The sequence below is a fragment of the Chelmon rostratus genome, chromosome 19 (genome assembly GCF_017976325.1).
Source record: "Chelmon rostratus isolate fCheRos1 chromosome 19, fCheRos1.pri, whole genome shotgun sequence".
Lineage (NCBI taxonomy): Eukaryota > Metazoa > Chordata > Actinopteri > Chaetodontiformes > Chaetodontidae > Chelmon > Chelmon rostratus.
Window position 1 is genome coordinate 12,242,549 of NC_055676.1, and position 70,544 is coordinate 12,313,092.

Below are 70,544 nucleotides of genomic sequence, written 5' to 3' on the forward strand. Positions count from 1 at the left end.
TGAAGTAGAACTAAACACCCCAAGTCAGTACAAACACTGCTTTAAGTCCCAAAACTTTATTTAAAATTCTACTAGAGATCCGGAAGTTTCCAGACATACCAATCACTAAACACTGAATTTTGGGGAGATTTGTATTAAATGATGCAGAAGACGTCTAGAATATTTCTATATGATTGAATGATGCAACCATAGAAACGTGAAGCACTGCTTAAACATTGTGTATATGTAGTTTAATGAAGAGTTGTAACAAGTTGATACAGAATATATGTGTTATACTGTTGTGTTTTTTCAGTTTTAAAGCTACTTCCTCTGTCTTTTTCTTCTTCTTCAGTATCTCTTGGCGAGTTTTTTGGTCCAGGTGGGACGGCTCAGTCTTCTGTCTTCTCCGTCTCTCAGCAGAGCGGCAGCAGTGGCGCCGGGGCATCGACCTTTAGACACAACTACTGTATCACTCAACAATGTTTTCCTCCACTGATCCCTTACTCCACCCCTCCATCTCTGTCTCCTCCCCCCTCCCCCCTCCCCCACCCCCCTCCCCACTCATCTCTGCCTTCCTCCGATTATGAAGATGAGGGTCGATTCCCGTCTCCTCTGCTTTTACCATCATTGACTCTCCGACAACTGTTTGTTGTTGCCAAGATGCTGTGATGCGAGCTTGTGGCGTTTGATAATCAAACTGACGCGATTGTGTTTGTGCGCCTCCTCCTGAACTCTCTCGCTCTGCTTGATTGTCCGGCTCTTTGTCCGTCCGGCAGCACAGGAAAACAGCAGAGTGAAGTGAATCAAAGCCAGCTTCCTATCTGTGCTCTGTGCTCAGACTGAGGTCTGTTTATAGCCGCGTTCGCTGACAGGGATGTGAATATACCGCTAAATAAAACATCAGGCCTTGATGAACACCCCACCCACTCACTTTCCCCAAAATCCCCGTTCTGGAGCAGTTTTACAAAGACGGGATAAAAACACAACATAAGAAATTATGTCTGCTGATGGAGATAAATTGTGGATCTGATGTGATGTTGAGACCATGCAGCATGACAAATATCCCGTTTCTTCTTATTTTCAATCATTAGGAGTGACGAGTTCCAACTGGACTGACCTGCGGAGCATCCATCGTTTCAGTCAACATACCAGGGGCGCTGCTTCCACAGCACTCAGCTTGTGTTTTCCCCCTTAATTGCCCACCTGTGTCTCAAATCGATTGTTGTTGTTGTTGGCGCTGTCCTCTCATGTGTGGCCTCGTGCTGTAAACCACACACCGTGAGGGCAGCAAGACATTCCTCCCGTTTGCGCTCTTGCTTCACCGCACTGAGGCATTTCATCCACCCGTCAGCCTTCATCCATCAGTGATGAGTTGGTAACTGACAGCATATCCGGGGGACGTAGCAAAGGACGAGCACTCGCCTCTCAAAACATACACAAAGGCAGCGAGACACACAAACACACACACTGACAGTGACGGTGTGTCTGCAGAGCGTCCCTTTGATCTCCTAATGTGACCTTGCATGTTTATGAGCGTCTTTTTGGTGATACTTGCAGCACCAAAAGAGCGTGAGGTGTGTGTTCTTGTTGTTTGGGAGTGTGTGTGAGGGTTTGGTGGGGGTCCGACAGTTGTTTGATGTGTGTGTTAAGCTGTCACAGACCACATGCACGGGCCCCCCTACGCTGAGACAGCTGGTTCCTGCCAGGCTTTAACTTGTGACTGACTCTGAGTCAGATTTTTCCAGCTCTTCTGAAAATTCACGATATCACACGTCTGACCTGATTGCAGCTTGACAGTCCTGATGACAAACAGACCCTCAGGCAAACACTGAGTCATAAGCGCCATGCAGCACCAATCACATCAACAGTCTCATCTGCACTTTTAATTATCGGAGCGCTGTCAAAGCCAACACTTCCAGCACGGCTGGAGAGCTTGAACATTTGGACGTCGTTACTGCCTGATCCACATGGCTGTTCTGCCTTTGCTCTTTTCAAGCTAAGAGCCTGAGGTGATTGACACCAGCCTGTTAGACAGAAAGGCCACAAGGATGGGAGATGTTTACACCTTTTCTTACTCACTAATGTGGCTTCAGCTCGAGTTTCACAGCTGTTTGCATGGATAAAACAGTTCTTAACCAGTCTGTGAAGTGTCTGACTGTACCTGCATCCTTCACTCCATTTGGCAGAATCTTGGATTATACTGTGACTGCTGGTGAGTTGTGGCAGATCAGACTGTGTGAGAAAAATGTGCGAGTGTCCTGGAGCTGGTGCATACAAGAGGACCGGGTATGACCAAAAAGAACAGATGAACAGAACAGAATACAACACAACAGAAGATCATTGACATTTCATTGGTGACGTAATTGGCCCAACAACAGCCTAAAGGGCCATTAAGTCCAAAGACAGCCCCTCTTTCTCCTACCAGGGATGTGCAGATGCAGTTACATAATGGCAAAAGTTGAGCCTGGTTCAACTGCTGGACAGCCTGCTTGAGCTGCCATGTTGCCACCTCTATTTTTTTGCACACGGCTCAATTCAGGGTGTCTGGGTTGATGGATCCATGCCAGATTTAATGAAGCATAATTGTGCCATGTTAACTAATTTGATTTCAAGCCCAAACCGGCACCTCCTCGCCCCAGAAACACAGCCAGTTCTAGCAGATCTATCAGATCTGTTCTCCGGTGCCGAAGCACATGAAGTGCGCTGACATTCAGTGGAAACTGGCCCAAATCTGAATGCGCTGGGACACCACCATGCCGATGGTCATGAGAGCTGAATCTGATGCTACTTATTGATTACTCTCCTCTAAAATCATAGATTGTCCACTTCTCCTGTTCAGGGTCATGTAGGGTACCGGTCCTACTCACAGCATTACTATCACTCTTCCGACAGACCATCTGAAAAGTCGGGAACCAGCCACGGTGCGGTCTCCTTGCTGACTTTGTATCTATATGAAAACAGTGCACTGTTTTGACCCCACACAGCACACATGCACAGAGTTCACAAGATGTTTTCATCACCTCACAGCCCCTGTGACCCCCACTGCACCGCAGTCTCTGAAGCAGCTGAGCAGCTGTGGACTACCGATTTCTGCTTTCCGTTTGTGTGCCAGTCGGCCGGGGGACTCTGTTGATATAAATCATCTTGCTTTCAACGTGTTGATGTCTTCTCAGCCAGCAGCAGCTGAGCAGAAATATTTATCAAACACAAATGCGAGGACAGAAGAGGGAAATCCCGCGCGGACTACACGAAACGGGTATAAATAGCTCAAACTTGCACTCGGGGTCAACCGTTCGAAAAAGGTGGAGCGCCTCCTCGTCTCTTACGCACGGAGAGTTTAAATCAGAGCGAACAAAAGGGAGAGGTTCATCTATCATTTATAGAAGCAACGAGGTAGCTGCAAGTCATGCCAACTGTGGGCTGCTAACACAAACAAAGAGTTAGGATGGGTGTGTATTTCCCTGTTAGTAAATGTTAGCATGCTAACACAATAAACCAAGACGGTGGACGAGGAAAACAACATAGCTGCTAAACATCAACATGTTAGCATTCATCATCATCGTGAGCAGATTAGCATGCTGGTGTTAGCATTTAGCTTAAACCACTGGTGTACAGTCTCACGCAGCTGCTAGCACAGCTGAAGACTTTGTTAATATAAGCGCGCGGGTTTCAGGTCAGACGTCATCATGTGGGAGACTTGACTGATTTGCTTTTGTGATACTGACATTAAATGCAACACCCTAAAACGCAATGTGAGAATTAAGTTAGTTACGAAGCAATATCTAACTAAAGTTTGCTAACGTTAGCCACAATAAGCTACTGGCCTTTCGAGACCAAGTAGCTCCAAAACCCAACAGGGTACTACATTGAACAGTGGTGCATTTTTGGAGCATCCACTCATCACTCTTTGGTTGGCTGAGCACTGTTGGAGTGGATTTCTATTGTGTAATAGAGGCCGAGCACCCCCTCACGTGTGGATTCCAGCCTAAATGTCTATGGTCTGCGTCAGAGACAGAGCCTCTACAGTTCAACTCATATTTAAACAACACAAATAGCAACTTGACGTTTAGCCTTGAATTTTCCACTTCCTTGACCTTCAGATCTTTAAAGATGACAACAAGAGATTTACAAACTTCCATATTCAGGACAGACAGTTTCCGTCTTGTTTGGTTGACGGGTAACACACCGTTTGCTCAGTTTCAGACACTCAGAGGGATATAAACACAAGACTTTATCCACAGCTTACAATAAAGCGAAAAGTCTTACTGGAGAACAGTTAATGCTTCAAAAACAATGCTCAGATTAAGTTCACTTTGTGACACCTATGCAACACTGAGGTAATACGACTAATACCAACTACTTTACTGACATAACATCAGGTCGTAAGTACATCGTAACGTCATTTATTAATTGCAATACCATTTTTTATATTGGGAGAACAAACTGTAAACTGAAGGCAAGACTGACCGAACATAACCGTGCTGTAACAACTTCATTGGCTCTTACAGTTGCTTTATTGCGTGCGCTGAATTTTAGAGCGTTATCTCAAACCTACCCAGAAAATGCTTGAAAACACAAAATTTAAATGCGCCAATCCAAACTGCTCGTGAGGAACAGAGATAAAGCGAGAGCCTCCCTGCTGTCTCAACACCAGACAGCTGCAATTAAAAGTGCACCCGCGTCCCCCTCTTCCTGTGGGGGACGTCCAGCAGGCCAGAAACTTTCCTCTGCTGCACCCAGACTGATATTATTCACAAAATCGTGTGAAACAGCGATGGGTCAGAGAACAGGAGGCGGTCTAAAAGCTGTGTGAATTATTCTGAAAGCGCTGCAGGATTTACAAAGCTTTTAAGTCTTTTATCCTTCACATGTAACATGAACTGTTTCACAGATTTTTTTATGGCTGTCCGAACTTCACAGAGTTTTGAAACGCAAGCCTCCGGTTTTGCTTCAAGGTTGCGAGATGTACACACACGCGCGCACGCACACGTGCACAAAACACACTCCACGATCCTACAAGCTCGCACACTAATGTAACACCCATGACTCCACTGGATGCAATACAATAAGCTATTGTAACCTCAAACCAGAGGTCTTGACGCCCATATGCTTTTGTCATTAGTCTCAATTATAACAGGCTATGAGGTCACTCGCTGATGTGTGTTAACACATACATCCCTTACTCTCTCTCTCTCTCTCTCTCTCTCACACACACACACACACACAATGCAACGGCAAAAATTAGGTTCTGGTAATTTTGTTGCAGTCTAATCTGCTCTCTAATGTTTTTTTTTAAAGCTTTATTATTGGAAATTTGAGGTTATTTCAATTTGGTTCTTATTTCTATTAGTTATGGTAACATACTCAGTTTTATTTATTTGGAGGTAGCAATTAAAACAATTGCAAAGGCTAATCAGTCAGTAATAACCCTTTATTGAACAGTCAAACTCTGCATGCACAACTACAACAAACACAGCAGATTAAAGCTGAATCAGGAAGTTAGCTTGTGTCAGTCTGTGATGCATGTTTCTCACAAATAGTTTCTGTAATAAATTCATTTTTCTCTTTGTTTCCTCTTCAAAAAAGGTTAAACTTGAGGGTTTGTTTAAAACCTGTATGATCATGTGACTGCTTGCATTTGCAGGTCTCAGCTATTACCTTGGTGAGCACACACCTGTTATTAAAGGTATCAACACTGGCCAAAATCATGAAAATAAGATGCAAGTTGTTAGAACCTAAATGATCCTTGCCTAATTTTTGCTGGAAACTGTTATCATTGGCTGCTCGGGCTTCTCCTGCTCACTATCAAGCAGGCCCAGGTTTATCAGGGCCACAGCAGGACTCTCTTTCTCTCTCTCATACACACACATACACACATGCACACACACAAACACACACATTCACAACACCGCCCCTCCCCCCAGTGTATCCTCTCTGAGCCACTGGCTTCCTTGATGGGGAAAGAGGGGACTAGATGGACGGGAAGAGCAGAGACAGTGGGGATGTGACACAACAATGGCAGGAAGTGACTTCAGATCAATACAGATTAGTGCAAAACACTGAGAAGCAGCCAGCCAACAAACATCCCCACTGAAGAGATAAACATGTAACACAAACAGACACACAAATATTTTGCAAGGCCCCAAAGCCTGGTAAGAAGGCTGCTTCACTCAGTGAGTTGTAGGACTTTTTTTCTACTTTTTGTAGAATGTGATTTACAATTTAATTATGTTAAACATTAAACATGCACTGGGTAAATACCCTCAATTACTGTAATCATAGGTTCATACACAAAGGATTGCTGCTGTGGTTATTTTGAAAAGTGATGGAGCACTGGCTGATAATATATCATGATTTGACAGCTTCAGCAGCAACAACTGACAAGGCCGTCGATCCAGTTCAACAACATGCCGAACAATGTAACACTCTGCCAAAGTGAATTAGGATGCTGTAAAAACATGCTCAGTGAAACACAGGGACAAATCTTAAAACCTACTAAATAAAAGCAAGTTGTTTTTGCAGGAAGTTGAAAGAGTCAACAGTGGGTGCAGTTGTATGGGGGGTTCAGCAGTTCAGAGGTCACGACAAGGTCCCTAAAACAGAAAACCTGATAGGTCTGGAGGTTGTTTCATGTGTAACCAGGAGCCTGCCGGACTTCAAACATCCTGAAATCAAGTGGAAAGAAGCAGAATAATTGGAAGATCTGACCTTCACACCAAAGTACAGAGACTTAGACAAATTAAAGTTTGTCCAGGTGCCTTCAAATGAGAGGACAGACTTCTATATGTTACTTTGCATAGAAACAGGATTGTAACTTTGCACCGTCTTAAAACTGCAGAAGGCAAAAGTTCTACACACAAACCACCGAGCACTGCACATAATTTCACTGCATCTGTGCTTCATCTTTTCTTTCGCATTATGTATATTTTAAATAAAGGACACTCAATGCCCTTAATACCTCTGTGAAATTTTCCTATCATATACTTACTGGGCTAATTCAAGGACATTTTATAGGAACAATAGCTTGGCTGTAGATCTACACAGTGTGCAGTATAAATCAGTTTTATGATGATTCATACGACATTGCCTGGGACTTTGCAGTGAGGGAGATCAGGGGGATCCCCGGCAAGAAGCAAACAGGTGTGCGTTATCATTTCCTACTACGAATGAAAACCCGGTTGTCAAAAAACCTGATGGATCTGAGATCATCTGGGCTACCCAGCTACTGTTATCCTGAGGAGAACCATAAAAGGACACACACACATCCTGTCCGCCGTCCATCGCACGAGCATCTGTCTGACCCCTGACACCTTCCACTCCAACTCTGCTTCCTGTCCCATGTGTGCAGCTCGGCTACTTGAAAATCTTCATCTAAGTCTTTCCGCCAAGTCCCAGATAGGAGTACTCGGAAGGTCTCAGTCTTCTGTTTACACACACATAAACAGGGTGTGGACAAAAATAGGAAAACACGCAATTATTGCAATATATTGTATTAGACAAAAAACAGACTGCAGAAACAGCTGAAATCCAATTAAACTGTTGAAACCATTATCAGCGGGTGTTATTTTGTTTTGTGCCCCTGACCTCTACCCCTTTTAATCCCCCCACTTTGGGCAGAGGGCATGATGGGGGATGGCAGGACGGGGATAAGGGTCCCAGTCAGGACCTCAGTCCCTGTTACCAAAAAGCTTTAGAAGAGCTTTGCAGCTCATGAAGACAGACCATAATCTCCCAGACGCTTCATGCATATGTTCCCATGAGATTATCCAACTTGCTATACTCATCCACCCCCCATAAACAGCTACAGTATATAAACAGACATCAAATGTGTAGGATATTTGTTCACACACGCATATAGAATATAAGATTTGTGCAAAAACAGATACATCCAAACGTTTTTGTACTAAGAAAATACAATTTACATTAATTCTTGCTTAATATTTGAGTATAAGATTTTCACAGATAACATGCAAAGGAGGCAGGTGAGGGATCTTGTCCTCTTAACAGTGCTAGTTGAGGCCCTGATGTAGTCCAGTATGGACACGAACACGGACAGTGGATATAGTTTTGTTCATGCCACATTGGGCTTCTCCAGACCAGACAGACATGTTAAACTCTATAAATCCCAGCAGTGGAAATGAAACTGCTTCACTCACTTAGTCCACTGGCTGTTCTGTCAACGCTGTCTTCTCAATGAGACCACTCGACTTTTGTGATTTTTAATACTTTTGAGGTATTTCATGTCTTCAATGATAGTGGAAGAGGACGGGAAGTGTGGGCGAGAGACGCAGCAAAGGTCAGATTCAAATTGGGGACGCTGAGTTTCGGCCAACCCTCGGTCAACTTTTGCTGCAACACAATGCAACGTCATGCAGCAACAGCCTGCACTGGCCAATCAAATATGTGCAAGAGCACTTTCCTGTTAGATTACTTTGTAATGTGAACCCTTGTCGAAGTTTGTCACTGACTTTCCACAGGGTAAACTTTCCTGTCTATTAGTATAATAAACTGTTGTGTGGTGTTTCTGCGTCTGATGAGTCTTAAAGCTCATGGATGTCAGTGTAATACTCAAACCGGACCTCCTGGATCATGTTTCATCTCTTCACCAGCAGTTGTAGCAACACGTCCACACCAACACTGCCCCATTTTTTTTTTAACATGGACCTACTTTTAGTCTCAACACAGCTTGAGCAGCAACACAGACTGAGAGAAATGGCCATTTCAAAAGGGGGGAAGGGGAAAAGGCACCAAAACATGAATACACTGACAGATTAGTTGCGGACACTTGTTGTATCATGATGGTACTTCTTATGGTTTAACGGCAGGAGCACAAAAACAGCAACAAGCTATTCGAAAGCTACAAATTTTGCTCTGCTCTTTTCTGAGAGTGCGGTTATGGGGGCACGTCTGGGTCACGTCTCCATAAAGCCAGTCTCCCATTACACCCCGTCTATGCTAAGCTCTGGCCTAGTGAAAGTCAGTGAGCACCAGCACAAGGAGAGACAGACAGGTGGGGGGGCGAGGTGGGGTTGGATTGAGGTGAAGGGTGGAGTTGGGTTGAGAAGGGGCGGACAAGCAAGCATTGTTTACAGATAGAGAGAGGCACAAAAGAGATGATGAGAGGAGGCAGAAATACAAAAATGCTCTAATGACAGGCATCCTCAGACAAATGACACACGAAGCCCTTCACAGAAATAGAGAAAAGCCACTGTGAAGGCAATGAGGGAGACTCAGGAATGTGACATGAGGAAGAGGGAAAATGTCAATCATCTCATCTGATTATTGGGTGTGATAAATTAAAAATCCTGTATTTCATCGTTGCCATCAAGTGTATTCTCAAATGACAGAAAATGAGCGGAAGTATGGAGACGTGAAAGGAAGACCATAAGAATTTATCTGAAAATATAATTATATGCAAAGTGACCCATCTTGTACTTAAACAAACTGTGAAACAGTGTTGGGGTTTCACTGGTGGAGTAAATTAAAATGTAGAGGAGAGAATTCCTCGCTGTCATGTTCTTGGACTGCAGCTGAACTTTGTCGAGGAAGAAGACGACGACGACGAAGAAGAAGAAGGCCTATATACATGCAGAAGACTCCATTCAAAGACCAAAGGCAAATGGCAGGGTTAGGCGCTTTGGACGGTGCTGTGGGAATTTACCCTATTTGAGATGCAAATTCCTCAAAGAGCTGAAAGAGCCGGAGAAACAGGTGTCCGAGGAAGTGTGCTGCTGCGTGGGTGAGTGAGGGTGGGTGCGAGGGCGCTGAATGATAACACAGGGTGTATTGTAAATCCTGCTTGTTCAGTCCAGTCCGTGTAGCACTTCTTCTCTTGTCTTGGTTTAACATTAAATGTAGGTGAATGTGGGAGTAGAATGGGAAAATATGACAGATCTGCAAAAGTCAAAGGTTTCAGAGTTTATTGATTTCAGTGTAATTTGGTATAAAACAGCTTGTAGACATGAGACAAGTTGATTTCAAATCAAATCAGCACACAGATCAGAAATATATACTGATGAAAACAGCCAGTTGCAGATTTACAACCAGGCTTAATCAATGTTCTCTTTAATCATAATAGTGGCAATGATTAGTAATAAGGAGCATCTCACCATCCTACTGGAGTGCAGTTTATATTTTTTGCATGGATATTTAAAGTAAACCCTTTTATAAAAATCAACTTAAAAGTTTGAGATGGATAACCACATCCTGTATATCCCGTATCCTTCAGAATGACCGAATCTATTCATTTGAATCCCTGGATGAGGCTTCGTGGCAACACCTACATGACAGGATAAAGCACCAGGTAGAGACTCAACCGATGAACTGCATGTTGGTTAAATGTGATCTGTGTTCTTGCTACAGAAATTGTTGAGAATCTTACTATTAACAGCTTCAGAGGACATGGCAGGTAAACAGTGCTTCCCAATAAACAGAAAAAAACCTGTATCATATACTTAAAAACAAATCTCCAGAGTGTGTTAACTCAACACAAACCCACAACCATATTCCACTATAAAGACCTCAACAGCAAATAATCTGATGTACAGTCAAACATGCAGCCCCTTATAAAGGAGTTTCCTGGACCTGGAGTGTGGAGTGATTAAGAGTTTTTCAGGCAATTTCTTCATTGAAACATCTCAGACACATACTGTTCGGTCATTATCAAAGGTTTATGGTTAATATCTTTTGTTGCTCAAATGTTTTTTTTTTTTTTTTGTCATGTCGTGAATTAACACATAACAGAGACCTAGTGTTTAAATTATTTTGCCATTAGAAAAGAACTGCTCTTTTTGTATTGCTTCATTTTTTAAAAAGATAATTGAAAGCTGTATTGTCAACAGAGACAACACCAGGTGCTTCAGCGCGTTTCAGAGGGATTTACTGGTTTGAGATGGAAAATGAAATGGGGGAAAACTTACTTATTCTGATTGTATGGTTGCAGATAACAAAAAGAAAAATCTCCCAATGTTGTCTTTTTCTTTTATAGTAAAATTAGACACCAATTGGTCAAAAGGACCTACAGAACTTTAAGGATGATTGTAAAAATAAAAAACAGCTTTGTATTAGCGTTCTTCAAATAGGATCTTACCATATCTCATTCACAACATAAATAATGCACTAATGCTCTCCCAAACTGACAACAATCAAATACTGTATCACAATATGATTGAATAAACTGCTTGAACAACATATATCTTAAAAACATGTATTAAAAATCTTTGGCTTAGTGGCAATACATTTCCCTGCACACTTTTTCCTTCATTTGAGACTCACACATCTTGTGTCAGTTTATAATCTCACAAGACTTCTGCTGGTCACTGCTGAGGCTGAGGGATAATCTCAGGACGCCATCAAGTGTTCATCAACAGCAAAGACAAACTCGTCACTGTTCACGAGACCATGCTAAACAGCTAAACAGAGACGCTGACAGACGGTGTTTCAGTAAATTAGTGTGAATGACTTTGTCTAGCAAGCAGGATAACTACGAATCTCTGCGTTGGCAACACAGTGACGAATGCAGGCAAGGAGGAAGACTATGAAGGCAAAGTGCTCGAGAAGACACCTCATCCATTAAGACAAAATCAGGCTTCTATTTTTAACTAAACAAAGAATCAGAGCACTGCTTTTCAGAGGTAAATAGCAGCAGTAGCTGTTAACAGTGAGTTAGTGAGTGTATATCCCCACATGTTCAGTCATACGAAGCTAACGGCTCCATACTCCCACAGGCTCACGGAGAAGTGTGCAGGGGGCACATTGTTGCCATCTGCTGTTGCTCCCTGGAAATTACACATTTCTGAGTTCCATTAAAATGTACTATACTTTTATGCTAAATTTCCATGACTGTGCTAATTAGTTAAAAGTTTAGTAAACAACCTGGACAAATGGAATGACACTGAAAATGTATTGAGCATCACAGCGATTGTATACAAATGTCATGTTTGTCATGTGAGGCCGAAAACTGTGATGAGTGAGTTAGTAAAAGTAGTATGGAATGATTTATGTGTGTAAACTGGTGACACCCTTCTACAGGTAAGTGTCATGCTCTGCACTGCTCAGACTCTCTTTAGACCCTTGCACGGTCATGTGTTTGAGGAGAGGTGAGGGGTCACTGGATGGAAGGTAAGGATTAATGGTCTCCTGCGGCGGTAGGATTGTTTTCTCCTGTTTTTCCTCTTTAGTCTTTCTACTTTCCTTGGCATCCTCCGCTCTCACTCCGTCTGTCTTGGGTGCCAGAGGAGACTCCACAATGATGGTGGGCCTCTGTCTCAGGTCCTGACGGCTGGGCGGCTCGGCAGCCATGATGGCCTTGGCACCGTGCAACCTGGGAGGTGACTTGCAATGTAGCTCTCCATGAGTCTCCTTCCAGCGCCGCAGCTGAGCATGGTGCTCCTTCTCAATGTCTTTCTCAGTCACCAGTAACTCAATAATCTGAAACACAAGCAGAGACTGGCTGTGATTCATAAATAAGTGAGTAATGACTGGCGTTTTTTTGCTTAAAGCATTCCAGCACGTGTCAGGTTAAGTCTATCCCTGTTATCACAACCACAGGAGAGCAAAGTCAAAGAGGAGCGGGTGCTGAGTCAAAACAATAAAATGGATAGCACACACTACAACCACAAGAGAAGTATAACTGTACCTCGTGCACCAGGAAGCCTTCTTGCATGTACTGTGGCTGTATAGCTCGAAGCAGCTCCATTGTTTCATAGAGACCATTACAGGCCTTCACTTTCTCTTGGGATCCCAGCATGCACTTCAGGAGAACAAGGCCCACTCTGAAGAGGATCTTTACTCCTGAAAACAGCATCACATCAGACGACTTGCAGCTAGAGTCTGTCTTCACTTATATTTTAAAAGACAGATATTTAGATGGATAACTCTGGTGTTGCCACTTGGATTGGATGCAACAATCTTGCAGTGCAATGAACTGTTTCATTTAAGTTCTCATATTCCTCATATCCCAAACACACACATTATCGGTCCCTTATGTCTGCTTTTGTGTATTTAACTCGTGGTTAACAGGTAAAACTGGCAGGTGTACTGGATTAATGATTCAAACAACAGAGACAGTAGGATTCAAAATCTGTCAGCTCAAAGTAATATTTTTACTATTTCTGGCCATTGAAACACATTCTAATACAAATTCATCCATGACATAATCTCTGTAAAACTGACTTGACAGGTCAGAGGAAACCACTTCTGATATGTTATTTTCATTCGCCGTGTAACAATATATCAGAGTGGTGTCTCACCCTCACAAAGGAACATGTCCCAGACACGCAGCACTGAGGCCCATGGCAGAGTCCGAGAGAAGGCACACATGAACCACTCGGTCATGTACAAGATGGGCTCCAGCTTGTGCTTCTTCAGGTGACGGTGGGCCACAGGAGACACCCGCCGCAGCAGAGCGTAAAGGATCTCCCCGTCCAGCTGGATCGCCTCCTGCGGAGACCATGTGGAACGGCAGTCAGTGGAGAGAGGGGGAGAGAGAAAGAACAGACATCTTTCTCTTTGCTTAATCTGATTGTCTGATTATCTCGTCCTTGCAGCCACCTCATGTCGTTAGGTTGTTAGCATATCAGTGTCAAGCTAGACACACACTGGGCTGAGAAATCTAACACCACCACCAGCCACATACATGTACCCCGCAATAAACAGAAGTTAACTGACAATTGTATTTTTGAGACTTCCGTTTTATCAGCTTTCAAGAAGCTTAAATACTGAGTCAGAACCTAGGCGGTCAATAGATCTGGGGTAGTGTAATTTCGGGTAAATATGAAGAAATGCAAGAATTCAGTCCTATACTCTTGCAGAAATGCAGTATTCAGAAACACTGCCCCCTTTTTGTGGCACTGCTACAATATTGTATGTGTATTTTTTTACTTAGAAATATATAGACTGGAAACAGGGAAATTATTGACAAGCTGTAAATATGCAATATATTCAAACTCCCCTTTGCAAAATGATGTGACGGTGTGTCTGTCTGGACCCTTACCAGGCCTGTACTGTAGTATCCAGGGAGGTATTTCTCACAAATCTGGACGAGAACCCAGAATGCATCCTGGGACATAGAGAAGAAACAAGGGTAAGCATTTATTAAAGTGTAGTATTAAAAAAAACAAACAAACAAAAAAAACATGACTGTTAATATTCAAGTGAACCCCTTTGACAAAGAAAGGGTTTTTTGGTGAATAACATAACAATTATACAGTGATTTCTAGTTTTAGATATAATTGTTTGACACTGTTTGCCCTGTTTTTACTCTCTGCCCCATCATTAGAACAGTGAGTATCCAGTATTAAATATGTCATTTCATTCTAGAGAAAAACAAATTTGGAATGGCTGAATTGCTTTTGTTTGTTTACCTCTGCTGGCATATGCATCAGGAGCACAGCAGCGATGGGAGCCTGAGCCTGACAATAACCCTCTTCAGGACGATGCAGAGTATAAGCCTTCAACACGCGGAACAGGTCCTGCTGCCTGAATGTGTGAACATATATAAATTTTATTCAGCAACTATATTCAACCACATTAACAAAGGACACCATGACTGACGTTTAGAAGACAGTGCTTACCCGTGGCCTCCTCTTGCCGCAAACATTTCATGGAAGGGGAACTGTCGATGGAGGTCCCTCTCAATAATATCTACCCATTTAGGATCTCCTTGCTGACTGTCAAGTTCCTAAAAATACAAAATCATTTTGTTGGCTTTTGCAACATTATATCTGACATTGGTGTTAATTTCATTAACGAGAACTATGACAAAATGATGACGAAGAAAAAACAGCCTCGTATGCACTTTGATTTGGCCTCAAAATGAATTTTGATTCCTTAAATTGATACAAGACTAGACACTTTCTGCAAAGCTGCAATCATTCAACCTAAGTTTTTCTATCGGGTAGTGATAAAATAAAATCTTATGTGAAATAAGTTTGACTAAAATGACAAAAGATTATTGGTTTTCTCTAAACTAGATTAACTGAAATTAATCAATATCATCTGATGACTAAAATGTCAGCAGTTTTCATTGACTAAAAAGTTTTCTCTGATAAGACTAAATGGCCAGACTTTTAGTCAATGAAAAAACAAAAAAAGACACAAAACAGGATGAGGTTGACTAAATATGATAAAAAATAACAAGGAGATTTGACTCAGGACGCAGAGTGTATAAAAAAAAAAGCTGACAAAATGAACATTTTTGAGCCATTTCCCACCAGCCACGTTTATTTGTTGGTGATTCCATAACGAAGGCAGTTCTGGAACTTGAAACATTACAAGCAGGGATCACAAATATAGGACTGACCTGGAATTTGGCCCGGTTTTGTTCCCTTCTCACTTTGCCCCCAGTGAGGTAGAGCCAAGCCCGGCCACGCAGGGATGGAGGGATCCCCTTCTGACAGCGCTCTTTCACCTGTTATTCAACACATACACAGTAACTGAAAGGAAAAAAATGGGACAAAGGAACACAGACACTGGAGGCCAGGAGTGTAAATACTGCAGCGTACACACTGACTGCATAAAACATGAATATAGTCTCTGTGGTGTTGCCCACAGGTTCCTGAAGAGCCACTGTGAAGCTCAGTGACAGTGGCTCAAAATGTCGCCATCTTAGCAGTAACTGACTCAGCGTAACTCCCAGCTAATCCAAAAATGGGCGAAGAGGTGGAGCGTGGGTGAAACTTAGGCAGGCAGAATGAAGCCTGGTTGCTTCATTCTGCCTAATTCAAATAGGCTAGTTGTACAATAATTCACACCGCTACAGATGTCAGCAATAGAGACCAAAACCGTCATTTGTACCAGGCTGGCAACATTTTTCTGCTGTTTCGCTGGGAATTTTAATATGGGTGACTATGGGCGGTGACATGCTTTTGGAGCCAGCCTCAAGTGGCCGTTTGAGGAACTGCAGTTTTTGGCACCCCTGCGTTGGCTACATTTTTCAGCCCCTGAGGCTGCCCGTTGAAAGTACAGCATGCCACTGTTATGCAACTGACCATCAAAGAAACATTGTAAAAACCTGGCATGACGATGAAAGGATTACACGTTTCCACGCTCGTGTTTGTGACATTAATTCATACTGTTCAGTCTACTTCAAAACCACTGCCGGAACAACCAAGTCCATGCTTCAAAAGCACCGTGCGCACTTTAGATAAACACCTGCAAAGTGCACATTTCCATTATTAAGAATCAAAGGGTGGAAGTCAGCTCTAATTCACAGTTTATAAGACAGACCTTCTTGTGTTTTTTGGCCATCCACTTGTCCCAGCTGTTGAGCATCTCCAGCCATTTTGCCTCCCGCTGCCTCAGCACCTCAATGGGAATTACTTCAGCGCTGTGGAGATAGGAGACAATGCCACTGATAAAATAAAAAACACATTATTTTCATGCAAACTGACAATGGCTACACTGTACTGTCTCCCTTCCCTAAAATGAACGACAAGGGAATCCTGTCATCAGAGGGGGCGGGACTGTGGCTCATCTCTTCCTTGTCCACACAGGAAACCTAACCTCAGACATAACAGTGGAACACTTGCCAACAGCAGCAAAGTACAAGGAAAACAGGAAGCTGTGGGAGAACTTTCCCCTTGTTCAGTTCCCTACAACCTCCTGCACAAAACTTACAACAGTATCTCACTTCACTACAGTCCTTTTGAAGACCAGAGCTGTCATGTGGTCATACACACACTTTACTGTCCTGGTCTACCAAACACATGCCTGGTGTTCTTGGTAAACAAATTTAAACAAACTAGTTTAAAGAGCTGACTTGCATGCTTTTGTATACAATAGCAAAAGAAAGTTGACAACTTGTCAATCGCTCATCTGTATAAAAAGTACTAAAATATCTAGTGGCAAATATCTGGAGCGCACCGCTTTCCAACAGCGCGACGTCAGTCACCCAATAGAATTACTAACAGAAACCATACATTAGACATAGAAATAACATAATGGTAACATTACTTAATAACCCTAACTCATAACTTTGGGGGCTTTTCTACAACAAGCAACAGATACAGAACAATAACTGGGACTTTATGTAGGTTCAAATGACAATTCTGTTCACACTTTATCTAGGGTCATAAGGGTCATAAGCCAAAAAGGTTGGTCCATGTGGCAAGAAATTCACTAAAACAGTGTAATTAACCAAATATTTACAGTTTGGAATCACCCATCCTTTGTTTTCCTTCTTCTACATGCAGATTTAATTAAATTAACAGAAGTTATCACTGTCTTCCCTCATGGGTGAAGTGCCAGGTTCTCCCTACAACTCCAGTATCTGATGACTCAAGTGGTCACAGGAGGGCTTCTTGGCAATGTGTGTGTAGATTATGTGAGAGGCAGAGTTAGTGATTTGTTTTTTGTTTTTGGTTTTTGTTCACATTTATTTCTAAATTCTGAGACAGTCTGGGCAAACAGTAATTAAGTTACGAATTTACTGACTGTTACAACAGCAGTATTTTAGGAAAACTGAAAGCCACTTACGAGTCTCCGACGTGCTGCTGGGGTCCTCCTGTGAATCCGTACTTGTCCACCTGTTTCTCCCCCGGGATTGCATTCCCGTTTAACTCCGGGTCGGATCCATATGAGCTGCCTTTCACCTTATCTGTCAGCTTCTCTGTGCTGGCCCGCAAGTCAAACCCAATGCCATGCTCAGTTTTTGCCATTTAATCAACATTTACCTTAGCAGAAGCCGCTGGTCTACAGTCTGTTCACATAACTTACTCTTACGACCAACCTTGAAAGCTTAGCTAGCACTTTAAAGCTCTCCATGAAAACGCCCGCTGGCTAGCTAACCTTCTGTCACAGCTAAATTACCTACGGTTGCAAGGAAGATTAGCTTCCTAGCTGCTAGCTCGCTAATTCTATAAAAAAGACGTTTGACAGTTTGTGTCATGATAAGCCTCTTCCCGTCGGTCGCATACTCAAAGTTCGTGTCAAGGAAAAAATGCCACAACTGGTCAAACTATTAAAGAGCAAACGATAAATTAGTGCAGTATCTGCTTGCTAACTCCAAAGCTAACGTGCTAGCATCACACAGCTGTCAGCTGACACGCACCTATTTTAGTCAGTATCTCCGCTGTCAGCAAGAATGTAGGTTAGCTAGTGGCTACAAGGAAGAGACGCTGGAGCAGATTAGTAAACAAAACATTCACAGCATCCTGTGACTCTCCACTGCCATCTACTGCTGAAAAACCCACATACTCAGGTACATTGTTCGCTGCTCACAAATATCTGATTTAAATGTACTTTATTAGGTTTTTACAGACGTGGTGTGCTCATGAACATCTGAAATAATTTGTACAACATAAAATGTCATTTCTCTATAACTGTGGATGTCGGAGTAATAGTAGTGCATTTTGAAATAGCTATGTTCAGGCTACTTCCAACTTCCTACTAACCCTAACCCTAACCCCATCATTGAACTGGTATAAGTAAGAAGATGTGAAGAACAGTAAAGGTGAAATTACCACTTGTATATACTTCCAAATACCTTTACTTCAGCATGACAATGAGACAGTCTGTCGCACCCCAGTGGTGGAAGAAGTACTCAGATCCTTGACTTAGTAAAGTAAGAATACTACAATGTAAAATGACTGTGTTACAGCTAAAAGTCCTGCTTTCATAATTTTACTTTTGATTCGTGTTATAGGCTATTAATGGCTTACCAACATGTAAACAGCCTGGTATTGTTGTAGCTGCTTGAGGAGGGAATGATTTAAACTGTTTTATATACGCCAAGGCAGTTTAATGCATGATATTTAGTTTGTTGATCAGGTTTTGATTGTAAAATCATGAACTGTAACTAGTAAATATAGATATGAAATAAATGTAAGAGTATAAAGTATTATCCTTTGAAATATAGTAGAGTAGAAGTATGAAATAGCAGAAATACTTTTACTTGAGTAAATGTACTTAGCTGCTTTATACCACTGATGGCTTCTGCACATTCATTTTTATGGATTTTCTAATATGCCAGGTATATGTACATGTACTTGCCTACAAGATTTGTTAGCATATATTTACATATACCTTTGTATACTTCTAAACAGTTTGTCATTGTGATTTTTAAAAATGAGAAAGCTAATTTTACACTTAATCATTAAGGCTAAAAAAAATGTAGTAAATCTCAATAGACATTTTGTTATCTGATATTGAGGATGCAAGTGATTGAAAAGTTTAAAACCACACTGGAGAATACTGTAACACAATCTGCTTTATTAACACTCTGAACCATTTTGCATGATTGGATGTGTCTTCTGTGAACATGGACATCCGTTTCTGAAATGAACCCCAAACATGGAATGACATCATTGACAATACTCAAGGAAATTTAGTATAAATACTAGATTCTTTATTTAAATATTGTACATGTTTTAAAACATATTTACATAAATTAGACCTGCATTGTTACACTGTAGATAGATAAGTGTATCTTTCATACACACGAACATTGCTTGCTGAAAAGAGGACAATCATACCATACAGACTGCAGAAGCACCTTTGAGAACAGCTTTACAGGAGAGAAAAAGACGCGCACACTTCATTTACATCAAACACCGGGCAACATGACCGAGACGAGACAAGCTTGCAATGACAGGAAAGGCCTCTGGATTACAGGTCTAGCTATTTGTTAAGGCTGAAACTGTGCTCACCCTCATACTTTTAAGTTCACAGCACCATTACCTATCTCACCACCCGTCCACCTGCAGCTTTCTGTCAAATGTAGGGCTATCTGTGAAGTAAATACAAGTTCAGACCCTTTAACGCCATACATAAACCATCCTAATGACAAGAGACTAAAACTGTATGAAATTAACTTTGTAAAATGGTGCCAATAGCTGGGACAGAAACCATGCAAAAGAACAGTGCAGACAATAAGATAGCATTCAAATAATTGTCTCCATCATGAGTGTGAGGAAGAAACATCATGTCATCTTTACAGCAGGGCCTATAGAGCTGTGCCCTAATCATGTGTTTACATATGGCTTTCCTTCTTTGGTTTCATAAACCTGTCTTATACTTTGTTGCAACCAGTCACATATAACTTAAATCCAAGCATATGATACAACTTTTGTTCTGAAAAAACAACCGTAGGCATAGAAAAGACATTTTAATGTCCCTCTGAACATTTCTACCATGGCCATCAAACAAGATTCAGAGCACAAAGAATTTACAGTATTGCTGTATGATGTTTGTAACAACAAAGCGTAATTACATACACAAAGAAAACGTGTCTTTGGTGCACCTGCTTTTAAACTGTAAAGACATTGTCCAAACCACGTGGGTGAGCTGTTAGATAAAAGGGACAGACTACCATGAGCATAACAGTGTTATCAATGTCTTTGATTAATGTCATTCGATGCAGCCCACACATTTAGACGCACTCATTACAATCATGGTGACCATGTTCATATAAATCATGTCAAGTCTTATACAGACATCTGAATTAAAAACGAGAAGCAGCAAACACAAGTTAAGGGAAATAAGGAACTGAGAAATAAAAACAAATTTCTCTCTCTCTCACACACACACACACACACACACCTGATTCTTGTTAAGATGGCTGGATCTTTCTGTCACCCATCACGCATATTTCATGTCAGCATACACTTCAAACTCTTACTTTAAAACTAAATAATGTTAAAAAAATACATTTTTTTTCTTTTAAATTCATGCCTGACCTATCATTGCAATTGTAAGCATTCCCAGATGCTAGCTTTAGCTTTGTGAGATAACAAATATAAACATTAAATACACCACAAACATTCCAATAACTTCTCACACACACGTTTAACATACTTCCTAACAAACAACAGCTGCAGTGATCAATCTCAGCACATATCTTCTTGTTCATTTCAGCGGGTGGAAGTGTGGGATTGATAAAGCTCACTTCAAGATTAACACCTACACAAGAAAATATATTTATGAATGCATGTGTACATCTTTCACACAATAGTAACAATATAGCAGTTTGCTTTAATGACCAAAGCAAAGACAACAGAAGGCCAGAATGTAGCCCTAAAAACACAAAAATATTTACAACTCATCAGGATGTGTGCACCGACAGATCACCCAGCCAAGTGACGAAACCCTTCACATGTAAGCTCCAACAAGCGTTAATTTTTCCCTTTACAAGTTTCTTTGATCTGAGCAACTACTAGTTAGCTTTCCATCGTTCACATTCCCAAACCCAAGACACTGAAACCCAACTCCTAAATCTCACTCTCTAAGAACACCCATCCACTCCCAACATCCTTCCTCAGTCCATCTATATGCTTTGTTCAAACACATTTACAAGAAGGAACAGATTAACAACTGGAACAACAGACAGCTGGGTTCATTAGTCGACTCTATGACTACTCCAAGAAGAGTCCAAGAATCCAAAACCATGGCTTACTCCTTTTATATTATCATTTTTTTATACACGAGGGCTACTAGATTTTAAGGCCCTCAGCCAAGACAAACTGTCCTGCACTGTCTCTTAGTCACATCACCTTATGTGTTTGATGCCATGCAATGAGACATGGGAGACTGAAAGGCACCCCTCAGCCCGTCGTACTCATCTTCTCCACTCTTCCTGCATCATGATCAACATGGAAAGGTCCTAGCTGCCTACTTCCCCCTCGACCGTTCAAGCACCAAAACAAAACAGAGGAAGAAAACCAAATGTACACGGGTGGATGTCAGTCCCGCAGCAAGGAGTATGCATTGTGTCGGTGGGCCTCCCCTGTCAGCCCACAGGATGTGGTGCATTTCCGGGAGGGCTGCAGGTGGAAGACTCAGGCAGACTGGAAGGAAGGACCAGCCCCAGAGAAGCACACATGCACTGTCACACACACACACACTTTCAGTCTGTATATTCAGCCACAATGGACAGCAGCACCGTGATATCATCTGGCTTCCCACCTGCAGGACAAGACAAAGGAGCGTGAGGAACAGCGTAATCACTTATAACCACTTCATGCAAAGTCAGCCTTGATTTTCTCCCCCTTTTGAGTGCAAGGATATTTGTAACTTACTGACACTGCATGCTGGGGGATAACAACATTTCCCTTTATTTAGCTTTGCCCCTGACAAGGAGAGTCAAACTAAAGGTGTGAATGCAGCCAAAGATGGCTCTCAACTTATGTCTTTTTTGGATAAATATTGTGAACAATCTGCTTTAAATAGTAATTTATTACATCAAACTAATTTTAAGGAAATCAAAAATATTTGCATCATGCAATGTCTTAGATGTCTACTTCCATAAGGAAAAGGGTTATTTTGGTTTCATAGCTTAAATAAAGTCTGAATAATATGTGCTGTTTAAAGCAGGGTTTTTTTAAAGGAGACAACACAGCATCTGAAGCACAGTATAAAGTCTACTCACCTCTTACATTCAGGCCGTTGTCACAGGCAAACTGTGCAAAAGGGGACATATAGTTTGGGTCATAGGCAAGGTCGTGAGCTTGCTTTGCAATACTCTGTGCAGTCTGCAGGATGCTGTCATAGTTGGTAGTCTGAAATGAGCAAAATTAAAAAGCATTAAATGTTAAAGACTTTATAATGAGACATAGTATATGTGAAAGCATGCATAAGCAGAAGTGCCACCTTGAGTTTTTTGAGCTCCTGAAGAATCATGTAGTCTGGCATGTTGTCAAAGAGGCCGTCGCTCGCTGTAAGGATGATGTCACCGAGCTGCACATCAAAGGAGGAGCTGTCAGCTGCTTCAGGACTAGTGGAAACGGGCGGGGGGGCACGGAAAGATCAGTCACAAGTGAAACAGGAGCATGCAGCGCCTGAGCTGCTGTAAACAGTTTCCAATAAGGTCAAAAGTTCACTCTGCCAAATCATGGGGGTGGACACCATGTGGGCGTTTAATCTGACATCTGATTTGGAAACAGCCTGCCCTGTGTGTCCTTGCCAGATGCAAAGAGGTCCTGTTGCTTGCTGACCCCAACACTCAAGTTTATTTCCTGGGAACTTTTAGCCTTATGTTTGTGCATCGTCTTGAGGGTTTTTATTTTAATGCCACACAGCACAGGGCAATAAATATAAATTAAAAAGGCAACGTTTACTTGTATTTCACATTGGAAGAACAAGATTATACCAGTGGGAAAAAACAGGATCTTGGGACTGCTCCAAAAGGATTGCAAAAGGTTTATCCCTCGTTAATCAGGATGCCATTGTCAGAATCAAAATGTGACACCTATCTGGGTAGTCTGGCCAGCCTGTATGCATGTGTGCATTGTGTGTCTTGAAATATTATGTCATGAGGGAACATTATGGACTGACTGCCTTGTTGTCTGCAGGCAGTAAAACAGTTCATTTTTACAGTAAATTCACAAAGGTGACACCCATAAGGACCGATTTGTGCTGTTGCCACCAAGACTGGAAAAGGCCAGCTAATGAGACAGCTTGTGGCGGTTCTTTACCCAGAATACACTTTGTGGCACACTAAATTAAGACACATGATGATGATGACAGCCCGTTTCAAAGACTCTCTGAGAGAGGCAGACTCCACAGGAATCACATTACTTGGTGCCGAGAATAACACACACACATAATAGTATGCATAAAGCATCATTACATAATTATTACAAACAAGTTTATGAGAAAACAATGTCGACCAAGCATTAAGTAATATCTACATAATTCTGTAAATTTCCCAAAGTCTTTTCTAAACTAGTGTGTACATGTGCTGATGGGTGCAGTAGTTTATAAGGTTGTGGTCATAATAAAGAAGATGCCGTATTCACCTTAAAATCGCTGAAATGTAAACCAAAACAACAGACTACAAACGGGCTGTTAGAGAATTTTTCCATGCAGGCGATATAAAGAAAATAGCAGGTCTTGTTTATCCTCCAAACACTGTCTGAAAGTTCCTACTGCAACAGTGTTTGCTGCACAGAGAGATGGTGAGGAATGTTTGAACAAATCCAAAATTATTCACATTATTAGCTTTGCACAATGGCATGCACTATCAACTGTGGCAAGTGGAGAGGGTTACAGCTAAACCAGCTAAGGAAGAAAGGATAATTTCACTTTCACCTTTCTCTGATCTCCTCATATCAAAGATGGCCTGTGCAGTTACCAGTACCAGATTGTTCCAGTGTCTCAACAATCACTTGCAAGGATGTATCTAACACTGAGGTACTGACCTGTCACTAAGGACCACCCCTTCTGCTCCTGGAGGAGCGATGGACAGCTGGAAGGGTGTGTTAAAATAGTGCTGTTGCTCGTCTGAGCGATGAACCACCTCTCCTCCCCGAACCACCAGGAAACCCGAGTCACCGAGGTTGCACGTGTGTAGCCGGTGACTCCGTCGATCCAGAACCACAATACAGGCTGTGCTGCTCCCTACAAACAAAAGACAGCGAAACAACAATAAGGTTATGGACATACTATATATAGATGGTAGATTTTAACAAGAGGAGACAACCACATTGAAAATGCAAACATGTCTTTTTCCAGTTTAGACAGGTAGGAAGAACCAGCCAAATTTGTGTTGACTTCACTTTCTAGAGAGGTAGAATGCTGCCCAGTCGCCTCTGTGTGCAACTTCTTCATGATTTTAATGCTTACATAGTGCGTGGGTGAGATAATTAAGCAAGTGGCCCCACACCAAAAAGAAAAAAAAAAAACCCTGAAGAGTCATTGACCGTGATTGTCCCAGTGACTGCAGCCTTTACTGCCAACAGCCCCAGTCACCTTGAGCAGAGAAGGTCAAGCACAGACCATGTCATGGCTTCCCAAAATAAAAGTAGGTCATTTGACAAACATTGTTACAAGACAGATAACATTTAGTGTCCCCGCTGGCTGTGGCTCAGGGAGTCCCAGAAGAAATGTGACCTTGGTCACATGTTTGACATGTGCACACCTTTAAAAACTGTTCTACCCTCCTGCAGTGTCAGTTACAGATGGATTCTTGACCTTTTGGGGCTCCGGTATTAGGCAAAATGTTCACCCTGTACACTTCTTTCCACACGGTCACTGAGTCTCAACTTCTATGTGTTGGCATAACGAAATACAGCCTGATCGAGTTAGTTAGTTACCTCACAGGTGTTACATCACTCAGTAGGATGCAGGTCTAAGCCTAAATCAATGATGACTAACAGCCCCCACAAAAACACACACACAAAAAAAAAAACACCAGGTGAAGCTGAAGTTCTGTGCCCATGTCTTATCTGTATATTCCTCCATCCTTTTATGCACTTTTCTGCCAGGTTAGAAAAAGAAATGTGACATGGAATTTAAAAGGAGGTATAGTAATTATAGTAATATGTTATATATCTTGCTAAGCAAGGCCACAATTCATAGTCTGACTCACTTTGCAGCTTTTTATTTATTTCTCAGAGTATGGCTGTTCACATGGGAAGGATGACTCACTCCACCACTGACTGTGAGTGTGTACCATGAGATATTATCTGTATGTGGTACTGTCTCTGTGTGTACTCACCTAGCAGGGGGACTTTGTTCTGTAGAAGCTCATAATAGCCAGAGGTCAAGATACCCACTGGATTACTGGGAGTGAAGCGTCCCTCCTTCACCAGTCGCTCACAGGTTCTCATTAAGGTGGCAGAGAACTGAGATGGGTCAACGCCATAGTCACGCCAACCACCTACGCCGTCTGCAACACCTGTTGGAGAAAAAAGAGTGTGACATTTGTTTAGTTGTTGTTTTGATGCTCACCCACCCTCCATCAAATTCAATAATATTTTGTCATACAAGGGGACGAAGACAATCGAGGCATTGCAGAGCTTTAACAATAAGTTGATTATCTAATTCATGGACTGTTTTGATAATCCATTAATTGCTTCAAGGATTTTTTTCAAGCACAAATGCCAAACATTGTCTAGTTCCAGCTTTGCAGATGTGATGACTTGCTGCTTTTATTTAGCTCCTGTGATAATAAACTGAGTATCCAGCTCAGACAAAACATTAAATTCTCAGACATTTTACAGGACAAATTGTTTGACAATTAATCTAGAAAATAACTGGAAGATGAATCAATAATGACAATAATTTGATTGTAAACAGGCACACAGTGACACTGATGTAAAACACCAAACCCCTGACCCTTAGGTGGCGCTGCTTTGACAAATACTGAATGGGTCCCCCTTGCAAACATAGGTTACCCTGCTTAGATAGATAGATAGATACTTTATTCATCTCCGAAGATGGGTTACGAGTTGGTTCCACAAGGTGCTTTACATTCAGAAACAATAAAAGGATAATGTTATCCTCTATGCATTTCATTCATTGCCCTGTTAAATCTGTCATCGAATTATCTAGTTTACCTCTACTGAGGAAATTTTATGAAACAGCTGAATATTGTAATCCTTTATCCTTATCTAATCTTATGAATCCATGCAAACATCTCATTCACTTCTAACTGAATCCTTTCCAGTTTGTACTTCAGAGCCAGATTCCATACTGTGGACTTCACCTATATTAACAGTGGTGTAACAGTCTAATTCCTGCATTAATTTTAAAGAAGATTGTATTAACTTTATGAGAGGAATTCACTTGATTTCATTGATCAAGTACTTGGGTACAAAGTGTTAAACCCAAGCAATATGGTATTCATGGTTTCACCTCAGGCACTTTATACATGCACACCACTGGAGTTTATTCCGAGGTGAAGGAAAACAACTTGCATAATTGAATGATTAATGACTGCTGTTTTTTTGCCATCCCTTTAAACACTTGTGTGTTTGGGTTGCAGCTTCAGCATCCCAGCAGGGTGCAAGCTGTTGCGGTGGACAACACTTCTCTGATAAAAGACTAGATTGGAGAGAGATAACGGAATTGAACAAGGAAGCTGATGCACCAGGATTCACCAGGATGGTGTTGGATGACATTTAGTTGATATCTGCACTGAGCATAGTTTCTTGTTAAAAAGCCACAGAGAAGGTGGCTAGAGCAAGCAACCCTCTGATTACAATGCAGCTCTGCATCATCCAACATCCAAAAGAAAAATATGCTTTTGTTGACCTCTTAAATAGAATTCTTTGGAAAGTCAAAGCTGCAGAGCAGTGAGAAAATAATTCTAATAATGCTGTAAGTTATCCTTAAAACGTGCTTTAGTAGAGTTTTTAACTCCTCATATTCACTGTTTATTCACTTAACTGACGCCACCACTTCAGGAAGAACAAAATATGGTATATGAAAACATCATGCATTGTTTCCATGTCCTAAGTTTCCTCGAATACTAAACTAAAATTACAAAACAGACCCTTGGAATCTCCTGACATCTCAAAAAACCTGAAAAACTTATTTAAAACAAACGAACAAAAAAACTGTCTTGATAACCACCTCCAGTCCATTTAGGGGGAGTTTACTTCGGACTGCCCTACAATGCCACTGCTGCCTGCTGTGCTACACGTGAAGCCCTGAAGGGATTTTGTTCCACAGAGCTAGTTATATGTTACTTAATATCTTCACATTAATCATTTAAAACTGCATATGCCTGAAAACCGCAAAACACACCGTATAAGTGTCGACCAAACCGCGGGGTTACTAAAGTATTTCGCTGTGTTAGCCCCCCTGTCAGCCGGGCGATGAGGACAAAGCAATTACACTCAGCTAAGCTAGCAAGCTATTGACGCTATTAGCAATATGGCTGCCTCCATGCTCAACCATTCTGACCTTTGCAAGACATTGTAATGTTCAGTCTGGGACGTTCTGTTAGGAGCTTTTTCACTCCTGCCCACCTTCAGTGCATCTTATCTATATCTCCTGATTTTATATGTTTAATACACTGCATTACCGACGTATATTCTTCAGTTGGAGTTCATCTAGGTGAAAGGTCATACGGTGTTTCACCTCAAAACTACCCACATACGGCACATAATCGCAGTTTAGGCACAAAATGACATAATGGCAGCTGTACTGTATGCCCCGAACTTATAAAAACATTTCCCTGGCTTCATGTAAACTGAACACAGTTAACGCAGCGGTTCCAACAGGATAAAAGTTATGGTTCTGTTTTTGGAAGAGGTGGGGGCTGTTGTTTTCATCTGATGGGTCGGTGCACGTGCAGGCTAGCTAACTGAAGGTCACCTGAGCACAGCGGGTGTAACGTTATGACATGCATCTCCAAGCCAGCTACAGTGTTTTATATGTCAGAGAGCTTACCTAAAACATCGGCGGTCCTGTGCCGCGCGATGAAGCACGCATCATCGCCATAGCACATCCCTTTCTTCAGGATACCCTTGCGAAAGTCTTTGCCGAAGCCATAACTGGCGCTAATCAGGCTGTAGTCTCGACCGTCGGTCTGAGAGAGTCCGCCCAGGACAGCCCTGGCTACCAGTCTACCATAAGACAGTACGGATAACATCCCCTAGCAAGGAGCAACTCAGTCCTGTTTTGAGCACACACACGCTGTCCCCACTCTCTACCCGTCCCCGGCCGCCTGTCTGCAAGGCTACTTCTTCCTATCGAGCCCCGGCCGTCTCTTTATCCGTCCATTCGACTCCGACTGGCCCGCTTCCGTGAAACAGTAACGTGGCCCTTGCAGTTGCTAACTCGCATACAATGCCAGCATCCGTCCTGACTGATTCAGTTTATGTCTCAGGTGTGTATTTCATGAACGCAGCTCCTCCGCTGGGCTCTCTCCTTCCCGACATGTTTCCACTGTACCGGATAGAAAGCTGCGAGTACATACGGGTGTTTGCCCGTGCACAACCCTGACGTCACGGCCAACCGACATCATCCAATGACAGAGCAGCCTCGGCAGACCTGCAGTTCCCGGACCTGCCGTTTCTCTTCCTCAGATGCACCGAACTGCGCAGTCTTCGGACATGCACTTGTTCTAAATTCCTGGATGTGACGGTTGTCGTCGGACCGGTAACACCATTTAGCCTACATATACTATGGTACATTTGTGTTAATAATAAAGCTATTTAACAATTTAACGAGCGCTCCAGGCAGTGCAAACCTATTAAAAGTTACAGAATAACTCATATTCGTCATTTGTTATCCAAATTAAAGGTACCTGTTATGTGGTAAAATATAGCTCCAGCTAGCTTCAGATAATTCTAGTTGGCGTCCGTAAATAAGTGAAATAACCAGTCATAAGTTAAAGGTTTCTTAAAGTAAAACATAACTGAGAGCATTTTTATTTATTTTTTTGGTCTTCTTGTTGACGGAGGTCACAGAACCTCTAATCCCCCTACGGTACTTCGTGTACATCAAAACGAGCACACCCACCCGATCTCGACGAAGCCTCTCCCGAGAGGGAATATAACAGAGAGGGAGACGGGAAAGCAACGCATTATCACCGAATCTCCTCCGAAGCACATCGATAAAGCGTCATTTCACGGTAAGAAATAGTTCATTTATGCTTGCCATTATGTAAGTGTTTCTGGGTTGGCTCGGCGGGAGAACAAAGCCGCACATTATTATGTTTAACTAAGCGAATGGACAGGATGAAGATGATGCAAAGATGGTCACTCACTGCTTTAAAAATAAAAACGTCTTTCGTCGTTTGCTCATAGTGGCTATGGCTGACTTATTGATTTAATTAACGGATTTATTGTGGTATCAACAAAATAATGAGAGAATGACGAGAGCCCCTGGCCTGAATATTAGAAACTTAATTACAGCGCCTTATAAAAGACTAAGGCTATCTGCAGCTATATGGTTGCTAAAGTCCTCCATTGTTTTTCTTGCCATCCTATAGAACACGCTGGAAAAAGCAGCAGGGAAAGCGGTTTGTTTTTGTAATACGTAACTGATTAAATGGTCATTACCTGACACGTTTTTCTCTTTAAGGCCATGATGCGGAGTTTATGCGAGGTGGCTTTTGTGTCCCTCCTGATTATATTTCTCCTGAACACTGAACCGACATGGGCCAAAAAAGGTGGCAGCAGCGGCAAGAAAACCTCATCCACTAGCAACAGGGGTGGGACACAGTCAAAACCATCCAGCTCTCAACCCAACAGAAACACCAATCCATATCCCTCCGGTGGAAGTTACCCCTATCCAGGAGCAGGCAACTCTAATCCAGGAGGATATCCCAGACAAAACCCTGCAAGTTATCCAGGAGCCGGTAGTAACCCCAACCAGTATCCTGGTAGAGCCAATCCTGGAGGTTATCCAAACCAGAACCCTGCAGGTGGCTATCCAGCTGCAGGTGGATACCCAGCTGGTGGGGGATACCCTAACCAAAACCCAGGGAGAGGGAATTACCCAAATCAGTATCCACCTGCTGGAGGCTACCCAGCAGCAGGTGGCTATCCTAACCAATATCCAGGCAGAGCTGGCACCAACCAAGGAGGATATCCGAACAATTACCCCGGTGCAGGAGGCTACCCAGCTGCAGGAGGCTACCCGGCCGGAGGAGGCTACCCAGCAGCCGGTGGATATCCTAACCAAAGGTCCCCTTATCAGTACCCAGCAGCTGGTGGTTACCCAGTCAGAGGGGGAAATACAGGACAGGGCTGGGGCCAGCCTGCTGTCAATCCAGGGGGTTACCCTGGTGGAGCGGTTGGTGGTTACCCCAACTGGAACCCAAATAATAAGATCCTCAGTCCCAGGTATGGTGGAGGAGGTTATGGATATGGCGGTTATGGGATGGGAGGCTCTCCTTTCTCTCGTTCTGTGCAAAATATGGGATACAAACCCAAGTCTCCAGGTTTTGCCAAAAAAGCCATGGTGGCAGCAGGCGTTGGTGCTGTGGCCGGGATGGCCATTGGATATGGACTAGGGCGCTTCCCACGACCACATTTCAATTTTCGCAACCCTGAAGAAGAGTACTACTACAACAACTACATGTACCGCCGTTATGGTTCCCAGTCCACAGATGAAAAAGACTTTGGCCGTGATTATGTCTACAAGCCTCCACCACGGGCAGAGTCTTATGACAACTTCATGAGTCGCTGTATGAATAAGACCGACCTCCTTAAACAACAGGACAGCAGCTCTCCCAGTCCTACAAGTCAAAGTGGAGGTAATGAGGATGATGACACCGTTAGCATTGAGGAGATTGGATATCCAGCCCTAATTGAGCAGGTGAAGGCCCGACGTTGTGTTGAGCAGTACATGGTCTACTCTGAGCGCTTTCTGCAGGAACGAGAAGCGGAGCAACAGGTTCAGTTCAGTCGTAGCAGCAGACCTGTCAGCTGTGGGGTGATTCAGCTTTTCACCTCCCTCTTCATGCTGCTGTCCAGCATGTTCCTGCTCCAGTGACACCGTAATGGGATTTCTACTTCTTCCATTATGTCTGCACGTCCACATAAAGTTAATGTATCTTATCTCAATAGTGCAAACCATAGCTGTGTCTTGCAAGCTCTTTGAGTCATGCTTCGTCAATCATTTATTATTGTCAGAGAAAAATTGCAAAAGGTAACAAATGTGTAACTAAACAAGTCAATTTTAAGGAGGCAGCTGTCAGTTAGATCATCAGTTTTTTGTTGTACAAGCTGCACTAGCTTTGTTCTGTTGATTTTTTAAAGAATTTATTTTGCACTTTCATGCACCACATTATTAAGCACTGAATGCATAGAGCCGAGATTCAGATTACTGCTTACTTAAGTTAGTGTAACACTTTATTACGGCAATAGATCTGCCACTGTGTAAATTAGGATTGAAACATTAAGAGTTTTATATATGTACAAAAAACATCCAACTAACATCATGACATCGTTTTTTCATCATTTCCATCTGGAGTACTGAGTGATTTTTCAGTGGTTAAATATGTTTCATCAAGAGGAAGATTCATTTTAATCAAATGTAAAAGAGCATTTAAGCCAAGGTTCCATGTAAACTTGGTATATCTGGATCCATGTCAATGCAAGTACACAGAGTTGAACAATAGTAGACTGGAGATCAATCATTAATGTGTTTCAACATTTGAAGAAATGTAACTCATTTAAAAAAAAGTGGGTTTTCTGATCAGACTGTTTGTGCAAAGTGCAGGTGTAGTGATCACTTCCAAATTATGTGGTTAGGCAGTGGGAACAAAATGAGAGATAATCAGCCCCAACCAAACGTGCTGAATGAAGTAAAGGAATTTTATTTTTGCTTCTGGGTGAGCTGTCAGTGAGAAAGGAGAAATAAATGAGCGATTTGCTCAGCACGACGATGGTGATGTGACATGATCTGTGGTGATGTCATTGTGGCCAAGATGAGAGCATTTAATGGTCACAGGATAAGGCACAAACACTTAGCCCATATGGTCTTTACACTCTGCAAGTATACCTGTAAACCATTATTAAGACAAACCTTCCTCGTGACTGCCAAATTGGTAAACATCAATTAACCATATTGGGAAATATTGGAAGCTATTTCCCTATGGACAAATGATTTAATATTGCATAATAAACACAGAATGATAAAATAAGTACAGAATAGCCCTATTTCTTCTCAGGTACATGATGTGTTTGCTTTGCTTTTTCCTGTAAAATCCTGGATAGCATGCAATAGCGCTTGACAGTCAGGGGCGTCAGTGAACATGCGTCCTTTGATGTGCAGCAAATGGTGTTATTAGTGGTGTAGTGGTGTCACTACCTTTTCTGCAGCTGCTGAGAACAATATGTGCTTTTGTAAACTACAGCGCCTGATACTTTCAGTCTGTGTTGTGCTAGCTTGGTGAAGGCTGGGGTTCATTTGAGGTTTTGAATCAATAAGATCCACAGCAATTCAAAATTTAAATCCTAAATTCTTGCAACAGTAAATCTGCTTCATTTCTATACCTCAACCTTACGCATCACACACAGTCTCATAATGTCACATCTATTATCAGTTAGGCAAGATTAACACTGGAAGTGCAAACACTGGCACTGGCTTTAATTTGCCTGGAAACTGAATACTCCTGTTGTTGTTAGATTTGTTCCCACACCTTGTGCCAAACTTGGATTCTTGATTCATGTTTTGTCTTGTTCAAGTTTCCAGGGACAGCGTAACTTCCCAGACATTCCAGCCAGATTTTCAAGGCTTGAGCCGATCAGTACATCCCTGCATCTTAGTTTCAGCACCTGAATCTTCCCCGAGCACGGGGAGATAGCCATAGGTGAGGTGCTGGCAGGTCTGTAAATATGTGTGTGCTTTTCCTGAACTCTAGCCTCCCCTGGCTGTCATTGTGTGTGTCTCTCCAGGAGTTTTCTCTTTTGCTTCAGAATCAATTTGATCGACTTTTGAACTTTTGTGCACAGTGAAGTTTATCTAGAGATTATTTCTTTGTTTTTGTGATTCTTTTGTTGTTCCTGCTGTTTTTTTTTAATCTGTTTCCATTTTTTCATTCCCTCTGGGTCTTGTACCTTTGCACTTTGTAACTGTGTTTTATAAAACTGCTACATATGTTAAGTTTGCAGACTGTCAGTGATGCCATTTTCAAGGGATTTTCACACACAAAAAAGGTTCAGTTTTAAGGAAAACTGTTAATGTTCATTTCAATCAGCTATTTTGATGGAGTACTGGTGTACATAAACAATATTTAACGTGTAATAACTGGGCTGTATGACGATAAGATGTATGTGAACTAAAAACAAAAAGTCAAGTGTAGTATTGTTTACTCACAAAGCATACTGTGCAGTATGTCTTATTATACCTTTATTTTGTTCCATCCTGTTCAGTTTCCTTGATTTTGGCAAATTGTTTTCAATAGATTTAAATTTCACATTTTCATATAATTTGTGATGGAGAATATCTTTAAAGTGCACTTAATGTCCCTGTAGGATTATTGAGCTCATATTGGGAATACAGACATCTGTGTGAATCTCCTGGTTTTGACCTGCAATTGTAAACACTTTGGGTTACTCATCAAATAATATGACTAATATGGTTTGTCATGGATGTTTATGTGTTCAATAAAATAAGTAACAAATCATGTTTTTTTCTGCCAAAATGATATGATTTCACAAACAGTGACACATGCAATATAGAGTGAATTCAGTTTGCTAACCAGTGTAGTTGCTTGCAGTTCAATCCTGATGTTATTCTGCTGTTTGTTTTTAAAACAGTATGTGTGCAGTTTGAATTGTTTTAAGCTTTTTATTTGGCAATGGTGCATTGAGCAGTTTGATATCCGTTTGTATGAATGAACATCTAAGTATGTTCAACAAAAAAGTTGAATTAATTTGAAACAAATCATTTTTGGTCATTTTTCAAGCAAAACGATATGATCAATTCTTGCATTTGATGGTTCCAGCTTCTCAAATGGAAGAACTGACATTTCATTGTCTAGAGAAAATTGAGTGACTTGAGGTTTTGGTCTGCTGTAGTTTGAACAGGACAGGACATTTGCATTCACAAGCAGTTTTCTGATGTTTTGATGAGCAAGTTATTAATCAGAGCGATTAATCAAGAAAATAATCAGCAGATTAATGGATGATGAAAATAATCTTATAGTCAAACATGTTTATGTTCCCCAAAGGAAGGTGTCATATTGATACCCAGCTCAAGTTTTTCAAATTTATTGATTATCATCACATTTGATGATACTGGAATTAGCTCCCGAGGTAGTAAAGCCCCAGAAAAAAAATGACCTCAGGGTCTTTAGTGGTCTCTCTGGCCCTGCAATCATATTAGTAATATTCCAATTGTAAAGATAAAGTTGGATAAACATAATCAACCTATATTAAACAAAAACGGACAGGGAGGATAACTTGTTCAAAGGAGCTTTTATTTGATTTGTTTTCATGATTGATTGCTTTCCCAGTGATTAGCTATCACATGTCTCTTATCCAGGCTACTATGAGGAAAGACACCACATGTCCAAGTGTGAGAAAGATGTTAGTCATGGGAGCCGGGGCAGCCGCGTTAACGAAGGCTCTCCACAGAGACTGGTTGCGAAACCCTTGCCTTTCATTGTAGTAAAGACGCTGATCTTGCTCAGAGGAGGATGTCTTATGGCTGTAATGACTCCCAGATCCGTGCTTTGGCCTACCGAGGAACCCCAGCCCGTACCCGGTGCCCGTGCCCCCGAGCACTCCGGCTGCTGCTGCTCCCGCCCACTTCAGGCCCTGCTTGGAGAGGCCTCGGCTCTCGGACGGAGGCGCTTTGTTGCCATCGCCTTTTCCTCGACCCTTGAAGCCGCCAACACGCTTACTGTATACATACTGCGCACCTGGGCACAGAGCTGCCATAAGCAACAGCCAAACCCACAGTGAGAGAAGCTTCTGCTGGCCAGTCATTACTGCAGATCTGCAACCTGCAAAAACACATCTACATGTATGAATGACAGAGTGGCAGGTGAAGAGGGATGGTAAATAACCTCAACACTATTTTTTAACCTGAGCACCAGAGTTACTAAAGCTGAGAATATTAAATGACATTACAGAGACAAAGAAAGAGGAGTCTGCAAAGCCTGTTGGCTGCTGTTCAAACTTGCATTACAGCTTTTGATTTTGCTCACTGAACATCCAAAGTCACATGGTCTCCAACACTAACAACAGACATCCAGAACTATCCACATGCTCTGTCAACACTGGGATTAGCTGGGCATTGTTTCTCCCTTTCATGATGCATTTGTGTTCTTGGCTTTGATAAGCAGCGTATTACACTGTATATTTCCATAGTTTGTTACAAAACAGATTAATGACAGTACCAGAGGATGTAGATTTGCAGCTGTGTGTAAATGTGTATAATTACAATGCATCCGGAAGGAAGTAATTTCTAAAACTTAAATCACACAGGTAAAATAATGTTGATACCATCCATTTTGCAATCAATAACATAACAACATAAAGAATACTTGTCATTATTATTTTTTTACCTTTCTGATTGGTCACACTGAGAGGTCGTGATGCTGGAGCAGCAGTCCTTTGTCAAACCACAACACATAGAGTACAGCAGAGCAGCATTTTGGTACCAGAATCATTTCCATACCAACATCAGGTCAACAGAGCCAGCACAGCTCCTCCCCAAAACAAACCCTGCTATGCTATTGGTTCAAGATCAATAATACAGTACGGTTTGAATGATTTTAGCTGACGGTGGCATTTCACACACATTTAGTTTTCTCCTATTATTCACCAAATGCAAAGGCTAGGGCTATTTTCCTCCACATGTCTGCAGCAGCTCCCACCTGTATGTTTGTACTTTCTTTTATTCATGAAACGCTCACATGTTTATGCTTCTGTGTTTCTAATGCTCAACACTGGTTTGGGATTTATTGTTTTGTCTCTTTACGATGGATCTTATAAACTTAACTGGGCCTGTAGGAAGAGGAAGACACTCAAAGCACAAGAAGAACAGTAATTATATATAACTCTGATTCCAAAAAAGTTGGGATGCTGTATAAAACGTAAATAAAAACAGAATTCAATTATTTGCAAACAGACTATGTTTAATGACAACAGTTTTACAAAGTGTTCCTGAGCTCATGTAGTAACATCCTTTATCCAATCATGTGTTCACAAAATGGTGAAGCTCGCTCCATCCTTGTTTGGCTTGAACGACTGAGCTTTTTCCAGGATGCTCCTTTCACCCAATCACGATGCTATCACCTGTTACCAATCAACCTGTTTACCTGTGGAATGATCCAAACAGGTGTTTCTGGAGCGTTCCACAACTTTCTCAGTCTTTTGTTGCTCCTGTCCCGACTTGTTTAAAACGTGTTGCTGCAACAAATTCAGAATAAGAAGATATTTACAAAACCAATAAAGCTGATGAGGTTAAACATAAAATATACTGTCTTTGCACTGTTTTCAATTGAGTATATGTACAAAGGGACTAGCAAATTATCATACTCTGCTTTTTTTATGTATTTCACAGTATCCCAACTTTGGCAGTCAAAATGAATGCAAGTTTAAAAGAAGAATATTCTGGTAAAGGCAGAGGGGTTTAAGTAATCAGTATGCAATTTGCACTGTTGCTTTTATTTTATGCCTACTTCTATCATAAAACGTACAATTACAGGTAAAAATCTCATCATCATGATTAGGCTCTGCTTGGGTTCTCTTGGCTTTCAGTCTTAGAAAATGCATGACTACCACCAAAATCCCCCAACCCCCCATTTCTGTACTCCACAGCAGTTACAGTCAGTTTCTGAACACAAGTTAGTGGAAGAATAACACAACAAAAGCAATGCAGAATAACCATTGGTATTTCAATTTTGAACATTACACAATGATTTTGCACCTTTGCATCTAAACAAGGTTTTAATTTATTGTACTATAAGATGTATTAGAACTTAAAACTAAGTAAAACAACTTTTACACCTTTTCATTTACACTTGAGACACAGAAAATAAACTATAAGAGATGCTTGAAACTTTTTATCATGATGAAAAAGACATTTTTGCTTTTAAATGGATATATTCATCATGCATAACAAGAATAGAGGAAGTAAACTGTAACTGAACACTTGAATGGAATGAAATCAACAGCATGTTTATCGCTGGATGGTTGACATCTGGCTGTAAGAATTCTACTCCTTTTGTATGAAATGCAAAGGCTGTGATGGTAGTCCAGAGGACGCAGTACAGAGAGATGATTGTTAACGGCAGCCTAGACAGATTGGTCACTAAAAATTAGAGGAAAATTCCCTCAGGCGAAATCAAACAACTATATGAAGTTTTGCTTCTTTGTCATGGGCACAGAGGATCCTGTTGAAGTCACATTTTGGACAATTGTCGGTTTGTTCAGTATCCCTCTTACAACGGGGTTAACACACTGAATTTTCCACATAACTGGACGTATGTGGCAAGTTGCCTAGACGTATGTTTCATTGCTTTTTTGCAGCTTCGCAGCTACATAACTTCAAATATAATGCAACCTGTTTGATGTGATCATTTGCTAGATTTTGAAATGTGCTACAACAGAACCCAGCCTTGTGTGTTGTCTATGTGAAAGCTGATAACAGGATACAAACAAGATGAAAACTCCACACGCGAAGGATTTAGAACAATTACATCATCTTCAGGCCCATAACACATGACACAAACCAAAAGTTCACAGTTCTTTGATTTCGCCTGAAGAAATGTTCTCCAAATGCTTCTCTGAACAATCTTCTCACTTGTTCCCTAGACTCCTGATGTGGATATTTCATACAAAAGGGGTACAATTCTCAGAGCCAGATGTAACTGCTGCTGTGTTTGTTTATTTTATTCTCTGTTAATGATCAGTTGATTCCCTCTATTTTTGTTCTGCATGATGAATACATCCATTTATAAGCAAAATGGCGTTCTTCATACTGATAAAAAGTCTTAAACATGTTTTATAGTCTAAAGCCTCCACCATGATCATGCAATTTTGTCCTTCTTTACAAACACAATCCATGAAATCGAACTCCAGGTTGGTCATGCCACTGGTAACCCTTTCTCCACTCTATAGCTCCAGTCATTTTGAAGCCCTCTCAGTGTGAACTGGACACATTAAAGCCTCCATCGAGTCCTTTAGATGTGACCCCTGCCAGACTAGTCCCACCATTTGGAAATGGTGCCATTGGGCTGTGTTCCCTCAGAAGCATGCAGCAGTGCACCCACCACTTAAACAATTGCTTTGACCTTCTGCATTTAAAATATTGTAAACCAAATTCTAAATTACAATTTTAGAGGAGGTTGTTTACTCATTTTTACATTCACATCATAGCGCTTAAACTTCCCTCATTAAAGTTACAATTTTTTACTCATAGCTGAATCTGGAGATTGTTTGATTTTGATCTTGATCTCAGCTCAGCGTTTGACACAGTTATTCATTTTATTCCGTTGGTTCGTCTTGAAAAGTGGGTTTGCATAAGGGACGCTGTCTTAGACTACTTGAAATCGTATTTATGAAACTCATGAAACCAGTGGCAATCGGTGAGGTCTCCTCCTCTGTGGTGTTCCTCAAGGCTCCATCCTTGGTCCTCTACTGTTATGTGTATACATGCTGCAACTGGGACATATCATGCATAAATACAAAATCTGGTACCATTGTTCGCTGGATGACATGCAAATTTATGTCCCATTGAAAACCAATGAAGAAGGCAATTTCTATCAGTTATCATTATCAGTAACTAACTAAAAACCAGCTAAATGAAAACAATTTTGAAATTATTCTCTTTGGTCTCCCAAACATCCCTATTTTACAAAAACATCTTTGCTCCCTGTCTACAAATGTCAAACCTGCAGCCAGGGTGTCATATTCGAGAGTGACCTTTCATTTGAAAAACAAATTACAAAAGTTGTTCAGCCAAGGAACAAAAAAAATGGAATATGCTCATTAGATTAGGTGGTACAAAATGCAACTGCTCTGCTTTTAATAAATACAACAAGATCATATCAGTCCTGTTTTGGCCTGTCTTCACTGGTTACCAGTAGGTTTTTTTAGAATTGATTTGAAGACTTTGCTTCTCACCTTTAAAGCATTTCATGTTTTAGCTCAAACACATGCATTGCCATTCTCTTTCCGTTCGCCAGATGCCCTCTGACTTTTTGTCCTGTCCCAGTCATGTCCCACATTCAGCTGCTCCCTGCTGGCCTACAGTACCCCCTTTCCCTCCAGTCCCAGTCACCAGATCTTCTCTGGCTGCTTGCTCACCTGTTTCCACTGTCCCTCATTAACCGTGCAGTACTTAACCAGCCCTTCTCCACTTACTCCTGGTGAAATTGTTTTATCTTGCTGCATTTATTTCATGCCATTGTGTCAAACCTGTTATCTGGAACCCTGTCATCTGTGTCTCTCTGCCTCAGCTTTTTTATTATGATTGTTTGTCTTATTATTACAAGAATTATAGATTTTATATCAGACTTCCGAGGGCATGATAATATAGAAATAGAAAACATTCAATGGAGTTACCATTATGTGAAGGTAAATATTTATTCCAGCAGGATTTGGGTTAACATGAGAATGACTGGGTATCACCTTTTCACAAAAATCTGAAGAATTTAGAAACATGATTCTTTTCTTTACAGTATAATACAGTAACAATGTATTCTAATTTGCCTACGTTTCAGAGAGGTCAACGATAAAACCTCTTGTTTGTGTTCATTGTGGTTTGCGTCACATGCTATTAAATAGTGGGCAAGCACTCATGCTCATCTGGCAATGATGACATTTTTTTCACATTTTCCTCATGTGCAAAATTAAAACTGTCATGCAAGGAAACGTTTCTTCAGCTGACTTGGTGAATTCTGCACAATTTTCTGCATAGAACAGTTCGACTGGAAAAATAAATAGTGTTTGCCAGTTTGTAATAAAATGTGTCAAATGTGTTGAATGACCCAGTTGTTCCCTTTAGGATGACTGAAGTTATTTCAGGGCCAGAAGCTTGTAGTTGGAAGCAGTATGCAGCAACACTGATCCACGTCCCTCTACAGTAACTAGATGACGTTCTCGAAGAGCTGCATGGAGGCCATTATATTTTCATCCTGTTGAGAAAGAAAAACAGATCCAAGACAAAATGTGTCATTTTTGCACACAGCTGCATGAACTCGGTCATTCACAGTGAGGTAAAACTTGTCAGTTTGATGATGGGCTCACTTTTTGGCAGGTGTCTATGAATTCATCAATAGTCACCACTCCATCTCTGTTCCGATCCATTTTCTGAAAAATGTGGACATGTTCAGGTTGCAGTACGCTGATGCCAAGTATTGTCCTGTGTGGTTTTTTGGCTACAACATACCTGGAAGAATCTCTCCACATGCTCTAAAGGGGAATCGTCTCGTACACTGGGTAAGGTATACCTGCCCATCATGTCATAAATGGAGGTCATTATTGCCATCATTTCCTGCAGAAAACATATAGCACATAGGCAGAAATGAGGACGCTGCAGCAGATTTTGGTGTATTTTCTCACAAACGAGAATTTGTTTGTTGAGTGTACCTCTTTGGTAACGTAGCCGTCTTTGTTGATGTCATACAGGTTAAATGCCCATCGCAGTTTCTCTGTAACGGAGCCTCTAAGCAACACAGACAATCCTATCACAAAGTCCTGTTAAAGCGAGAGGAAGTTTGATCATTAGCTTTAATTAAACAGAAATCATTGAAATTCAAACTAAACCCCTGCCACCCATGATAATGACCATATATTATAAAAACAAACACGCAGTCCCCAGTGGACTCACCTCAAACCGGATGGAGCCACTTCTGTCCATGTCAAATGCGTTGAACAAGAAATGTGCATAGGTGGTTGCATCTGAGAACATACAATGAATATTTAGTATTAGAACTTTTAACACCCTTTTTTAAAATCTTTTTTATCTTCTTTTTTCATCTTTGACACAGGTTAACCAAATAAAATTTCATTGTTCAGTTATTCGAATTAAGCTTGCTATTCCAAACAGGAGCGTGGTTATAAAGAAATAATAGCAGACTGAGTCAGTGAAGGCATTATATGATACCTCTTTGCATTATTTATATACTGTACCTCCTTGAGGGAAGAACTGGGAGTAAATGGTCTTGAAAGTTTCCTCATCCACAAGCCCACTGGGACATTCCTGTTGAAAGAGAAAAACATTTACATCACTTCCATCAGTGCTGCTTATGTTATTCTGAAGAGATTAGATTTTGATACAGCCTAGAGGATTTGAGATGAATTTTGTTTAAAACTGAGTCAAAAACTTAACTGGTTGAGAACAGCTGCTCTTTCTGCAGCTGCTCCATTTTCAGATCAGGATAATTCAGCCCAGGATTATAACAAACATGCACATTATATGATTCAGATTTGATAGGTTGATATGACAAAAAATAATCTTATGTTGACCTGACAAACATATTACAGGATCAGGAAATCAGTCTGTGGAAAAGTGGGCAACAGAGCAGGTGAACTAAGTGTTGCTAGATGGCTTCACAGAGGCTTGGATTTGACCTGAGTTTTCAAGTCTGTTATTTTATCATGCTGTGCAGATCCTGACTGCAGTGCAGGAATGTGGCCACTAGAGAGAGAGCAGGTTATCCAAAATCTTTCATTGATTGAAAATCTTCACTTAGGCCTTTCATGCTTTTTTACAAAATAATAATTCTCACAATGCAGGTCCCCCAGAGTAATGTAATAATGAACAGACTACATGTGTTCAAGCTGGTGTGACATGTTCTTACATCCAGTTTTGAATGAAATTAGGGGGAAAATGCAAGAGATGCAGGAAAGAGAAAAGAAAACGGTTCAGTACAACAGTATAACATGAACACAGAAAAAAAAAGCAAGCCAGAGAACATTAGCTTTTGAAAGCTAAAATCAATTAAAATGTTTTTTAACAGATGTCACTCAGCAGAGCAGTCTGCCGCCAAGGGCAGCAGGAACATTTCTTGTATCATAAACCAAATGGGAAGTCACATGTTATATTCTTATCCTCCAGGCATTGTAGTTCATTGTGAGTATATAGGTTTAGGCATAGGTTTTCATTACATTAAAAAACAAAAAAAGCAAAAAAACCAAAAAAACCCCCCGCAACACTGTGACTTATGATAGCAGCAAAAGCTCAGGTGGGACTAAAAACATAAGTGATAGCTCTAATTTTCCTGCTTTGACAAGTCAGAACATCTGCTGTGGAAAATGTCTGTCTGGTTATTTAAAGGTAACCTGTGCAAATTTCATTAGAGGTTCGTTCACACTGAACATTTTCCACCACAGCTCATTATGGGTATCGTTAAGACCTCAGAAGCCTCATTAAACATTTGCAAGCTTTTTTCCTTTAAAGTTTAAAGCCGGATTTGCTTACATCAGCTAGTGCTCTACTCCTCTTTAATGGCAATTTGCAGCCTTTAATGGCATATTACAGTCACTAACTGTCAATATGCATTACCCGACTCAGCGGCTGGTAAAAATAAATACCACGTCACTCCTGCACTCGTGCACGTGCATCCTCGTACCTAAACAACTGAATAAGTTGATTGCCAATGGCTCCCAATGGTTCCCAAATGGCAAATTTCACCACTGGAGAGGTGCAACAAGTCCTCACGTCATTAACGTTGTGAAACGGTTGCAGTTTGCAGGTTTAGGCACAAAAACTAAACTTAAAGTTAAATTTAAGAAAAGATCATGGTGTTTTTTTTTTCTGCTTTAAAGACGTGGATAAAAATTCTGTGTTTTTCATGGTTTCAGCTAGACCCCTTAGTTCTTAGTTAGGTTAATTATAATATTACAGCAACATATTAAAGTCATATTTTAGACCCAACCTGGGTGTCGAGACCTGCCTCAGCGCTCTCATGATGGAAAATAAATAAAAGTAAAAATATCAACAATTTGTCTGTTTTTTCCCCCCTGTAAATTACTGCATGATTTTACCTATTCAAGCACCTAAAAGGTAGAAAAAGGTATTTAAATAAAACAGCCTGAGAAAGAGGAAGGATATGCAACCTGTGATGAAGTGTCAGAGGTTGGGTTTGCATGCTTCCAACTGTGTGGTAACAGTTTGGGGAAGGTCAGGCCAATAAAGAAACTTGCACTTGCTCACATTTTGAACACATGCAGACATACATGTACTGCTCACACATACATACACACTATCTCTCCCACAAACACAGTAGTGACCCAACCCAAATATCATACAACCCACACTGTTGAAAGTTATTGTGAACCCTGTTGTTGTTGTTGTCTGTCTAGCCGTCCATGACTTAATTTCTGTTCTTTGTATTTTATTGTGGCGGCTGTTGAAGCAGCAGATTGGAAATAAAGGGCATGCACATACTTTTGGCCAAGTAGTGTATATTTAGTTTAAGGAATTCTAAATAGTGCTCAAACTGCCCCCCGAAGCCGCCACGACTGTTAAAGCTTTACAGACAAATGCCAAGATGACGAAAAATGGAAGCTCATAGTTTCAAATCAAATCCACTTCAGAAGTTTTTTGGACCAACAAGTACTGACTGTGCTGATTGTTTTCATACATTTTTGAAGCCCCTGTAAAGCGACTGAAGCTCCTTCCTGGTGAACTGTGTCTGGGCTTGGAGCTGGTCAAGGCCCTCGGGTTGGTGACGCACCATGGAGAGTTCGAGGTCGCTGTCGCAGCTGTCTGTCAGCGGGAAGCAGAGAAAACAAGGGGGTGGGGCAGGAAGAAAGGAGGGAAGAAATAGAGGTAAGACAAGAAAGAAAGAAAGAAAACGAAAGGAAGGGCCGGGGAGGAGTTGAAAATACAAGGAAAATCAAAAAAGATGGGAGGCAGAAAATCAAAAAGGGCTGCACATAACTCAAAATGCTCACCATCTTTACACGAAGGTAACAGAAATTTCAAAACAAAAGTGGAGAGGTTTAAGAAGGAAAGGTGAGACAAGGAAATGGGCAGGAGATAAGAAGGAGTAAGAGCACAGTACTGGATAAAAATGAGACAGCGGGAAAGATTTGGGGATTTTTTTGGTAGAGAAGTGGGAAAAAATTATGAGTAAGAGCAAATTGTAGCTTGGAGGAAATAAAGATGGTTAGAGGAAATACGCAGATACAAGTATAGAGTATAGACAACTAGCGGGTAAGAGCAGTTTGGTAGGAAAAAAAGACCCCTGAAACTCTTTAGCTGTGTCTCTCTCTATAATAAGGCTTAGAGATTTCAAATCATTTTTGTTCCATCACTGACAGGCGTAGTGCCGCGTTTTTTGTCTTATAAGTCTTATAAGCTAAAGAAGTGGGAGAACACTTACATGCAAACATACATGCATCTTCCTTTCGCTCACTGAGGCCACTGTTGTGTTAAAAACCATGAATTTCATCTTCAGTAACATGGTGGAAAGTAAACACAGGAAGCAAACAGGGAGTGAATTTAGACGCAGCCTTTAACTTGCCGTAAAATCACAGCGGTCACTAATCAACATGGATGAAGTGCCATTTAAGCTGCCACTGAGCCAGTATGCACAACAACACGCCTAAATCCACTGCAGCCATAATCAGTCTAATTAGTGACACCTGTGTTTGACAAGTCTGCATGTCAGCAGGGAAGAAATGGGGTTATGATATCAGCCAAAGGGACCAAACTGTTCAAATTCAGTGTGATACAAAAAATGAAGGCGAACAGTTTATAGAGACGGCTGGGGTGCAATGAAAGCAAATAACAGGAACAGTCCCGGAAGTACTCACCATCTTTACAAGAACAAAACACAAATGGGAAGTTAACAAAGATCAGACCAGGAAGAGATGGAGGGAAAGTGATGAGGAAATGAGAGGGGAGGAAGAAGAAAGTCACAGAATTGTTAAAATATTTGACTGAATACAAAAATAACCGACACAGTGAACACACTATTAAAAATAATGTCACTGTGTGAACAGGAGGGACAATTGACCAGAAGCTCTTTCTATGTATGCGAGTATTGCTTTTAGTTGTTTTAAGAAGACCTGAAAATATGAATCTGTCCTGTAATATACTACAGCTGGCTTGTGACTGCAGTTCCTCGCCATTATAGCATTACTATCAGTCAGCAAAATCAAAAAAACAAGACAGTTTGACAAGATTCTTGTTCTGATGCAACACAGAACACCACATGCAAACATCCACATTTAACTTCTCCACACTTGCTCTTTATGTCTTACCTTCCAGCGATAAGGGCTCCCAAATCCCAAACTGTTTGAGCACGACAACAAACAGTCCAATGACAACAACTATGGCAATAACTTCCATGCCATCCAGTCCCATTGTCGCCTTGCATTAGATACTGCCAATACAAAAGCCCCTTTTTAAAAAACTTAACAAATGCTTTTGTAAACCTGATGCTGAATCTCATCAGCTTGGATCATCACAAACATCCTCTCTGTCCTCGAGTTGCCTCCTTTTTTTATCAGTGTTTTCATACAGGCGTCAGCCACTACGTTCACTTAAGTGAAACCCCTGACTTAAACCACTGACAGGTTAGAAAAAAAAGCTAATAGACTGGCTGCAGAGCATCCTCCTTTAAGTAAACAGGTTCAAAGTCCAGCATGTGTCCTGCAAAGAAATATCAAATTCAGAGAGTCTGAATCCCTCAAAATGATCCAAAGCTACCTCCACTCGCCAATAATCCATCTCTGTTACTACTCGTTGTTACGTCCCGGGCCGGTTCATTTTAGGATCTCTCCCACAACTCCATCAACTCACGGGCTCCACCCCCCACTCACTCCATCTACTCCTGGGCTGTGTGTTGTGGCGGTGGTGGCGGTGGCGGCGGCGGCAGCGGTGGGGTTACTACTGAAGGAATTTCTTTACTAATAGTCTCTGATTGACAGTCCATGTGCTTTTATTTGCTCAGTCATGTCAAGGATTTAAAGCTGTAAAACCAAGCATTGATCCACACTGGCTGATGGCTGGGATATGAACAGCACTTAGAATGAAGGAGCCTGCCCTGCCCTGTGTGGCGCTGCTTGTGTCTACTAGGTTGTTCAGTGCTACACACGGTCAATAACTCAGAGGGCTTCACTCAGAGCTGAAAAACACTGCGACCGTTGTGACTGTAAAAACATTGTAGTTAAGAATAGTTAAGTTAAAGTGAATTATATCTGCGCTGCAAAGACCTCCTGCACACCTCAGAGGCTGATTCTGAAAAGTGCTCCACGCAACATACATGCAGAGGGTCCAAGTGGTCTTTAAAGACTTTTCCACAAGCCTGCAAGTTGCTGTTAAGACATGAGTGAGTCTTGGTATGATTGTGCTGTGATGGAGGAGATGAATATGAGTATAGTTCAACTGATGACTCTGCACAACTTAATGGACCCAGTTTAAGTAGGATGGAGGGTGGAGAGGAAATCAATTGTTCAGAGCTTAAATATTCTTCTATGGAGAGAAAGCGGGCCAGAAATGCATTTGGTTGGTCAGGGAGGGTTTAGGAAAATGGCCTTATCTTAAACAGATACTGAAATAACTAATGTACCACTCCAAAAACTCAAAACAAATCTCAATTCTATGGCCTCAGTGTACCATCTTATTTCATATACTGACACGTTTTAGCAAAAAAAAAAAAAAAAAACCTTCATCAGAGCTCAGAGCTCAGAGCTTCATCAGAGCAGATCAATCAAGAGTGATATTCTCCTAGTTTTTTATAGAAAACAAGCCATAAGGAGCCATTATGATACAGACACCTTTCAGCACTGGAATACAGACACATATATACTTGTTTATTAGCCATTTTAGTGTGTTTAACTCAAACATTAAGGCTGCTCTGTCAGTACACACTATAATTTGTTGTCACTTTAGCAGTGCACCCAGTTCACTCAGAGGAAGAGCATGTGTCTTGCATTGGAAAATAACCCTAAAAAAATAACACGTTTACCTTATGAGTCAGCAGAGTGTAAACTGTGAGGTCAGAGGTGATGGGTTGTCTAAAAAATGGTGCAGCTCGTTATCCTTTGCATAAGAATGTGGATTTTTGCAGTGTTTTTGATGTGTGGGTTCATCCTGCTTCACCAGAAAGAAACACACTCAGCCATTACACCAACATGCAAGATGTATGAGCTCATGTAGACACTCACCTGCCATAAAAATAATGCAGCATTATACTGTTTAATGCACCCTAAGTGCTGCGCTATCCCTGTTCTTCTATTAAATACAGACAAGAGTGAGGTGGCTTAAGCATGCAGAGATGCAGACAGTGCAGCCATCAGTCTCACCGTCGGCTTTTAATGACTGCAGTGAGAGCATTACAGCTCAGAGCCCGAGGCCATCAATCAAAAATCTATCACACAAGTTCTCGTCACACATTTAAACACCCTTAACTTTACCCTCTTTCAGCCCTGCTTCTTAGTGCATCCTTTTAGCTCTTTCTTTTTATTTTTTTTGGCAAGAAATCACCATTCTGGGGGGGGCTTCAGACACACATCTTCCACTCTGCATCATCAAACTTTGGACTGAATTGTCAAAAATGCATGTTTCTAAATGGATGCCATTCTGAATGTCATTTTTGTTGCAGCATTTCCATCATCTGTAGGCCATTGATGGATCTCCTTCAAACAGCTGATACGATTTGACAGAAGGCATATACAGTATGTTCTCACTGTACATAATATTATATGACAGTTAGCTTCCTCTCTCATACAGTTATCAAGGAGAAGAATGTGCAGGAGGCCCAGCAGCAGCCACAAATGACAGCTGTACATTTGGACCTCCAAAATATTTAAACTTTTGAATTCACTGATGACCAATTTACACAGGAAAATGCCCTTGTTTCCTTTACAAACACCAAATCAATAACCACCCAAAAGCCTTAATGAAGCAAAGTAAGCAAAGCAACAATATGCTGTAATTATTTGTGAAGGATAATCTCATAGTTCTTAGGTCATGAGAAGACGTTCAAACTGCCCCTTTAAGACTGAAGACTATGATTTGTATTGCAACAGTGCAGCAGTGTGTCTGCCGTGTTCAGGGTTGAGAAAATTACTGGTGACAAATTGCTATTTCATACAGTGTGAGGTGCAAGAACTCATCAGACATTTTATGCTAACGACTACCTGTAGTACAACAAATGCACTATAATTACAGCCAAACAGGCATTTAAAAACTTTCAGATTTTACACAACATAAAAGTGCATCATCCTCTGCTGATGTCTGCTGTTTGATGCAAAAAATATGCGTTACTTTCAGGCATCTTAGTCTGAATTTCATAACGTATAAATCATGCTGCGCATTGCATCATGGAACATCTTTTTCATCATTAAACAACAACTCCACATTTTCCAGCATGACTTTTTAAACGTTAAGAACATGTGATTGTGGCAGAGCACGTCTCTGGAAACCACCTGGCTTTTTTACTGAGTCGTTCTGCGTGACATACACCAGTATGGGAGTGAGTGCAGACCACCCTGCTACTGTACAGAGATATTCAGGTGCCATAATGTCTGCAGACCACTGGATGGCGATCATGTTGAGGAGATATGCTTAAACCTTAACACGTGTTTCCATTTTAATTTGAAACTAACAGTCCAGAGGGGTAAAAATAATAATGAGAATATTGATGTATTTGAATCAGTAGATGTAGATGTAAACACAGTCATTAGTGTTTCAGTACAGTCCTGCTGTCACCACTCTTAAAGGCCTCAAAAATAAATCGGCAGGACCACTTCCTTCCTGATATCCAAATTAGAGATGCAATATATTTCAGCTGTGTAATGTACCTGTTTTACAGGCAAAGTACTTCAGCCATCAGGGCATTTGTTGTTACTGTTTTCATCAGTGTGGTGTCCGAGGTACACGGCCATCTGTCTGCTGGCACAGAGAGAAGTCAGCAGTAAACGAGTCCGGATGTCAACAACAGGAAATTTCTGGAAACCACAGAGGAGAGAATTTGTCTGCTCATCACTGTGTTTGTTAACCAGTCCGATTCAAATATCAGCAGGTAACGTAACAATTCAGAGGGACTGTTTCCAGATCAGTTTGAAGGACGGAGATGGTGTGATATGGCTTTGACAGATTGTAGAAGTGCATGCACACGGCCGACTGTCTGCGCTGTCTGCCCGCACAGAAGGACAGCGTCAATAATTCAGACAAACCAAGAGAATGGGGGCATGAAGGGGCAGCCTGTGGAAGGCGGCGTGCTCTTCAGCTTGAGAATGTGCCAGTTCTCCTTTTGTGATACACAAACATGACGAATGGACACCCAAACCTGTGCATTTTTTCATTTTCTTGTTGACTAATTCCAGCATAAATTGTGTTGTTTGAATCATTAAGATTGAAAATAGAATTTAGGATGAAATCAAGGTGAAGGTGAAGTGGTCAGATAATAAACAACAGCTGTGTGTGTGTGTGTGTGTGTGTGTGTTTGTGTGAGACAGAGAGAGAGAGAGGGAAAAGAGAGGAAGAGCAAGCATTAGTTCAGGAGGGAGGGATGTGTGGTGGATCAAACTTAATTCCATGAAGGAGAATCAGAGGTGAGGGGGAAAGCGTTAGCGGTCCATTGGTTGACTGATTAGCTGCTGAAATGAAGTGACGTTTGGTGAAGAGAGAGGTCTGCGCTGTGAACATTGAGTAGAGGGAAAGAAGGGCGAGAACATATAAAAGATACAGGCTGTGGACGAGGCGGCTGCTTTAACATTCATGTATTCTGTAGTGCTGGAAACTGAAGGCCTGCCCTCCTACTGTACCTCCCTCCTGCTTTGCTCTGCTTCCCCAGCTGTCACACACAATCATGCAGATATTTAATATGCTGTGCTGTAGGTAGCCTGGTGATGCGCCTCTTCATGTGCCTGTACCTGGCCCTTGTTGCGTGGTACTGGCGATAATCCACTTGACGAGACAGCACTTCATCAGAGATTTACGCGAGAGCCGTGGTTTCTGCCACTTGGAGCCCTCCGTCTGCCCACCCGGGTTCGGGTCTTTCCCGTTGGCATCGGGCAGCAGGCCGCCATCCACCGCCTTCTCATCCGCCTGAGGGGACAGAAAAGAAACCGTCCCCTGAGAGAGGAAAGTGAAGCTCGATGCAGACAGACCTTCTGGTGCTTCTGTACTTTTAAAAGTCCCCACCAGAGGGTTCACCTGATCACACCAGCAGGCCGGGAGGAGAAAACAAGCACCCCTGCTGTAATTTCTGCTGCTATGGCGGACAGTTCTGCTCACCAGATGGGCAGATGGTCCACCACTCTGAAATATCTCAAAAAGTATTTAAAGTGTTTCATGACATTTGGCACAGAGGATGAATCCCAACAACTTTGGTGCAACTTTTGTCTGTCCTGTCAATAATTGGATGGATTGCCACGAAAGTTGGTGCAGTAATTCACGTCTCCCTTGGGATGAATTGTGCTAACTTTGGCGCTCTCTTCACTTCATTTCATTTTGCAGCACAAATTTCACTAATACTGCAAAACTAACGCCATCCCCATCAGCCTCAGCACTGTGCTAATTGGCAAATGCTAGCCTGCTAACACACTAAACGTGAAATGAACATTACAAAGTGAGGCTAGCATAAGCATGTTTGCATTGTCAATGTGTGCATGTTTGCATGCTGCCTTTAGCATTTAGCTCAAAGCACAGCTGTGCCTAAATACAACCTTGCAGAGCCACTAGCATGGCTGTAGACTCTCAGTCTTGTTGTTGACATATTTGATTTGGAAAGTTAACAATGCTGAGCCTCCAACCAGACATGCAGAGCATGCATTCTCCACCCCAAAATGCAGAAATACATCTTGGGGTGCCCTGGTTTGAGTTTAGGCCTTTGTCACAAATCATGATCATCTCTGCTCTGTCATGTCCTGTCAGTCCTCTGCTGCATGCTCTCTAATTAAGGCTGGAAATGGCCCCAAAATACTTAAAAAAGAGTAAATGTCTCTGCATTGCAACTTGTTGTCCTGCCTTATAGACCAATGGGTCTCTTAAGCCTAAAGACTAACTTTACAAGCTGTCATCTGTTGTGTGGTACAGGTTGTTGAAATCTTTATCTCTCTCATTAGCATGCCAGATTTACCATCCCTCTTTATCCCCTCCCCATCCTCATGTGCACAAACGCCACCTGCTGCTGATTGGCTGGAATAGTGTTGCATGGCTTGGTCTGACCCTCTTTCTTTGTTTTACATTAACAGAACCAGGGCTGTGTACAAAAACTGGATTATTTCTCACTAACAGAACAGACAGCTAGCAGACCGTGAGGAGATATTCACTGAGTTTCAAATTCAGCAGATATCAACAATCTTTCCCCAGAATGACTCACCCTACCTTTAACATCTGACCTATTACATCTCTTCTAAAGCTGCGTCTCACACAGAGGTTCCCATAACTGCCTTTTAGGAAGGACGAGTTATATACTGGTAAAGGTTTTAATCAATAATGGGTCTATGACATGGCAGCAGCTTTGGCTCTGGCATGCTAGACCTGCTTTCATAGCTGCATATGGTGAAACACAGCAAGGCTCTTAGGACAGATGGACCAGCAGCAGGTCAGACATTCAGCCAGCTGGTGAGTATGGACGAACAGATCAATACCTCAGTAATCAATACTTCAATACTCAAACGCTGCTCATTTGATATTACTAAGTGTTGATCACAAAGATTTATTCTATGTTTTTTATGTAGCTGCTCTCATACTCAGACTCTTTGCATCAGCATCTTTTAACATTGCATTGTTAGGAAGGGATCTGTTTACACATTTCCGTAAGAAGTTGGTCTTTTCATACATTAATATCAAAGAAGTCTTGAATGTGTTTAGTTTCTGGAAACAGAGAGTAAAAAATCTAATTCTAAGTCTTCCAGCATGAGCACTTATGAGGATAGGGACGTGCGAGCCCTCTCGTTTCCAGTTATTTGCACCATCACGTAACATCATCTCATCTCACACTGGATGCACATTCAGTGTTTCTATATTCAGATGAATATTTTAGTGACAATGAAGCTGTTCATATCTGAGCTGCAGAGTTTAAACAGTAGAACAGATCTAGGATGATACCTGTGATGCTTTTGGGTTTTGTGTGATTGGTTCTCTTTCCATTTTGAATATTTTGTTTTTGTTGGGGACCGTTTTTATTGGACTGTGTTTTTCAGCCTGTGTGTTGACTCATAGCCACTATCAGTGTTATTGTAAAACACCCTGTTCTGCCTGACACTGCTTCAAGTTCTTTTCTTCTTCTTCTTTTGTCGTATGGATCTTTTAGAGGTGGTTTTCTTAATGCTCTTGTCTCCTTTTTCTTTGTCTCTGCAAAGTCTTTTCCTGGCTTGCGATAACCGGCCTTATAAATAAAACAGCTGTCTTTAAAAGGTTGTTGCGTTTGTAATGTAAAGAGTTTGCAGAGAAAATGGACAGAGCCACTATCTGGGGAGCTCCTCTGTCCCCCTGGTCCCCTATATGAATATGAAGGGATGCCAACGCATACAGAGCATTGAGGACGTCGCTCAATAATTCACACTCCTTGAAACTGCATCAATAAAATATCACAGTTGGCTGGCATTTTGAGGTGAATGATGACTACAAGTAAAACACTAAGACTGATGCTGGTCGGATCATCAAAAAGCCACATGAGCAAACAGACACATACTGCACACACAGTCACACTGCATGCACCCATGCCAGATACACAATCATAGTAAAAAGCTAAAAAAAAAAGTAATCCTGTACTTAAATGCAAGCAAACAACCTTCTGGAGAGTCTTGGGGTCAGGGTTAAACCATAATATATGAAACAAATGATAAAATATCAGTCATACTAAATTATCCGTGACCCATTTAGAATTTCTGTAGCTCCACGCTGAGAAACTGAAAGATCTGAAGGGAAGGTAGTTTGTGGTCTTAACATCCAGAGTGCTGCATTATTAAAAGAGTTGAAGCCATGTGTGCCGAGGAGCGAGATGCTCCCTGTGATCATCTGAGCTGCCGTGAACACTGTGGGCTACTATCCTTCCCTGATCAACACATATGTTACCACACACACGCGCACACACACACAAGCTAAAACAAAGAGACAACCTGATAACTGCCAAGACCGTTTCTTTCTTCCAGCGGTGGTGGCTGTTTCATTGAAATGACAAACCTTCTGCTGTTTGCATGCTTTGGAACTGCTCAAAGCTTCTGTCCTGGCCTCAGATCCTTCAGATCCTGCTGCCTGCACAGCAGAACACGACTCTTCATCGGCTCTCATGCTTTATTTCTGTTTTCCATATGATTAAAGTCTTCTGGTCTGAAGTTATTGGTCAAATAAGCGCATATTATGTTTCTGGATTAATGTTACATACGTAAAGTTGTTAAATTTAGCTCCATAGCAAACAGCTACAACATTAAAATGCTGCTTACAGGTTAGTGCAATAATAATTATAACATCCCAATAATATAATGCATATATAGTACTTTGAAATGGGCCATGACGCATAATGAGAATTTTCTTTGATACCTCTAGTAGTTTTTGTTGGTGATACTTTTACTTGTAACTGAGTATTTTTACATTTGAGTATTACTACTTACATGCAAAGTATCCAAGTACTTCTTCCACCACTTGCATACCTCACTAAAATGATGTTTCTCTGTGATGTTCAGTTCAGTTTTAATACTTTCTATTGCTGATAAATTACATAGTACTAAAGTCATAGTTGGTTCACTACACGGTTCCACAGGTGCACTTTAAGCACATACAGGAATATTACCGCAATTAGTTAGTCTATTCAAGCAAAAAGTAAATCAAAGCCTGTATATAATGAATGTTTATTGTACCTGCATTGCGCCTGGATTCAAGTTGCTGTTTCGCAGAAAAATCGCTGCAGTCCTCCTCCGTTCGTGCTCCGGATGCAACCCTCTAGTGATCTGCAGCAGCAAGCAGAGAGACAAGAGAGAAAACAGCTATTTGAAGGAGGAGCACAGCTGCTGAGCTCACACACCGAGCTGGGGAGAAACACTATAAAACTATGATCATCGCAGCCACCGATTAACAAATGACCCTGAAGAGGCAAGAGAGCAGGCAGTCTGCAGGAGAGTCGTGATCCTGAACGGATACAGTAAGAGTATCAGGTCTTCTAAAGCCGGTCCCAACAAGTGAAGAGGAGGCAAACAATATATAGAGCAAGGTGTGGATGAGGTGCTCACATCGTGACAAATATTATTAGAAGTGCCAGACATATTATAACCTGCAGTAAGGCTGTATGGGTCCAAACTCAGACAGGCGTTAACAGTCTGACTCTCTGAGGAAATTAAAAAGGATCCCTGTGACACATACTGACCAAATACCTTTGCTTTTTTTTATAACTCTGGGTGCCCTGCTCTCTGTAATAATAATAATAACGGGGAATATTATATTATTAGACTTACAGTCCTCCCCATCAACAGACAGGACAATCTTGCAGGGTGCTTGTATCAATTTCTCACTTTTATTTAGCCACAGTTTGTTTTTTGGGGGACAAGCTATGATGTGTCACTTTCTTCCACCTGAAAAAGTCGTGCACAGTTTGCAGGATCACGACAGCAATTTATCAACATGCCAGGCTGTATTTTTTTGTGTTTGTTACAGAGAGGAAAAACAATCATGACGTGCTCTTCAGAGATGATTGTTTAGTACAACTGTAGTCACTGACGGCAAATTTAGGAGGTTCAACAACATTAAATAAACAAGCTGCATGTCGTTTTATAATGTGCTGAAACCACAGAGTCAAGAATCTGACTTTGAAATTTGACATTCCAGCCCAGTTAGTGCACACTTTGTACTGTGCACCTGTTTGTATCCACGGTTTCACATTAACTTGAGAGGTAAATTAATACGAGTGCAGGAAGCTGCCTCCTGTGCCCAAAATATGCCCTGACATTGCCTCTGCATCAGTTTAAGTGCCTCCTCTCAAATTCTATGAAAGTCACAAGGAGGAGGGGGGCTTTTTATTGTCGGGGGGAATCTGACAGAAATACAGAGATGTAGACCAACAGTGAGGGAGAGAAAGAGTGAGGTGGGTTAAGTGATGCATGGTAGGAAGGACAAATATATATATTTTCACTTTTTGGGTGCAGCAAAGCAATGTTGCTTGCAAGGCTGAAAATGTGAAAAAGTGAAGCAATTTGAATTATGTACTAAATTTGTCATTAGATTTATAGTATTTAATTTGCTTAAGATAATTCTCAGTGGTGAGAGAACATATTAATGAACAACAATATCTTTACTACTGTCACCACCCTCATCAAAATTGGAGAAATTCAATATTTTTGCTCCATCTGCCCTTGTGCCTCTTATCTTCCTACAGGTCTGTCTCACTCCTGCAGACACCGAGGTTATTTTTAGCCTCACAAGTTCCAGAGAGCCTCAGTTTCCCTGGTGCCTTACACATCAGCTCAGGGTTTAATTGAGGGTGTGCGTTCAGTGCAGATGTGCCTTTTGCGTGTTTGTGTTTGTGCCTGTGAAAGGGAGTTTCTTTTATTTTCTCTCCTCCCTCATAAATGTTGCATTTCTTTCAGAATTTGCAAAACACTCACATGCATGGCTGCACATCTGAGCACATATTCACACTTTGTCTCCAGCTGTGCCACAAATATCCACTGCTTCTCATCCTTATGTATGATGAGAGACATGAACATAACCTTGAAATGCACCGTTAAAGGATGTTTATGCGTTGCAGAAGATATTTACGTGTGCTTGTAACGGAGAAGATGAGAATAACAGCCTCATAGCAAAGTGGACATTAAAGATTTTTTGCTGTTTGCATTTCCCCATAGGTCCAAAGACAAAGCAAAAATATAGAAGAACCAAAATTAAAGTATCCACAGCTATCCTAATAAACAAAACATGAAACACTGTTATGTTTCTGAAATATAACTTTAGCAAATTATTTTTCTTACACGAATAAGACTGAAAGTCTACAGCCATGGTAGAAACAGCTGAGAAGCTGTGCCTCGAGTTAAACGCTGATACTAAGCAGGTATAATATTAATAATGTTCATCATAATAAAGCATGTTAGCATGCTAACATTTGCTGATACTAGTTGCTGAGACTTTTCACGCCAAACAACAAATGTCAACCTCGCGGGGGCGCCAGACGAAATCCCCTCCAGTGATGATGACTATCTGACTATGACTGACTGACTATGACAGAATACGTTTCCTCCAGTAACACCACATACTCATGACAGAATAGTACTCACATATTAAGTATTAGTAGTACTTGCTCCACCTCTCTGCACTGCTGCCAATAATTAATTTAGTAATTTGACTAGAATTTGAGTAAAAAGCTGAAACTTGTCTCGTGTTTTTGGCAGTAAAGGTTTTAGGGGTTTAGCACACCTGGACAGACTTCTTGAAATTAACCTAGTATCTAGATTCTTTACTTTTATAGCTACCACAGTTTATTTATTTATTTATTTTTTTCAGTTTTTTTAGTTGAAGATGTGGTGGAATATAACCACTTCATTTACCCTCTGCTGCACCCCACTCAAATTTTTTCCTGACCTGTGAGGCCTACAGGAATCATAATGGCAAAGAATTTGAATGGTTTAATTAACTCAACAATCCTAATCCGCCCCCTGTGTTAATTATGTATGTGCAGCTCTGAAGATGCTGTGATGGACGTTTTTATTATGGCCTGCTGAAGGTTACAAGTTAATTACACTGTGTGCCACCACTTAACTTAATTTCCACTAAAACCTCAGTGAATGTGAAATACCACAGATAACAGTTTCATATCATAATGTCTTTCTTCTTGCCAATATTACTAATGCAGCACATACACCACATTGGTCCTGATATATTGCAGACTGATTTGATTGGGTGAAATCATACCAAGCAGTATTTGACATGCATTCATCTTATTGTGTTCATTTTATGTAATATTAAAAGCTTCACATGCAGTAAGTATGTACACATTTGCATACATGTAACACAATGAAGAGGGTGCAGAATCACTCACTTGAGGGTTGTGCAGGAGAGGTGAGGCCAAAGCTTGTACTGGAGCAGAAGTATTTGTCTCAGTATCTGGAGACAACAAAACATCATTCTGTAAAATGTGATTGTGGAACACGTGCTGCTCCTCGGGGGCTCCATACCTGTTCAGACATGCTAAGCACCACAGCAGCTGTGCCTCACGTGAACTCTGAACTCAGCTCTTCAGCACCACAGACAGCGGCTGAGTTCAGAGTTCACGTGAGGCACAGCTGCAGCACATCTGCAACCCTAAACGACGGGGAGAGGAGACAGAGGTGAGCTACTACTGGAGCTGCTCCTGCTGCAGCTCTCTGCCTCGCCTCTCCTCAGGTTTATCTGTAGCTGCTCCCTCACCCTCGGCTTCATCAGCTCCTCATCGCACTGTCATCCTGATCACAGCCTGCTTTATACTGCAGGTCTGTGTGAGGGTTGTGGGTTATGCCACACTGATGGAGAACTGATGACACACACAGAGAATAGAACACTTTTTTTCTCATTTAATTTCCTTTTTTTACCACTTGTGCACTCTGTTTTTTTGCTGCTTTCTTAGCCTAGGACCTTTGTGCTACCTACATTTCTATAGTTAACTTATTAAATATCTGCGCTGCAAGTGTTATAGCAAGTTTTTTTATGATAATGATATGATTGCACTTACTTTACTAAGACTCTTATTTCACTACACTTAGCCGGCTTAAGTTTTCAGGCACTAACTCTTCATTCTTTGTTTATTTTTCAATTGTTTAATTGTTTAATTGTTTAATTTTCAGTTTGGACACTAGATGTCACTATTGTCCACAACATACTACAAATAGCTCCTGACCTCCTTGCTGTTTCAGGCTTTTCATGGATTCAAGTTGTCAACAAGGAACTCAAGCCGTCTGAATACACTCCACACACCAGACAGGATGTTAAATGTGCTCTCTCTCTGTCTGTCTCTCTCTCTCTCTCTCTCTCTCTCTCTCACACACACACACACACACACACACACACATTCATTTTTAGATTAACATAATCCTAGTTTTGCTTCTGACCTGTGATTATGTTCCCGTGCCTAATCACAGGGTGTCTGTATTGAGTTCACTGCGATACAGTGTGATTAGTCTGATGTAAAACCCTGTAATATTTCTATCAGAGTCTACAGCCATTATATTATGGTGATATGTGGCAGGGCTCTTTTTCTTTGCAGAAAGCCAAATAAAGACTCTCAACTAGTGCGACGACAGAAGCTCCAGTTTACCAAACAGATGTTCCAGCCTCCAGGGAACAAGCTGTACATATCTGTTCTAACAATTCGATAGGAAAAGAAAAGCCACAGGATGCCTGCAGCGCATGTATTTGTCCATGGTGGAGCTTTCTTCCTTCAGGACGTTTTCTTTCTCTGTGTAAATCTCTTAATGATCATGTTTATCCTTCAGCGACAATGATTACTTACTGGGCAGAGAGCGTTGCCTTAAAAAAAAGAAGCAGGAAATCTGTTGCTGCTCACAGACTTCTTGTGAAACACACTCGTTTGTGGGCACACACACACTGAAAGTCACATAAAATGGATTGACATTTTTCTGTAGTTACTCTGCAGCAGATTAAGAGTTGCAAAGCAGGATTTCTTGCAGTTACCGGCCAGACTTCACGAAACAAACCACTAAGGATAGAATATCCTCGGTCCGCCTCGGTTTCCTGACCAAGAAGTGACGTCAGTCTGGAGGGAAAAGGGGGGCCCGTTGAGATCCCCTCACTATCTGCTGAGGATGTGAGAGGCTGTGGCTGCTTCTGCACCACCCCTTTCATTTCCCCACAATCAACAGGAAGACTGGAGGCCAAAGAGAGCAGCCACACTCAGCAGGAGAGGAAGGACGTAGAAGTCCAGCTGTACAGTCAGAACAAAGGAAAACAATCAAGGCAAAGGAATGAGCAAGAATCAGAAAGAAGTGAAGAAAATCCAGTCAGTTTATCTGCAGAACTTGGAAAAACTAAACCAGGGGATAAAGCCAGACAAGAAAAATTGGAAACCAAAGGAAGGAGACTTTGCTGTGCAAACAGCGATGGAAAAGCTGCGACAGCCTCCCATAGCTGGAAAAGTAACCAAAAGCTCAGCACACACGCACAGAATCAGCAGAGATCTGACCTGCTCCATCTGCTTGGATCTTTTCAAGCAGCCAGTGTCCTTGCCCTGTGATCACACCTTCTGCCAGGGGTGCATTGAGGGCTACTGGACCGGTCCCCGGGGTCCCGGACAAGGAGGCACCGGCTCCTGCCCTCAGTGCAGGAAGGTGTATCCTGGACAAAGCTACAGGCCCAACCGCATAGTTGCCAACATAGTGGAGAGCTACTGTCAGGGTCTGGAGGAGAGCGGGAGCGGGCCCTGCCTGCCAGATGTTGGGGTAACAGAGAGGGTTCCTGCTCCAGTCCCACGCTGCAGCAGACACAGAGAGGAGCTGAAGCTTTACTGCGAGGAGGACCAGGAGCTGGTGTGTCTGGTGTGTGGTCTCTCCCAGGAGCACAGAAATCATACCATGGTGTGTGTGCAGGAGGCTGAACAGAAGTACAGGGTGAGTTACGGTCTAATTAACTGTGTGAATATAGCAGAAGGTTCAGCAGAATGTTAATGTACACATCAGGATGCAGCTTAGGAAGAATGCATCTTTATATTGTCTTCTGCTTGTAATGGTGGCAACTCCCTCATGTTACATTCTGCTCTAAACATCAAACATTTTAAAAAGACCCATTTTGTGGGTACAAGTGTTCCTTTTCTAGTACTTGCTGTGATCTTTTAATCATAGTTTGTCCCATGTTAATCACTGCTGTGCCTCCTTGGTTTCATACATGTGTGCAGGCGAAACATCAGTGCTGATTTACTGTCTATTTTTCATGCATAACTAGATTCCAGTCTCTATCTATCTATTACTTTTACTCCAAAACAGCCAATAACAGTAGATGTGACACTGTATTAGAAGTGAGAGGCAGGTCAGTGTGCAGTGATGTTGTCTCTGTCCCGCCAGGCGTCTCTGAACAGCTCCATGGATTCTCTGAAAGCTGAGCTCAACACGGCGCTGCAGTGTGACAGGGAAGCTGAGGATGAGGTGAAAAAGCTAAAGGTGAGAGGAAACGCTTCCAAAAGACTTCAGGATGCATATCACAAAGCACACACTGCAATCACTGCTGCATTTCCTCCACCACCATGAATGTCCAGTTTGACCCATTTAATGTCTTAAAATCAGATTTTACCAGAATGAAATGAATATATGTCTGCAAAACCGATGCGATTACGCCACTAATTACCAGCACAAATTGAAGTGAGGGAGTGATCTGCCTAATTTGGGCTATAAAGATTTGTTTCTGCAGTACAAAAGAGTGAAACATGGATTCCATCTTTGTGGTTGTGCCACCACTGTTATTCTTGAGAAATGTAAAAGGGGAGCTCCCAGTGACGATCGCCCTCCACCTACTTAGGAGCACACCGCCGACCTGAAGCAGCGCATCGAGGCCCAGTTCAGCGACCTGCACCAGTTCCTGTACCAGGAGGAGAAGCTGCTGCAGGTGAAGCTGAAGACGGAGGAGCGGCGAGAGCTGATCCGATTGGACGAGCACAAAGCGCTGCTTTGTGTGGAGATCTCCCGTCTGCAGAGGGCTGTCCATGAGATAGAGGACAAACTGAAGGAGCAGGACCCGTTCACTCTGCTCCGGGTGAGTTCAACTCCTATGAACTTCATACACGATGAATGCAGGCCATCTGGAAGTTATTAAGAGCATGATGAGTCAGCTCTGGGGATGATTAAGGCAAGAAGTGCTGAGCTCTTGATTTCAAACTTATTTGTTTCCAAGTCTATTTATATCACATTTAAACAGTGACCCTAAAAGCAACGGTGCCTGTGAGAGATGTTTTCCCATGGGAATGTTTGCAGAAAAGGCTTTAGAAATTAAAGAAGGTTGCTTATTTGCAGCAGTCAAACAGGTCAGAACAGATCGGCTCTGGCTAGAGAATCAACAGGACAGAGACAAGATAAGACCTTTAAGGTATAAAAAAAGGTGAGTGACATCTCTCAGTGTCCACATTATTAGACAGTTTCTTTGCCAAAATATTAAATAAGCTGCAACATCAACATTTAAGATGTCACTGAGCAGGGTGTGACCCAGTTTGTACACAATTCTTAAAGGCCATGAACGTGTTGATCATGTCACTTTGCGTGTAAGAGTAAACTCTGACACGCTCATAAATACGTTAACGCTGTTGCTACATTTCTAATAACAAAAGACTGGGGCAGTGAGTGTAGACAGGATGTAGGCCAGTGATCTCACTCGCTGATCTGGAGGATAAGGAGTTTAGTGCAGGCACAGGGCCACACTCAGGCCACGGCTGCGGGACTTTCCCCCAGCCACAGGGAGATCCCACAGGGTGGGATAGCGTGAGCTCAGACATTGATGTAATGTGGAAAAAGCTTTCTCTTCTTTGAGATACAACTAAACTAATCACCAGTCTCTGTCTCTCCTTTCCTGTGTTTATTCATGCATCTTGTTTCAGAGCATCAAAGTCCTCCTCCAGAGGTGAGTGTGGGAAAAGTTTTCACTATTTGGCCCTGCATAGGTTTTGTTCATATTCGCTCTCTTTACTGTGCTGACTTCTTGCTGCTGTTGGCAGGCCCTCGCTGAAATTTGAGAAACCTGCGTTTACGCCGCCCAGTCTGTGCGAGGGTCGGTTTGCAGGGCCCCTGCAGTACAGGGTGTGGAAATCCATGAAAGGAAGCATTTACCCAGGTACTTTAAGTGGAACTCTGTCCCTCTCTTCCTTAGCAAATGCAAACTACAAGTACAGGACTACACAGAAACCAGCACTGTTCATCTAAGCATCAACATGTATTATCAATTAATCTCTCAAATCTTTTGTCATTTCATATTTTTCTCGTTTAAAGTTCCAGCAGCCATCACATTTAACTCCAGCACGGCCAACCCTTGGCTCAGCTTGACCTCCTCCCTCACCTGTGTTCGCTACCAGACCTTTAACCACACCGTGCAGGACAACCCCTACAGGTTCAACGCTGCCCTGTCACTGCTCGGAAGCCAGGGCTTCACCCATGGGCGCCACTACTGGGAGATTGAAGTCTACAGCAGCACGGTCTGGACTGTAGGGGTGGCGCGAGAGTCTGTGCCCAGAAAGGGAGTCATCAAAGCCCTCCCAGCCAATGGCTTCTGGACTCTGTCCCTCTCTTATGGGATACAGTACATGGCTGGCACTTCACCCCCAAAGGTCCTGTCGCTGGAGGAGCCACTGGCCAGGATCGGAGTGTACCTGGACTACAAGAGGGGCCTGGTGTCCTTTTACAATGCAGAGAGCATGACGCACCTCTACACCTTCAGGGAGACCTTCAGGGAGACGCTGTACCCTTACTTCAACTTGGGTTTTCTGGATAAAGTGCATGAAAATGAGCCCCTCAAAGTTTTCTTACCAAAGATTTAAAAACTGTGACAAAAACACAAGTGAAGGGGGAAGAGAAGGATAAAAAGTTAGCAAAAATGAAAACCTAAAAAAAATGCTTTCTATTGAGAGTAGGATACAAGAGTGGATTTTTAATTGTGAAATGTACATTAGATGTTTTATCTATGTTGTATCTGATCTGATGTTTGTTTTCCTAGGATGGCGAAGGAATTACCAGCCCTAGTCAGCCTCTGCTTGGCTTGTACACGTTGCCATTGTTGGTTGGGTTGGTTAGGTTTAGGCATGAGGAGTGATGATTGGTTAGGTTAGGGTATGACTATTATGGTAAGCCAAACAGAGGCAGAGTATAGGGCGGGTCATTCCTTCCCCATCCTGGAAAAAAAAAAAAAATCAATCCAGTAGAAACACATGTCTGTTAAAGAGACCCTGTGGAGCTGCCATGTAAACAAATAAAAGTCACGTTTCTATGTGTGCAGCTCGCAGTCTTATTCCTGCCGGCATATCTTGGCATGTTACTGCCACCTGTTGACCAGTGGACTAGTGTGACACCATTGGTGGGAGCGCACACTGATGCCGAAACAGAATAGAAACCTGCTCATACAAAAACTCCACAGGGAATCTTTCTTTTGTTTCACACACTGTTCAGTTTGTAGACTGGATCTACTGCCACATGTTTCATTTCAGAGGAGCTGTGCTTCAATGACGAACGTGAAACCGTCTGGTCACCTGACTGTTGTGGGATGAATGCAGTGTGCTGAATACAGCGTGCTATTATGTTTTATTAAGTATTTTTTAATAACCCAAAAATCTTTCTTGTGCATGATACATTTAATATATCCGTTAATATATCTTTATCACTGTATACTGTGATTTTTTTTAAACAAGTTGTCCATTGCGTTTTAGTTGATTACATGGTGTCATATCACACTAAACATCTTGGGAGATGTTCAGCTCTTTGAGTGGAGCTGGTAGCAGAAGTCTAATGAGTCATACAGCAAATAAAAGCAACTTGAGTTCAATCGTCTCTTTCATATGAACAAATGGTTTTAATTTTGGATATCCACTTTGTGCCGTGGGCTGATGCAAGTGCCACCCAGTATCACGCAGAATTATATGGGTTTTTTCAAAGTGTGCTTATTTCAACAGTAAAATAAACAGGACATCCTTGTCATTTGATTACACGCTGTAAGATTTGCCATTGTTTCAAAGTAACTGTCAGAAATCCCCTTCAAGAGGTCACATAAACACACCTGAGGCAGGGGGAGCAACACAAGCACCTCCCTCAGGTGCAATCACTGCACTTTAACAAGAGGCTATTAATGATGCCTTCCTCCCTCTGTTCTGTCATCGAGCAACATTTCACTGTCTTGCCTGGTTTAAAGTTTCAAGCAGCTCCTCTGATCACACCCAGCAGTAAGATGAGCGTTCTGCTGTACACCTCTACATCACTGGAGTGAGATAAGAAGTAAAATCAAGATTTTCAGCTGGTGTTAAGTTGCTCAGTCACGCGTAATGCTAACTGCTAACCAGGGTAATCTGAGATGTAATACAGGATGGATCAAAGAATGTGGCGCTAATTTCATCTATTATCCTGCTGTGCTGCTGTGTGCGACGAGAGAACACAACACACGGACACACCAAAGGGAGGAAAAGCAGAAAATATGCGAAAACGGAACTAAAAATATACTGTGAGGGAGTGTTAATGTACTGAAAAGGAACTCAAAAACTTAAAGTAAAAGCAGAAAAAGTATTAAATAACAACAAACTGAGCTGCTCAACATATTCAATTGTTTTCATCCTCTGTTGTCCAGTGATATAATACAAAGTGCATCACATTCATTAGAAGTGATCTAACGCTCAAGCTCAGACAGTAAAAAGTGGCACAGTTGATATGATTAAAAAAACAAGGCAAACTATATCACAATATATACAGTTTATATCTTAAAACAGTGCTATGATGCAATCAGCTCATTACAGGCCGAATTTACTCGAAGTAATAACTGCAAGCTAGTCCTTTCATCCTATACACCTCTACAGTGAGGGGGATTAATGATTTCTCTGCATGGCTTCACCCTTTCTAAGGGATGTGAATGTAAAGTATGCGGGTCTGTGTTTTGTGGTGTCAATCCATGCATTCGCTCCTCGTCTGGAAATGGGTGTGTCCCACCAAATGTTAGGGGTGAAGTCTCCATTTAGGTTTTCGGGGTAGTTTTGGAGAGTCACTTGCTTGTGTGTAACGTGTCCTGGAACTTTGTGCTCGTGTAGCGTACATGAAAGCCTTTTTTATTGATGCTGTCGTCTGAGTGAAACTTTAAGACGACGGCGTCTCCGGCTGAATAGACCTCCTCCGGGGTCTGAGAGACAGAAAAACAACACAAAGAGATGTTTTTTTTTTTGAGGATTGAATTCGTTTAAGCAGTGTTTACTTCACACGACTGATATTTTTAGCCTCACCCCAGATCCGCAGTATCGTCCCAGCCTCGGAGACTTGATGTCAGCCCCGTCGTATAGCTCCACGTAATCGTATCCGCAGTCTGCCTCCTCCTCGATCTCAAACACTTGGAAGATGATCTCCACTCCGTAGCCCTTCTCAGCAGAGACCACCCACAGGCAGTCGGAGCCGCTGGGGTAGTTGTTATCTCCAAACTGGGCATGAGAGTAAAGATCTTTTGTCTTGACCTCGGCTTTAAGGCTTCCTCCACATTCTGGGAATTCACAACCACAAAATTAGAGGGGTCAAAAAGAGGAACTCGTAAAAGTGAGGAAAGAATGCAGCTTTCTAAACACGGCAGAAAACAAACCCAGGGTTGAAATGTCACATTTTTGGTATTCTATTCTTTCCCCAAAGTACCATTTTACTCATTTTCCAGGCTTTTTGGGGGGGCAGGAAAGTGACTTTATTGCCCACCTGCTCCGTATGAAGCCTCAAAGCCTCTCTTCTGCACTGAGTTGTCTGAGAAGAAGCGCAGGAACATTTTGTTGCCGCTGGAGATGACCGGAGACGGCTTTTTGGTGCCGCAGAAGCGTCCGAGACTTGGAACGCGCCCGTCTCGCCCGTCGTAGATCTCCAGGTGGTCGTAGGCGCACTCCAGATGAGCCTCCATGTCAATCTCATTGAAAACCTGAGGGTAATTTTTAAAATCTATGAATGACCTCTGGAAGTTTATTTCATGACATAATGTTTGATGAAAAAAAAAAAAACCCACAACATCCATTGACGTACGAGTTTGATTCGGTGGCCTGGGGTCATGGACAGAGACCAGGTGCAGGCCTTCTTGCTGGGGTATCTGTCAGGCCAGTTGGGGCTGCTTATTGTGCCCGACGCACTGTTCACAACATGATCACAGCCCGCTGAAAAGCAGACCAGCACAACATGTCAGAGCGAAACAATGAAAGCTGCATCACTGAGGGGTCACATCATTTCCTCTTCCTCTTCTAAAGGCCCTCTTTGTTATTTTCCCTTGAATAGGCATCCTTCAAAAGTCGAGGAAAATGAAATCAAAACTAAATACTGGACTGCACATTTTCCATATCTGAGCAGTTTTCATCAGGACTAAGTGGCTATAAGTGCCATTAAAAGAATCCACAGCGAGGCCCTCTGTCCCCTCATGGCTTTATATTCAGCCTCAAATGGTCCAGCAGGATTCTCACGAGGTCAAATCTGGGCGATCAACTCAAAAGGTGAACAATCAAACACTCAAGTAAGAATAATAAATCTTATCCAGACTTTTTTTCTAATTTGGGTGAACTGACCCTTTAAATCTCTCTCTCACACACACACACACACACACACTGTACCTTCCTTGCAGTCGTGCTGGTTATCGTGCAGCATGAAGCCGCTGCGGCACTGGCAGCTGTAGCTTCCGAAGGTGTTCACACACTCATGCTGGCAGCCCCCGTTTTCTTTGGAGCACTCGTCTATATCTGTAGAAAAGAACAACTTCACCTCAAAATTGCTTTTGCACGACATGTGTCATGACAAACTGTGTTGACACTTTAGGCCCAGATCTGCTGCTGAGTGCAGGGACAAAGGTGTAAGAAACACTGTCAAGACCCACATCCCTGGGCCGCCTCTCAGCCAAACATCTCTTGGCTCCGTCTAATGGTAGTAAATCAGTTCTCCCTGTCCACACAACAAAATGAAAGGTAGTAAAATACTTCCACAATTTGCATTTCCACATATTAATGTGGATCCATTTATCCATAAACTCTTCATGTTAAAATGTGTGGAGTTTTAGATGGACTATCAACATTTTGTTAATTACCAAGGAGCACTCCAGTAGGATATTAGACAAAGAAATCTTGATTCTATAGCCATCTGTGGTCTGATTAAACACTTACAGTATTTATTTAGGCTGTTAAACTGTCCATATATTTATAATTTTATTGATTAGCATTTGTTGCACTGAAATATTCTTCACTGCACTTTTTGGAAAGAAAATACAAACACCAGATTTGCTGTTTTAAAAAGGGAATAAATGTGAATGTGAGCAGGAATTTGAAATTAAGAGATTTGACTTAAACATCAGTGCTACCAGGCTAATCAGCTGTGAAAATAGCAATCTAAGCTTGACAAAGAGTCAAACTACACTGAAGACAGTTGCCTGCGTTGTTCTTTGACTGGGGTGATGGTTTTCCTTCTTACTGTTCCAGATCTGGACATTACATAATACCGACATAACATTTCCCTCCTCCATGCTTACTAAATTCTCCGCTCTTTGTGACTTACCAGAGAAGAAGTGAGCCTTGAAGCCCCTCTTGGAGACAGTGTTGTCAGACTTGAATTCAATCCTCATGTTGTTTTGTTGGGAGGTGATCACCTCGGGTTTCTCTGCTCCGCAGAACTTCCCATGAAGCTTTGAGTCTGAACTCAAGCCGCTGCGCACCTCCACGTAATCATACTTACACACCTGATGGTTAACACTAGAACATTTTACTTACTAAAAAGGACAAAGAATTAGCTAGTGAAAGTCATGATTTTAGCAGATTTAGCACAAAGATGATGATATATTAGCTATGGACAGAGAAACCTTACTGTCATTAACTCACATCGTTTCCTTCGGTCTCGAACAGGTCAAACACCAGCGTGATGCGATACTGAATGGGCGCCACCAGCTGCCACACGCAGTTCTTGTTGGGAGGGTATTCTTTGGGCCATCCTGGGGTGGTGAGGGAGCCATTCAGCTTGGTAATGAACCCACCGCAGGCAGCTGCTGGTGGGAGAGAGCGCTGATTTTAGTGGTACAAGCGTGAGAGAAAAACACTTGTGTGAACTTCTGCATTTTTAACCTATTCTTCAATCATTCAACCTCTGAACTTACAGCCTGTTAACTACAAATAAATGCCAAGACATAAACCTGACTTTTTTTCCCATCTAATCCTATAAAATCAAACCAAATTGTAGTGAAGGGAAATGTAACTCCTTTTTATAAGGTTAAGATTAATCAAATCAGTGCTGTAGTGCTGAAGGCTCAAAAAGAGGCTACAGCAAGTGAGCACTGCCCTCTTGTGGTAGAAGAGAAACCAGCAGGCCAACTCACACTGAATTGATGACATGAGTGTGGCACATGCCAATATGCAGCATCACACCTCTGACATGTCCATCTCCACGAGGAAGTCAGCTAACGTCAATTACCCACCACATTACCCACATTATAGACTCAGAACCTGCAGGTGGATGTAGGGAGGAGAAGTACGCTTACTGGCTTTCTGGCAGAGGGTTAGATGAGAAGATTGATACCACTCTTATGAATGCATGCCAAATATGAAGCTACAGCCAGTAAGTGGCTAGCTTTGGTTTACATAAAAACAGGGAACAGGGGGAAAAGTGCTGACAGGTGGATTTATTATGTTTAGACAGAGCCAGGCTAGTTGTTTCCCCGTGTTTCCACTCTTTAAGCTAAGCTAAGCTAAGTGGTTGCAGCCTGCAGTCTTATGAGCAGACTCCACCTGACTGGCTGTACTAGTTTGCAGTCGTACTTTGAAGCAGTGCCACTCGAATGGTTGGTGTCACTATTTTGTTAGTGTGTCCATACTCACTCTCACAGCTGCGTCTGTCAGCTGCCAGCTCATATCCAGGATCACAGGCACATCTGTAGCTGCCCAGCGTGTTCATGCAGCGCTGCTCGCAGTGACCATTGTCAGGCCTGGAACACTCGTCCATCTCTGCCATGCGACAAATGGAGACAAAGGCAGAATTAGTTCCAGTGTTTTAACTGCTGGCGCTTTGCATCTGAAGGGGCTTCCTGACCTTTAAAAAAGTTGGCCGCGAACCCAGCTTTGTTGACCGATCCGTCAGATACGAACTTCAGCCAGAGCTGGTTGGAGCTGCTTTTCACGTCGTCGGGTTTGTCATAGCCGCAGAAACGGCCGAGCAGCGGGCTGCTCTCTGAGATCCCATCCCTCACCTCCACGTAGTCGTAGGCACAGCTGTCATGTCTCTCAACCTGCAGCGGAAGCGAAGTACAGTAAAGTTTGCAAAGAGGCGTCACAGCAGATGATAGTGAGGTCTGTGCAACTACAGGTTAAACAGATGAAACTTTCGGCCCGATGCAGCTTGCGACAGCTATGTGAAGCGTTCTCCCAGTTAGGCCATTTTTCCCGGAGATACATTCTTGCTTGTCCTAAAATATAACCAACAGGAATAAAGATGATTTTACCTCAAACGACTGAAAGGAGAGGCCAACGTTGAAACCCTCTGCTACTGTGATTTTCCACACACACACTTTGTTGGACTGGTAGTCATCAGGATAATTGGGAGACTGGATCTGGCCGCTGTCCCGCTTCACCTCTCCCCCACAGGTGGCTGCACAGGAGGTGAGAAGAGAGATTCTGCCTTCAGTTGTCGACATTGTACACTGAAAAAATCTACTGCAAAGGTGAATGTAGCTTATATAAAGTGCATATTACAGGTCCAGTGTGTGGGATTTTTGGGGCTCTATTGACCGAAATGGAATATCCATAATTATGTTTTCATTAATGTACAACCATCTGAAAATAAGAATCGCTGTGCAGAAGAATCAGGTACAGTAACGCTGACTGCCTTTCAGGTTTTTAGTGGTCACTGTAGAAGAATGTGAGGCGAGGGCTATTCAGATGGCTGCAATCTGCAACGTCACCACTAGATGTCACTAAATCCTACACACTGACCCTTTAAATTCCACGCACATCTATACCTGTACCTTCATAGACTGCTGAAAAGCCTTTGCCCACCCAGCTGCTGCTGCTTCTGAATTCAATCCACAGCTGACTGTCAGTGGAGATGATTGGATCTGGAAGTGTGTCTCCACAAAAGCGGCCTGCCAGAGCACAGGAAAAAATATTGTCATTAACTACCTCCCAGTGCTCAGTACTGAGACGATAACACAGGTACATTCCTGTTAAGAGTGCAAGACCTTTCAGAGGGGCTTTCCTCCAGAACCCGTCTCGAACCTCCACATGGTCGTACCAGCACAGGTGACTCCTGAAGAGGTCCATGGACGTGAAATTCAGAACAATCTGAGAAACGGACGACACAAGACAGAGGGCAGATTGTCACAGGAAAAATTCTGTATCAAGATTTAACATCTGTGCAGATTCACAAGAGCTGAAAATGTGCAAACACAAATGACAACAGCGTTGTTCTTTCTGAAAAAGAAATCAGGTTTTTAAACCAGCATTAGTCATTTGATTTTCCACAGCATAGCAAAGTTACACAGTTCTTTTTAAACACATCTATGCATGATGCTTTTGTAATTCAGCTCACTGATACGAAATGCTTGTCGTAATTAAGTGCAGAATTTATATTGCATTGACATGAGTTAATACTGGCATTCATTCACTCAATAACTGGATCAGTTTGGTTAATTGACTTATTGAATTGATGCGTCTGCTTATTTGTCATGACTCACTTTTTCTCCAGGAGTGACGGAAATCCTCCAGACACAGTGAGCATACGCCGAGTAGCCATTGGGAAAACCAGGAGAAGAGAAGTTTCCAGCACTTTCCTGCAGGTTGTCCCCACACCCTTTAACAACCAGACACCATGAGAGGCACACGGTTACACTACAGCACATCA

General features: G+C 42.0%; 6 protein-coding genes across 8 annotated transcripts in view; 2 read left to right on the forward strand and 4 right to left on the reverse strand.

Annotated features, from left to right (window-relative positions):
• Window positions 1–9,884: 9,884 nt before the first annotated feature.
• LOC121622834 (TBC1 domain family member 10A-like) lies at window positions 9,885–18,045 on the reverse strand. Its single transcript, XM_041959844.1, has 9 exons — window positions 17,455–18,045; window positions 16,207–16,306; window positions 15,281–15,388; window positions 14,553–14,659; window positions 14,343–14,457; window positions 13,973–14,038; window positions 13,230–13,419; window positions 12,617–12,771; window positions 9,885–12,408 (listed from the first exon to the last, which is right to left on the reverse strand). The coding sequence occupies exons 1-9, from the start codon at window positions 17,634–17,636 to the stop codon at window positions 12,004–12,006; spliced, it is 1,428 nt and encodes a 475-aa protein (XP_041815778.1). The 5' UTR covers window positions 17,637–18,045; the 3' UTR covers window positions 9,885–12,003.
• Window positions 18,046–19,210: 1,165 nt separating this feature from the next.
• Window positions 19,211–28,593, reverse strand: LOC121623572 (protein phosphatase PTC7 homolog). Its single transcript, XM_041960894.1, has 6 exons — window positions 28,093–28,593; window positions 25,412–25,591; window positions 24,114–24,312; window positions 22,564–22,687; window positions 22,343–22,472; window positions 19,211–21,879 (listed from the first exon to the last, which is right to left on the reverse strand). Exons 1-6 carry the CDS (start codon window positions 28,292–28,294, stop codon window positions 21,821–21,823), a joined length of 894 nt encoding a protein of 297 aa, XP_041816828.1. The 5' UTR covers window positions 28,295–28,593; the 3' UTR covers window positions 19,211–21,820.
• Window positions 28,594–28,754: 161 nt separating this feature from the next.
• Window positions 28,755–31,298, forward strand: LOC121623507 (translation initiation factor IF-2-like). Its single transcript, XM_041960794.1, has 2 exons — window positions 28,755–29,278; window positions 29,730–31,298. Exon 2 carries the CDS (start codon window positions 29,734–29,736, stop codon window positions 31,144–31,146), a length of 1,413 nt encoding a protein of 470 aa, XP_041816728.1. The 5' UTR covers window positions 28,755–29,278; window positions 29,730–29,733; the 3' UTR covers window positions 31,147–31,298.
• Window positions 31,299–39,805: 8,507 nt separating this feature from the next.
• LOC121622938 (calsenilin-like) lies at window positions 39,806–53,948 on the reverse strand. Of its 3 annotated transcripts, XM_041960014.1 has the most exons (10): window positions 53,883–53,948; window positions 49,950–50,124; window positions 46,687–46,689; window positions 43,703–43,827; window positions 41,247–41,316; window positions 40,945–41,015; window positions 40,704–40,811; window positions 40,504–40,608; window positions 40,362–40,424; window positions 39,806–40,249 (listed from the first exon to the last, which is right to left on the reverse strand). In XM_041960014.1, exons 1-10 carry the CDS (start codon window positions 53,886–53,888, stop codon window positions 40,202–40,204), a joined length of 774 nt encoding a protein of 257 aa, XP_041815948.1. In that variant the 5' UTR covers window positions 53,889–53,948; the 3' UTR covers window positions 39,806–40,201. The 3 variants fall into 3 exon arrangements, with proteins under 3 accessions (XP_041815948.1, XP_041815949.1, XP_041815951.1); XM_041960015.1 differs by lacking the exon at window positions 46,687–46,689; XM_041960017.1 differs by lacking the exons at window positions 46,687–46,689; window positions 49,950–50,124; window positions 53,883–53,948 and adding an exon at window positions 45,330–45,432.
• Window positions 53,949–58,892: 4,944 nt separating this feature from the next.
• On the forward strand, window positions 58,893–63,612 carry trim69 (tripartite motif containing 69). The gene is made up of 6 exons (XM_041959636.1): window positions 58,893–59,606; window positions 60,057–60,152; window positions 60,508–60,741; window positions 61,577–61,599; window positions 61,694–61,809; window positions 61,965–63,612. The coding sequence occupies exons 1-6, from the start codon at window positions 58,965–58,967 to the stop codon at window positions 62,507–62,509; spliced, it is 1,656 nt and encodes a 551-aa protein (XP_041815570.1). The 5' UTR covers window positions 58,893–58,964; the 3' UTR covers window positions 62,510–63,612.
• A 695-nt stretch (window positions 63,613–64,307) lies between these two features.
• LOC121622709 (bone morphogenetic protein 1-like) overlaps window positions 64,308–70,544 on the reverse strand; it is a 12,703-nt gene continuing 6,466 nt past the window's right edge. The window contains exons 8-20 of the mRNA XM_041959635.1: window positions 70,378–70,493; window positions 69,883–69,985; window positions 69,670–69,786; window positions 69,148–69,293; window positions 68,739–68,934; window positions 68,528–68,653; window positions 67,538–67,701; window positions 67,218–67,398; window positions 66,287–66,412; window positions 65,712–65,839; window positions 65,397–65,610; window positions 64,943–65,193; window positions 64,308–64,842 (exon numbers count right to left, since the gene is read on the reverse strand). Coding sequence (XP_041815569.1) covers window positions 64,708–64,842; window positions 64,943–65,193; window positions 65,397–65,610; window positions 65,712–65,839; window positions 66,287–66,412; window positions 67,218–67,398; window positions 67,538–67,701; window positions 68,528–68,653; window positions 68,739–68,934; window positions 69,148–69,293; window positions 69,670–69,786; window positions 69,883–69,985; window positions 70,378–70,493 — 2,003 coding nt within the window. The 3' untranslated portion in view covers window positions 64,308–64,707. The remainder of the gene's footprint in view (window positions 64,843–64,942; window positions 65,194–65,396; window positions 65,611–65,711; window positions 65,840–66,286; window positions 66,413–67,217; window positions 67,399–67,537; window positions 67,702–68,527; window positions 68,654–68,738; window positions 68,935–69,147; window positions 69,294–69,669; window positions 69,787–69,882; window positions 69,986–70,377; window positions 70,494–70,544) is intronic.

Coding starts and splice junctions, on each gene's coding strand:
- LOC121622834 (XM_041959844.1), bottom strand. CDS start 17,636: ATGGCAAAAACTGAGCATGGCATTGGGTTTGACTTGCGGGCCAGCACA. Junction 15,389..16,206: donor TGGCCAAAAAACACAAGAAG/GTCTGTCTTATA, acceptor GTTGAATAACAG/GTGAAAGAGCGCTGTCAGAA. Junction 12,772..13,229: donor GGACATGTTCCTTTGTGAGG/GTGAGACACCAC, acceptor TGCTGTTTTCAG/GAGTAAAGATCCTCTTCAGA.
- LOC121623572 (XM_041960894.1), bottom strand. CDS start 28,294: ATGTTATCCGTACTGTCTTATGGTAGACTGGTAGCCAGGGCTGTCCTG. Junction 25,592..28,092: donor CAGGACCGCCGATGTTTTAG/GTAAGCTCTCTG, acceptor TTTCTCCAACAG/GTGTTGCAGACGGCGTAGGT. Junction 22,473..22,563: donor AGGAGCTCAAAAAACTCAAG/GTGGCACTTCTG, acceptor TGCTCATTTCAG/ACTACCAACTATGACAGCAT.
- LOC121623507 (XM_041960794.1), top strand. CDS start 29,734: ATGATGCGGAGTTTATGCGAGGTGGCTTTTGTGTCCCTCCTGATTATA.
- LOC121622938 (XM_041960014.1), bottom strand. Junction 40,812..40,944: donor GTGGCTCCATCCGGTTTGAG/GTGAGTCCACTG, acceptor TCGCTTTAACAG/GACTTTGTGATAGGATTGTC. Junction 40,425..40,503: donor ATGTGGAGAGATTCTTCCAG/GTATGTTGTAGC, acceptor CACATTTTTCAG/AAAATGGATCGGAACAGAGA.
- trim69 (XM_041959636.1), top strand. CDS start 58,965: ATGAGCAAGAATCAGAAAGAAGTGAAGAAAATCCAGTCAGTTTATCTG. Junction 60,153..60,507: donor ATGAGGTGAAAAAGCTAAAG/GTGAGAGGAAAC, acceptor CCACCTACTTAG/GAGCACACCGCCGACCTGAA. Junction 61,600..61,693: donor ATCAAAGTCCTCCTCCAGAG/GTGAGTGTGGGA, acceptor TGCTGTTGGCAG/GCCCTCGCTGAAATTTGAGA.